The 72089-nt window shown below is 39.7% G+C and overlaps 2 protein-coding genes across 4 annotated transcripts; one reads left to right on the top strand and one right to left on the bottom strand.

Annotated features, from left to right (window-relative positions):
• The first annotated feature begins 36602 nt into the window (after positions 1–36602).
• On the top strand, positions 36603–52014 carry HSF2 (heat shock transcription factor 2). Of its 3 annotated transcripts, XM_085056077.1 has the most exons (14): positions 36603–36876; positions 40380–40488; positions 40713–40840; positions 42199–42323; positions 44263–44338; positions 45499–45560; positions 45676–45760; positions 46578–46747; positions 48059–48171; positions 48262–48337; positions 48917–49022; positions 49949–50008; positions 50622–50706; positions 51076–52014. In XM_085056077.1, exons 1-14 carry the CDS (start codon positions 36694–36696, stop codon positions 51363–51365), a joined length of 1668 nt encoding a protein of 555 aa, XP_084912203.1. In that variant the 5' UTR covers positions 36603–36693; the 3' UTR covers positions 51366–52014. The 3 variants fall into 3 exon arrangements, with proteins under 3 accessions (XP_084912203.1, XP_084912201.1, XP_084912202.1); XM_085056075.1 differs by having other exon boundaries at positions 48059–48337; XM_085056076.1 differs by having other exon boundaries at positions 36604–36876; positions 48059–48337; positions 50622–50688.
• Positions 52015–53085: 1071 nt separating this feature from the next.
• Positions 53086–70100, bottom strand: SERINC1 (serine incorporator 1). The gene is made up of 10 exons (XM_085056078.1): positions 69944–70100; positions 64138–64299; positions 62474–62667; positions 59407–59486; positions 59076–59213; positions 57749–57918; positions 57559–57649; positions 56491–56632; positions 56153–56383; positions 53086–54652 (listed from the first exon to the last, which is right to left on the bottom strand). Exons 1-10 carry the CDS (start codon positions 69980–69982, stop codon positions 54514–54516), a joined length of 1386 nt encoding a protein of 461 aa, XP_084912204.1. The 5' UTR covers positions 69983–70100; the 3' UTR covers positions 53086–54513.
• Between the last annotated feature and the right edge of the window lie 1989 nt (positions 70101–72089).

The following is a 72089-nucleotide window of genomic DNA, read 5'->3' as shown; positions in this document are numbered from 1 at the left end:
AAAGAGTGAAAGCCATCCCAGCAGCTCAGTGGAGGAAACCAAAGGCAAGAAGATACTGTGCCTCTCCCAGCAAAACTCTTCTCTTCAGTGACCAGATTTACTGGGTGTGATGTTTGACTTGGGCTGTGGGCTTGGCAACCCAAGATTCAGCAACGTGTTGAGGACTGTTTGGGATCTTAAGTTTGTTTCTCTGAAAATGAAACTACTATTTCATAAAGTTTAGCTTTATCATCATTATCCTTAACACTCCCAAAAATATCCTTTACTCCCAAAAATAAGCCATCTTGAAAAAGGACTTCACAACATGGTCCCAAATATGATTTTTGTTCTATATGACACTTAAGTTGGCAACGATTTAAAGAGTAGGACTCAGGAAAAGATCCAAAGTCACGGTGTGCCTGACTCATTCAAAGCTACATTTATCACCCAAGGGATAGATTTGTCTGGGTGGTTTTTAACTTGGTGTGGGAAGGATGGGAGCAGGTTGATTCTCCACTCTGCTTCTTCCCTTCAGCTTTTATCCCTATATGAGGTAGGACAAAACTGAACGGAGCGCTCTCCCCAGAGCTCTGTTTGCCGCATTGCACACAGCTGCACAGAGCCAAGGAATATCAAATGGAGAGCAATCTCTTTGCTCTGAGTAGCGACACTAAGGGTGTAGAGGTCCTCTTTGTCAACAGTATAACCCTAAACTAGGGTAAGAGTGATAGTCATGTGGAGGAATACAGAGACCAGAACCAAATGGCTGGAAACCCTCTGGAAAGAGGGGAGGAAGTTCTATGGGAGGATGCTGGAAAGACCAAAACTTCAAGATCAGAGGGAGAAGAAGCTGTGCTGGTTTTTCTTAATTATATATTGAATGCTATTTGGAGGTTACTCTGGGAGGAAGGTTTATGAAACAGCTCTGAGGAAGGTTCAGGACAACTGAAAAAAAATTGTGAATCCACATTATTCTGAGGGATGTAATTTATTATGGGTTACTGCTACCATGGGAAGGACAAAAATCATTACTTACTGGATAATTAGAGCAGTCAGGAAAAGAAGCAAAGGGCAATAGTAGGCACCAGTGGAGGAAGTCCATATATTACATTTTCATGTAGTGAAAGTGCAGGAAAGTGTGATACATCATAAGTCAAAACACTGCAGATTCTGCTCTGCTGATCTCCATTGAGATCAATGAGCAGACAGGAGTGAAGAAATATCAATTACACTCAAAGTATGTTTTCCATAAATTTCCCAAGAAAGACTTTTACTTTATTTTATTTATTGATAATCCATTGTACTTAGTAGATAGATGCATTATTTAGTTTTCACTTCATTAGGTTTTTTATCCCACTGAAAGCTGGTAAGCAGTAAGATTATTCCTGCCAAGGTCTGGGAAGAATCAGACAGAATTCTGGATACAGAATTCTGTTGCATAATTCTGTATCCAGTTAGACTTATAATAAAAGAATATAATCAACCACAAAAATTAGTTTTGTCCTTATAAAATCTTTCCAAAAAATACTGAGAGGAAATTATGTCACTGAGAATATTTTGTATTCAAATGTTTTTGTTTAGCTTCTCATCATAGCCAACTAGCTGTCATGAAAGCCATTTCGTATTTACAATGTTTCTCAGCATGAATGATCCCAAAATTTTTTGGGTTTGGTTTCTTTTGGTTTCTTTTGGTTTCTTTCCTTTTTCAAAGGAGAAAAAAATCCCCATTGAAATGCAGTCCCTTCTGCGTGGAAGAAGGCAGGCAACTAAACAAATGCGATATGGAAAGGCCATATAACTATAAAAATAACTAAATTATGACCAGGGCTTTAAAGCAAAACCAGGCACCATAAAAGTGTGACCAGAATGATTTTAATATCTACATACGGTTTCTATTTCGAGGGTCTGAAACTAAATTTTATAATAGAAATTCACTTAGGAAACTAGAAGCTGTTGGTCTATATGGCTCTGGGATATATGAAACCTAATTTATCAGCCTTTAAGCTCTCACTGCTCTTGCCCTAATCACATGCAAGTTGAACTTGGGATAAATTCAAATGCAATTTTCCAGCTTGAGCTACCTGTAGTGCAAGAAAATAGTATAATTAATTTATCAGCATGCTGGCCATTTTCTCAATGTAGCTATACCAAGTAAATGGATAGTATAATTTACCTTTCATGGGTCTGAGAAATTAATGGTTGAAACTCCAGGAATTTTATGGGTTTTTTTCCTTTTTAAGCTCTGACAACAGCAACCAAAATACAATTTCTTCATGTATGACCTATAACTATTCAAAGACTTCTATGTTCATTTTGTTCTTGCTTCTAAACTCCACTGGAAATTGTCCTCTCAAAAGCAGTCCCTATTATTTACAATGTCCAGATTTAGTCCAGTCTACTTTAAAGGATTGGCTATAGATTAATCAATCACTTTCGCATTGTGATGGCCAGTTTACCAAGCAACTAAAGAAGTTTTTTCTAATTAAAAAAACCAAAAGTTTTTTCTAATAAATCTTTCCTACACAAATTGCCATTCAGGGATTCACTGCTGATGCCAAGCAGAGGTCAGCAGTCTTCATGATCATAAAATCATCATAGATTCATTAAGGTTAAAGAAATTTCTGCTCAGAAACAAGTTCTAGACAAAAACACAACAGCTGCTCATTATAAAAACCTGAAATATTGTGAGGACAGGACTGAAAATCCAGAACAAAAGAAACTTGCATTGGAAAGGAGTTATCTAGACAGTCACATGTTTAATGAATGTGAAAACCCCGTTTTGTGAAAAAAAAAAGCCATGGGATGCTCCTTTAACTCCTCATTTTTTTAAGCAAATAAAAGAAAAAACTGGGAAAGGAAGCCTGGGAACTAAACATCTGCTATCACACCCTGCCATACCATTCTTTTCAGAAATTCAATCTGAAGCAGTTTGAATTTTGTTCTGTGTTACTTGTCCCAGCAGGTTATTCCAGAGCATGCAGGCTCTGATGGTTGGAGACCACATTCTCCATTCCTGGACGAGTCTGTCTGTGCTCCTCCACAGACTTTAGCACTCTTACACGGTCTTTCCCCTTTTTAACATTTAATATTTTATAGTAATACTACTTCAGAATAACTCCCAATGAAGTGTCCATCAGATCAAAGATATCACAGATCAACAGTCTGGTAAAATGAGAAATTACAAAGCTTACAGTTCCCAGTACAAGAAAGAGGAAAGAAAGCAGGACAGGAAGAATAACTTTGAAATTATGATGGCATCAGCTAGAAGTTTTCAAATCTGCTTGACTTTATAGAGTTGCTTCTAAGATGCCAGCATATCAGCAGTTATTCCTGTGAACTCCTGGAGGAAGGGGGGAGGCATCAGAAGCCTAAGAAATAAAAAAAAAAGGGCCACTCTTTAAACGGGGGTAAAGGTTTGAGTTGACAGAACATCAGCTCTGTTTCAGATACCAAAAAAAAAAGAAAAAAAATTACTACCTAGGAGAAAAAGCAGAGAGTGGGAGTTTTTCAAGAATATATTGTTTCAAACCATTCTATCTTCCTTCTAGGACAATGTAATAATTGACTTTAGCAAAGCATCAATTTCCTACTTGTTCCTACCAAACATATTCTAAAGTTCTGTAAGCATCTTCTGCAATATGCTCAATATTCATATTAACCACATCAGTGACACAATACAGAGTACACTTTAATACAAATACTAGCAACACTAAACTGGAAGGGATGGAAATAATGTTAGAGGACAAAATAACAATTAAAAAAAAATATTTTGTTTGGGAAAAGTAAAGTGTTATACAGTTATGATTTTTTTAAAAAATAATTTATTTGAAATAGAATTATAAGCTGCTGAAAAATGTCACAGTTCTGCTGAAACTGATTGGAAGGTTATAAAGCATAAAAAGTTAAACACAAGTTAATAACATCATGCTGTTGTTATAATAAATTTTTAAAAAGGCAAACAATGTACTAGATTTCTAATTAGGATTATAGATTGCAAGATTTACAAAGAGATCCTTCTGTTCCATCCAACATCAACAGAAGCTTTGCTATAAAATATATCTCTTGACCAAAATTCAAGGAAGATTTAGAACAACCAGACAAGTGTGGAGCAGAGCAGTGGAAACAATGAGAGCTAGAAAACACCCTTGGCTAAGGAAGACAGACAAAATTAGAAGAGAAACTGAGGTAAGATATAGTAAACCTTTCAAAAGCAGACTAAACTAAAATAAATAGAAAAGGATTATTTTATTCTCTTATGTCATTTTAGATGATCTAATATACCCCACTGGGCCTCAGTTGCCTGTCCAGGACAGCATTCTGTAGGATTTGTCCCACATGTGCCATCAGGCGTTTAAAATGTCACTGGGCACCTTTGACAGCAATCTCTCCTTACAAGGGAGGATGACTGGCACATAGATTATGCTGTGGGCAACAGACCTCAAGGCTAAGTAAATACTGAGCAGTGTGCCTTCTTCCTATACTCCACTACTTCCAATGGTCTTATATCTGAAATAAATCAGATGACTTGCACTCTAGAAGTATTTACTTGGCTCCATTCTCCACAAGGGGCGAGTGACTAAGGCAGGTGAAGATATGTGTACTGTAAATATATGCAGTTATAGGAGATCAATTTGCCCCATAGTACAAATATTAACTCCTAGGTCATCCAGTATTTTCACTCCATCACAAGTAATGGTTTTGATGCAAGACATACAGACTGAAGTACTACGACCTGTGCGAAAAAGGTCAGAACGTAAATCCCTTGATTATTCTTTTAACCTATTCTGTATGAGAAACCTCTACTCTTTTGTACAGTGTTCCACTAAACTTCCTGAACTCTGGTAAGAATTGCCATTACAAACTACAGAAGTCATAAATCATGAAAACAGCATGACTGCTCTGAAGGTAATATCATTCCTCAAAACAAAAGGAAAGGAGATTTCAGCTGTTATTCATTCAACAGAGAAGTCAGTAAGTGCACTGTAATATGGTTGTGCTTGGCATTTCATCTCTATATTGTGTTTTAAGCTTCACTGTCAAAAGCTGTTACGAAGATCAAATGAAGACCATATTTTGGCCTCAGTAAAAGACACAATGTTTTCCATCTCTGAAAACGGGTGAACTCATTCACAGTAATTGGCCATCCACCTAGTAAGAAATAATCCAAAGTATTCCAAACTGGTATCTTTTAGTTTCATCTGTGTTTTGAAGTATGGAAGAAAATATCAAAAAGAAAACAAACCATTGTTTCTCTGCAGAAATCTGTTTTCACATTTCCCATCCTGCTATATACTCTGTGTCAAACAGTGCATAAATGAAAGAATGGTGAGACCATTGGTGTGACTTTTTTCTCATCTTCTGGCAATTCAATAAAATAGAACCCAATACACCTGGCAATTGCGAACTGCTACTGGCAACAATTTCTTCAAAGAAGTTCTCAAAGTAGTCTACACAATAAACAAATTTTCTGTGACTCTGATTCACTTAAGTAGGACTGTGGCAATATTTTCCACAAATTTTTGCACTCCTTTAGTAGCCTGGTGAAAAGCATCTCTAGGATGGACTGCTTTACAGACTCTTCCTGGGTATATGTGTGTAAGCTATCAGCTGGGTTGGCCCTTTGTTTCCTTGTGAAGTCTTTAATAGACTCACTTAGAAAGGAAATAAACTGCTCTTGAACTTCACCTTCAGTTTCTGGCATGCTAAATGGTGAAGTTTACAGTACTTTTTATGATCTTTGTAGCATGAATACAAGCAAAGGATACAATCACAGAAATTAAATTAAACTGGATGGATTAGGCTTGCAAACCCTCACCAAATATGAAGTAAAAAGACTCAGGATCCTTTAGACTTTCAGATTCCAACCTGAATTTTTCTTCAGCATCATCCTATAGGCAGTGTGATATCCTGGGATAACTTGTGTCTAACACAGAAAGCAGCTGAAATGTTTACACCAGTGTTTAGAAAGCTCACATTGTATGTAGGGAAAATCAATGAACAAATAACTGTGAATAATACTTTCTGTTCTTTATTTATCTCTTGGATATCCATAGATCTGAGCAGAGCCACAAACTAGTCAGTCTTTTTGCAATACTCTTGCTGCACAAAGCTCAGCATGCAATTGTATAATAAGCAATGATAACTGAAACAAAATTGATTTGACTCACATGGATTCTCCCACATGCACATCATCATGTTCAAATAGTCAGGCCAGGGATGCTTCAGTGACAAGACAAGGGACACTGGCTATTCATGATATGATCCGTCTTGGACAGGCAACCATGTGCTGACTCCCTGATTTGCCTTTTGTGCCTGTTAGGGCTTGACAGGAAAGCTGGTATTTTGCCTTTTCCACCAATTAACACTTTTATAAGTCATTATGTAATCCTGATGATTTTCTCATTATTCTTTGGATTCCATTTCCACATGTAGCTTGTCCTTTATCTTAGCCTGTCCTTCATTTTCCTTCTTGGGATGTCTTGAGAAGATAGAAGTAAATGTACTTACCAGCTGCTAATCTGGATGCCATCAACGTGTGCAATTCTTTTATTCCTTCATCGAGTTTTTGCTTTTCTTTTTTTTAAATTAATTGTACTGGTGCTTTCCTATCTAGACACTCTCACTGATGTCAGTCCTCACATTTCTATGGTGAGTCTCTACATTCTTAACGCTAAAACCCAGTAGAGAATGGTAAACATAAGTAATCTTCTTAGCCCCTTCTCTGTTTATTCATGAAACAGTGGGCCAAAATCCTTTTCTTACCTGAATGCATAATCCAAAGAGCAAAGTACAGCATAAAAACAAATACACAAAAAAACTGAATGACAGGATCAAAACGAGAGTTAAAATGCAGTTCCATTTCATATATGCAAATTCTTTGAAAATAAGAAGAAAGTATAGAGGTGATAATTCTGAAATTTTCAGGGCCATTGCTAATTGAAGAACAATTAAAAATCTGGGATAAAGGAAAGTAATTTAAACAATATGTTTTTATAAAAGGCAATTGCCGCTCAATCAGCATGACAGTAACAAATCCATATTTAATACGATCCCCATCACTTCCCTGATATACCAAAACAACACAGACATCCAACGAATTCAGGACACTTTGTCTAATTTTAGTACTTTTTACACTGCCACAAGAAACATAATGAGCACAGAGTCCTGAAAAATGCTTTTTCTCCCTGTGGCTGGCAATTCACTGCAACTCAAAACTGCTCAAGGGCATTATGATATGAGTGCCACTACTCCTGCACATCAGAACAATAGCCATTTTCAAAGGCAACAAAAGAATGATGGATAAATGGTTTAGTATGAACTAACAAATCTTAAAAGGCTTTTGCCCTGTCCTCCACTCGTCCTTTCGGAAAGGAGCTTTTGTGTTATCCTTACAGCTTAGTTACAGTGCATACACCATTTCAGTGTCCAGAAACCTTCAGAGATATTCACATCCTGTCATTTAAGGGGAAGAATGGAGTTTTTCAAAGCACAGCTATTTTTCAAGCAGTGTCATATTTGAGACAATAATGCCATCTACTTCATAAAACTAAAGGTAAGGGTTTCAAAACAGCTCATAGTGTCAGCACTCCTTCTCCCTTCTACTAAAATGCTGGAACAGGACTACAGAAAGTGCTACATATTGGAGCAGTGGAGAGAGAAAACATGGCAAGTCTGGGAAAGTAAGGGAAAAGGTCTGGTGGGTTAGGGTGTCCTTTATTTTAGGAAAAGCTATGAGGGAGCTTTGTTTTAAGTGTTTGTATCTCAGGAGAGAGGAGAAGGTGGATGATTATGATGGAGAGAAGTCTATCTCCTCTTGAGATGAAGGAGAAAAATTAATTCCCAGCAAGCCCAGTACCACTGTGAGCAGCTGTCCCCACCATAGTCTGAAGCCCTAAAAAACAAGACCTGACTGCCCAAACAGCCTCAAAGATCCCACACCCAGGACAATGGTGTAGCTCACAATATTTGGTGTGGCTCTACAGGTATCTTGTTCATTACTGTAGAATATTCAAGTACTCATCATAATTTTTGTATCCATATGTACCAAGAATGCACTGATAGAAGGCATTACAGATTACTCTTTATAGAATTTTATGAGTAAAACTAGGCTAGAGAAAACACAAGAATTAAGAAACTATCTCATTTAAAAAAAATAAATTAAATGCAGAGGAATAAAAGGGTAGAATCACAATTAAGGTTTCTGGTGTTTTTATCTAAAACAAATCTTATCTAAATTTTATTGAAATACTAAAATTTGAAATAGGAACAGGTATGGGGCCTTCAAAGGCACACTCTTTGTACCCTTTTATTCCTCACATAGATTGGTATCTCTGGTTACTTGAAATGACAGCTGGCATTCATGTGGAAGGAAGGAGTTTCTTTTTTCACTATTACCTCATTGTATATACAAAAACGTTCTTCTGAGAGATTATGTGATTTGACATGAAGTGAGGCAAAGGCAAAAAGATTTTTTAAAGGTTTCTTTCAGCTTGGGTGATTCCTGTCAACTTACAAAACTGCCACACAGCAAAATGTTTTGTGAATAATTAGCAGGTTAATTACCCATAAGCAGTGAGTAATTTGAATTACCTATGTGGTTAGCTCACCACACTCAGACCCATGCTGATTGCACATGTCTATGTTGGACTACAAATTAAAGGATCAACCCTGCAAGGCTCTGTCTGTCCTCAAGTCCTATTGTTGTTCCAACAGTGTGCAACACCTAACCCAAAAGAGATTCCTAAGGGATGACAAATGTGTGGTGGATTGGATGGGATGCCCTAGGACAACACACTTTTGAAAATAATACAGTCAAGAAAAGCAAAGGAAGAGACAAGTTTAAGCTAATGAGCCCCACCAGAGCAAAACAAAATACTTATTCTTCTGGTTATAATAATTTTCCTTTATTGTCTATTCAGTATTCACGAAATGACAGGAATCATCTGTTCTAGGAAATGGGACAAACATTACTGCTGGAGTGGCCTCAGCTGCTGACCATATGCATGCCAACATGCTTCGCCTGCAACCACCCCATCCTGGGACTTCAGGAAAATGAGGAATTTCTTATTTTGCCCAGACACACATTACCAGAGTTTTTCTCAGCTTTCTTTAGTTCATGTCTGTGGTTTTTAGTCATACAAACACTTGCATATGCAATTTGTAGGTCAACAGAGTTGGTTACCCATTGTTAAATAGACCCTTTTGATTAAATGTGGAGAAATTTGTGGAGTTTTACTATACTGACTGCAGTGAAACCAAAGTTTCCCCTGACAACACTGCACTGCCAAGTTCCCTGGTGAATCCATAAGGTCATGTTGTGGCCTGACCTGAAACAGATGCAGCCCAGCCCTGCAGAGACGTGTGCCAGGAAGGGAGCAGGTTCAGAGCCTGTTCATGCTGCACTCCAGCAGGCACAGCACCAAGTACAATGCACTCCCTGGGTGGCACTGGATTGGGATTAGTTTCAGGCACATCCCTACCACCCAGCTGTCTCCTCTCTCACCAGGCTGTGCAGCCCACCTACCATCCCACAAACAAGACACTGCTTTGAATAGATTTCCTTTTAGTTTAATAAAGCATTGAGGCAAGTTACAGGACAACCTGTCTCTGAACTTTGTCTCAACTGGAAACTGTAATGCTAAAAAAGAAAATTATCAGTCAGCACCAGTGACTCAGAAGAGAGTTCCCATTTTTTGGTATCCAGGAGCCATTAAGTAAGCATCAGAATGCCAAGTAACCTAGGCTGCCAAGGGAAGTATGTGTGAATGAGGCAGGAGGATGAAAAAGTATCCTGAACTATGTAGAAATTTTATACTTCAGTCCAAAGGAAACATGGCTGAATGAATAATCATGTCTTATTTAGTATGAAAGAACAGATTCTGTTTTACTGTAGCCCCAATGTCAGCCTCTTCAATTGTCTGCATACTGTGCCCAGATCTCTCCCAGCAGAAAGTTTTGCTCTTCTTTTTCATCAAATACTTAAAGTCTTACAAGGGCTTGCTTTACCAAAGGCCTTAAAAATGCTGGTAGACAAAGCTGTGACTCTAGTGCCACAGAGCCTACAACATGAGAATTACTCTATGCTACTTTTAGGCAAAATCTAAATTGCAAGCTGTATTATGGTGTAAACATGAGTGCAGTCATTTGATTAGTGCTCGTGTAAGATGGTGCTCCAAACAGCAAGCAAACTAATAGCCAGCATGCTGCAACTCTTTGATTTGACATTTGCTTAAAGATGAGCTTTTTAACTCCATTTCAGAAACAATAAGCTTCTGCGGGTTGGAACAGGACCTTTAAACGGGTTTTTTTTTTTCATTTATCAGAAATTGAGTGCGTGAATTCCTTTTAGCTACAAATCATCAATGTGTGGTCTGTTGCATAGATGCACCTCTCTCTACTGAAAAGCTGTGGGCAGAAGTTTTTCCCTGGCCCTTGTTTCCTAAAACTGTGATTTCATCCACTGGAATAGCGTTAGCACCACCTAGAGGCACACGTAAAAACCACGCTTACATTTTACCCAGAAAGACCAATTCGAAAATGTCTGTATGTTACCCAGAAAGACTTTCATTTGAAATTGTCCGTACGTTATATCTCTTTAGTTTAAAGAAGCTCCCTTGGGCCAGTTGTTTTGGGGACTATTTCATATATCAAATTCTACTCCAAAATCTTCACCAAATATGCTGCTTTTAATCACAAAAAAAGGAAATGTTTGCTTTTATCATCTCCCTTTAAAGAAAGACACCTAGATATAACATTTATTTACATTTCTTCTCCTGTAATTTGAATGGACAAAATCTCCTCAGCAATGAGATCAAAAAGCTCAAATGGTTCTGTTTTCAACAAATTAACAAATTCTATTAAAACTACAGTCTTAGTACACCTGATTTTTAACACAGCTGATCAGATCTCTCTTTTAAATGAGCTCAGCCCCCTGAGAATATTTCCATATATAACCACCTTCAGCATCGTCTTAAGTCTCAGATATACTTTGCTTGCTATCTTTGTCTTGGTCCATATCGTCAGTGACTCCCAGATGTCCTGTGTTTGGCCAGTATATCCATGTCCTTCATCTCATACAAGTTCTAAGTTAATGAGTTTTGCATTTGATCCCTCAATACATGATTTTGCTCTTCTTAATTTTCACTTCTAGCATGAAATGACAGAAATTACCTGTTGTTAGAGGAACTGGGACAAACATCACTGCAGGGGCAGCCATGGCTGCTGACTATGCTGCCAGCATGCCTTGTTTGCACTTACCCCATCCTAGGAATCCCAGAGAAATTTCTCATTTTGCCCAGAGAAACATTCCTAGAGTTTCCACCAGTTCTCTTTAGCCTATTTCTGTGGTTTCCAGTCATACAAAGATTTTCTGTCACTCTGTTTTTCAGAACTACCTCATTTTTTTAGTGCAATTTTTTTCTGATTTTCTGATACAATACTCCAGTTCTTCATCCTCTCAAAAAAAAAAGGTCCATACTTACTTTGTCAGAAATTCCATTAATAGATGATGAAGAGGTTTTCACTCTCATCTCTGCATGATTTCCTAAATTTCTCAAAATGTACCCTTTTAAAGGCAGGGCCTTGAATATTCGTCTGTGTCTTAAGTTTAACTGAATAAATTCAGTTGTAGTATCCAGCTCTTTAATGGTATCCTAACTGCTTTTTAAAAGTTAAAAGCAGCTCACTCCTCCTAGGATGTGTCTTCCCAAACCAAGAAAGACCCACATTTTGAAAGAAAGGTTCTGCAAGATTATTAGGACAAGAATAATCAAGGACAAGAAGACTAGGACTAGCCTCAGGTTGTGCCACAGGCACTTTGGATCAGGTATTAGGAAAAATTTGTTCACTGAAAGGCTTGTCAAACATTGGAACAGGCAGCTCAGGGAACTGGTTAAGTCACCATCCCTGGAGGAATTTACAAGACTCATAGGGCACTCAGGACATGGTTTAGTGATAGACTTGGCAGTCCTGAGTTAATGGTTGGACTTGATCATCTTGAATGTGTTTTCCAACTCAAATTCTGTGGAGTAGCATTATATTCTGCAGTATTTAATAATGCCTTCAGATAATGCTATGGAGTCTGTCTGTTCCTGTGTCACAAAATAAATGAACACTTCAAGGTATCACAGGCAGTAGTTAAATGTCCCTGGCAATGACTTAGTGATTCTGACTGAGGCTCACAAAAACAGTTTGGGAAAGATGTAGGCTATCTTTTCTTGTCAATTTTATTCTGCTCTTGAAAGAGCATTAACAGCACAAAATTAATTAATAGGGGGAAAAGACAGACTTTTTTTGAGGCTACTGCTTACCTTTTGGTCAGTTTAAGTAATAATGTCACATTGATGATTCTTTTTAAACAATATATTGTTTTCTAAAATAGCTAAGGGCTCTGTGTGTTCTTAGGTGAAAAGATAGTAGCCAAAGCACACAATGCTTCTACACTATCATTCTCAATCAGAGTAGTAAATCAAAGTGGAAGTAATCATCTAGAATTGGGTTATAATGTCAAGAAGACTGAAAGCACAGACTAGTAATTTAACCTCCACATTGGGAAGGTGAGAATTAGTTTGTTTTTTGTCTTCTAAGGAATGATCACCTGCACCAGGAAAGATTTTTCATAGGAAAGAGATTCATGTAGTCTCTATGTAACTGTAAAGCAAAAGCAAGTTATGAAAAATTGAATTCAACTGCATGGATAGATTACTGGATTGAATGATGATTTTTTTTTAAGATGCTAAACTGTGCAAACTTAAACCTGGTTTTTGGCTCAAAAGACTGAAAACAGAATATGTTTATTAAACCAGATCTGAAATATGAGGCCCAAGTTGTTATATCAGCAGTGTTACATTCTGGGCATTTGTATTACTAGCTCAGCAATTCCACTGGCAGGAAGAGCAATGTTAAAAGTTGTGCTAAGCTTTCTGACAAGTGTAGAGCAAGAGTGAAAATACATAATTAGCTCAATTTTGTAAATTGATTAGCATTGTTCAAAATGTTACATTTTGGTTATTTCAAATAATTGCTATCAATGAGGAGTTACTAAAAATCTGTCTTCTGTACTTTTACATAGGTTAGTCTTCACCTGACTACTTCCTCTGCATCTCTGTTCCTCTGAGTTGGTGCTGATTGTTTTTGTGTGCAAAGATTAAGCTCCTACATGCTGAATTTGGAATTTGTAAAAAATTGTTACCATACCCCTAAAAGTACATTGGTTGTCTAAGTCACATTTCTATCATATTTGCTGTAGTTTTATTATATCTGCTTGATCGTCTTGTCCTAAGTAGTATGTCAGAGCACAGCCACAGGGGACAATTATGAGTTGCATAGGGAGGATTAATCTTCATAGCTTCAAATCCCAGTCCTTAAAACCTGGCCTTAAAGCCTTACATACCCTTGGGACAAAAAAATACTTGCTTTGGTCCAAACGCTTGTGTTGTTAACCTGTCAGTCAAATGACTGCCCTCTTATTTTTCTGCAGAAAAATGTAGTATTTCCACTTACAGTACATCATGTGTACTGTCTAATTTATTAAAGCATTATAGGTCAGTTTGCATCTGATGAGATCTGTCTTAACGATTCTCTGAATCTGTTCCTACTTTGGTATTCTCCTCCTACAAGATTGTAACTTCATCTTTATGATCATTCCTCACAATATTCTTTCCCTTTTGTTTTCCTAGCAAGTTTTCTGGTTACAGTAAAATTTAGGAGCATGTCACACACATGTAAGCTGCAAGTCAATACAGCAAAAATGTTTTACTAACATTTTATAGATATATTTGAAGAACCTACTGTGATTCTTTCTATTTTCTTTTTGCATAAATTGTCTGAGTAATCAGTCTGTCACATCCTACTGCAAGAAAACAGTTCCCAATATTGTGATAAGTTTAATAAATATTTTTATTTATCCTAAGACAGCAACAGTTTTTGTCTTTGGGGTTTGGTTTGGGCTTTTTTCATTTTTGCTGGGTTTTCTGTTTTTTTTGTCACTCAGCTACTTCTGACCTTAATTTTTACGTTCATCGTAGCTTAGTGGGCCAAATATATTTTATATGTTATGCTTGGTAATTCAGTGACAGAATTCGGAAACAGATATAAAAAGTTTAAAATAAATTTAAAAGAATTTTGTACTTACTAAAAATGAGATTTTGGGAGAGCAAAAAGAATGCATGTATATATTTACATTATGTAACAGAAGCTCTTCTGATTTTGGAAGAGTATAATTGCCATTTGTTCATCTTTCAATTCATTTGTTAACTTTCTCCTCTGTTTTCTGCCACCAAATAATAATCTGTAAGTTTTCTTTGCTGTGAACTCTGTCCTTTACAATTCCTCATTTGTTCATTTTGGTGCTCTTGACCGGAGGAAAGGTGTGACCTTGTTCTTTTCTAAGCATTGAGTTATTTAGTCTAATGCTGAAGAACTTTTCTTTGTTAGAGATTGTGTTTAAAGTAGTTCTTCAGGGATATCAAGATCCATAATGCAGTTTACTTGAACTGAGCATCTGGGTAGTGTCCTCATACAGAAGCTAAGAATATAGGCCAAAGACTTTAGTGGGGGTATGTTTTTGTTAGCTAGTGGTGAGTGGGAGGTGTTTGGCTTTTTTTACTCTGGGTCTTTGTCAAAATGTGGGTACCTCAATTATCATTTAAACTTTAGAGTATTTGAAAAGGACCTTAAAATTCGGAAGGGAGATTTCTCTCTCCTTCCCTCTCTCCGAGTCCCATTTTGGGTAAAAACTTCAGTCTGTTTTGCTGTTTGGGTTTTTTTTCTTTTTCACAAAAGGTCAAAGCTTTGGCCACATCTCTGTCCAGTTTCGGCAGCTGAATGTACTGTTCTCCTTGCTAATGCAAGTCTTAACTGTTTTGTTTTGCCTTTTTATTTGCACACAAAGCCATGCCATTTAACTCAAACTTTGTGTTTGTTTTTCATTACTTTTAAATTACTTTCAATAATTTATACAATATGACGGGTGCTTTGCTAAGCAAGAACAATATGGTTCTGGAAAGCAGCAACACCTCCTTTTTCAATAAAGGTCAGGAAAATTTGCTGTGAAAGATAAAAAGGAAAGTAACTTCAATTTAAGCTTCTAGGTAATAACATCTTAAGTTTGTTCCTTGGTTTTACATATTACACATCTGCTTTCTTAGGTTATCTCACAGATCAGATACAGACACATTCTAGTCTTGGACTCTTGGTTAGTCATACTCATCTTGTAAGGTACGAGAGGCCTTTACTGAGTGTTGCTGGAGACTGTCAGTATTGCTACTATGAAGTTTTTCTGGTTGCAGACAGTGTGGCTACAGCCTCCATAGCCCTCAGTGTTTGCACTGTGGTACAAGAAAACTTTTCTTGGTGAGCTACCTAACACATTATCTTCAGTTAAAAATGTAAACAGTCAAAGGCACAAACTGCTGTCCCTGAAGGCACAATTTGTGTCTGATCCTGAAATGCTAACAACTCTTGCAAATCTAACTGCTGTGTCTAAAGCACTGTATAAACAGCACTCTTATTTTGGAATTTAAAGACCTCATTTCAGTTAATGTGAATGTTAGAAGTGGACAAGCTTGTTTGTTCTGGTTCTTCAAGCTCATCTTCCTTCTGTTCTGTCATATGACACAAAGGGGACAGACAGGTTCTTCTCAGAAGCCTGGGCAGAATAATGATGACACTAACCTGTAGTTACGATTAAAGCTTAGTTTTCTTCACAGGCTTCTATGATCAGTATAGCACAGGATTTATGATTAGGATGGCACAGGATTTCTAGAAGCAGAATCAATGTAGTAGGATTTATAATTACATAATATACCACTTGCAATGTAACATCTCACAATTTCTAATCACCTAGACCTTCTACAGCTCAAGTCAGATCTTAATCATGGTTCACTGTATCAACACAACAATCATAATCTAGACTCAAAAATCATATACAAGAATACAAGTGACTCCCTCAAACCTCCAACAGTGGAGGCATCCCTGGTCACTGAGAGGTCTTGAGTCTGGCAGGCCAGTGGCAATTTGGGTCCGAGTTTGCCACCTAGGACTTGCTGATTTTACAGACAGCTCTGTGTGCTGTCAGGCTTCCCTCAGGGTCAACAACAGGATCTCCCTGGCCAGGTGCCTGGGACTTTCAGGGCTGGCAGGGAAGGGAATAATTGTCCTGATGCCCAGGAACTTTGAGGCGGGTAGGCTGGGGAAGAAGAAATCCGTTTGGTTTGTCTACTTGGTTCACTGGACCTTTATGGCCTGATAATGAGGGAAAGTGAATGAATTCACTGCTCAGACAAAACACAGACAGTGGTTGCTTGTTAGGCTCACCACAGTGCAAGGTCACATATACATGCTTTTTTTGTTCATTAACCTTTTGGGAATAAAATAATTTGTTAAGTATTTGTTTTGTCTCTTTCCCACTGCTTTTATTCAGTGGGAACAACCATTTTGGTTGTTTTAGGGACTTTTACCTTGCATAGAAATTGGAAAGCATGATCTAGAGGAGACTGACAAGGTGTTAGTTCATCAGGTTCAAGGAAAGCATGATGTCATGGATTCCACAGTTTGATCACTAATCGGTATACTAGATCCTTCTAAAACTGGTATGTATCAGAACTGAGCATATACATTCTTCCTTGGTTTATAGGTTAGTTTTCTTTTCTGTATCACCATCCTCCACAGTCAAAATCCTTGTTTGTTTGGGTACTGTTGGGAAACAGCAATTCCAGTTTTTCTCTGGAAAACTATCCCATGATGAAATTGCACATCAGTTGGTTGCCACGGGGGTCTGCTAAACGGGATTGGAGTGATCTGCTAAGGAAATCTGGTAGCCAACAGCTGGCTGTGTACTGCATTTCATAGGCTGGGCCACTGCATCTGACTTAGGTAAAGCATTGCCCTTTTTTACCAATGTTGAACCACATTCCTAAAGAACATCTCTAGAATCCTGGTAAATTCATAATAATCTTCTATGTGATCACATATCTAGCAGGGTAGACAAGAGATAACCTAAGCGCTAAATGGAGGGATTTGAGCTTGAAAATTAGATCTCTAAAGCCATGTTCTTCCAGTATGCAATAAATTACCTTTTCGATGTTCATCACTCCCTGAATCTGGATTCATTAGCTTAAACGTCATCTTTTTAGATGCCTGAAGGTGGCTGAAATGTAGCATGCCTGGACTGTCATGCTTGTTGCAGTTACTCAGTTAAGTCTGATGTGCAATTGATTTATGAGAATACATTTCTTAAGCAAAAGTTTAAATCCTGTATTGTAAAAGAATGTCAGGGAACTTAAATTGCATAGCAACTTGTACAACTTTTTTCTTGGTGAGACCCTGGTAGTGAAGGCCAAGGAGCCAGCTGAGGACTGGTACCTCACTGTGACATTTTCACAGCTTTTGAATACTTTCCTGAAGAGTTGATCTTTAAAGCTAATTCAGGAGGCAGTCAGTGTCAGTATCTTGGATGTACATATCTCTGCTTCTCCATGAGAAATCATCTGTTCATTATGATTGTTGGCCAACTTTCTCTCCCATATTGCTTCTTTTTTTCTAAGAGAAACAGCTCCTGTAATTTCTTTTATTAAACACCACTGTGATTATCAAGTTCTTCGTCCCCAGGAATTCAGTTTCTTCCTGCTTTCCTTTTCCCATAGAATTGCATTACAAAACTAACATAAGCATGTAAGAGTGCTGCTTTCTCAATCTAGGGAGTTCCCTAAAATGTACTGCTTTTTGATATATCAAGGCTTTTTGTTTGTTTATCCTGGATTTTTTGCTGCATATGACATTTTGATGAAGTACTGTAAGAGTCTTGAGAGATTCTGTATTATGAAGGTACATGAATCTTGCTAAACCAGTATCCTGATTTTTCACTGTCATCCTTTGCAGAGACTGAGTGTGTTAAATGATATATATCAGCTGAGGTTTGTCGAGGGAGGTAATTGACTTTTATTACACTGGCTTATAATAGGACAGGGTGCCATGCAAGCTTTTGGTCACATGGTGACCTCAGAAGGCTTATGTGCCCAGATGCACATCAGGTCTTTTTTCCAGCTATATTAGTTAATCTAATAAAAGGAATTACCTCTCCATAGAAACACTGCCTGACTTGCAGCCTTCATGATCTAAATGTGCAGCAACATGGCAACCATTATCGACAGTGAACAACATGCTTTTCTACGTAATAACACCAGTTCCCTTCTCTCTTGTTTGAACTTTTCTTTTCAGGTCTAGGAGGTTTTATATTTGAGATGCAAAGTCCTCTTTAATCAATGTGAACTTTCAGTAAATTGGGAAACAAAGTATGTCTAAATTGAAAAGGAAAATTTCACTTTGCAGTGCCTCTGGGATGTTTCACCATCAATCTAGAGCATGTTTTTAATAAGTGACACCCAGATTTATAACTCCAGGAACCTAAAAGTCTTCCATGTTTCAGATATAAGCAGGTGTAATCTATGACCATGTCATGTTTGTTTGCTTTAAAACTAATTTGTGTGCATGAGCAGCACAATGCTTCATTGGATTACATTTATTGTTGCCTTTCAGTTACTGAGTAAGGGATACTAGAAACTTGTTTATGAGATCTACTTTATGCAAGATTATTTTCTGTTTGAGATGATTACACTCAAAAGCAGTTTAACTAATGAAGTATTAGAATGTGTCAGTAATGGTCTCTTTACTTGCCCTGTTTTATCTCCACAGATCTTCTCTGTTTTCATGTAAATAGGTTTTACTCCATGAGGACAGAAGCCTTCGATGACTGTTTTAAAGTGTTTAGTGTTGCTTACAAAATTCCAATTTTCCTTCACCCCTTTTCTGTAAATGCTGGGCTTTTTTAAGATCTACTGAAATATTTCCCTCAAATTTTCAAAGGGAAAATAACTCTTTGAAAGGAAGTTATTGATCTTAATGCAGAAACAAATGAGGCATCAACAGCTCCACTGAGAAAGTGAGTAACAATAGCTACACAGGGATGCTAAACCATAAAACTTGGGATAGTTTAAAACTGTGTGATTTTGTTCAGCTTGCTTATGTACCTCTGACACAGAAAAATATACTGGTGTCTACCTCTGTTTGCCAGCTGAATAGACTTCCAAGACAAACTTTGGCTTAAACAGGGAAAATATCGTGGTGGTTTATATTGCTTCTCTTCAGAATTCTTTACTTATACCTGATTATTCTGAAGTATTTAAAGTGAAATATTTCAAGTGAAATATTTAATGTCTTTCCTTATCTTATAAATGTGTGTTTGTATATAAGAAGTATCAATATGACGTATTTGTAGAGGCAGTTAAAATGACCAAGAGGAGAGAGCCAGCAAGACATCTTTTCTGTGGTGGTTTTTACTCTGTTAACAATTCCTGTAGTACCTCTGTTCCATTGGCAATTTTTTTTTTTTTTCTGGCAATGTAAGGCTAATGGCTGTTCAGTATGTAAGTTGATTTTTTTAACTGTGATCTAATTAGTTACGGAGCAACCTGATTTTTATGAGCAGAAAACATAGCCATAGTGCCTAAATATGTATAAATTTTCATAAACTATGAATTTACTTTTCTAGTAAAATGTGCAAACACTCCTCAAGTCTTCTAATGACTTTCTGAAGAAGACAGATCTCAGTGTTTTCAGTGTTACTGAAATTACAATGTTCTCATAAGTAATTTATAAACCTCTAGCTGTAGCCTTCTCCAAACACTAATGGCGTTTATTATGGCTCTTGGAAATTATACAGTAAATGAATATTGGTCAGTTGCTAGTAGGTTATCCTTACCTTACCTATCCTTACCTAAGTATTAGTAGTCTTCTGATTCATACTTCACAACCTCTTTTGTTGGTTTGGGAGTTACAGTATCCTCAATGTTAGAGGAATTTGGTGTAGTTAATGCCACCTCACAGTTCTGAGGTTTTTGTCTTACGATTGCAAACAATAACTGACATGTTGCTTATCTTCATTATGAATGAACATCTAAAGTTAGGCTGATGCAAGAAGAATTACTTTTACTAACTCTTGAGTGGCAAGCAGTCTGTTCTCCAGTGCACATTCCCTCCCTCCCCCATAAATATCACACTACAATCTTACAGTCCAACTCAGCCTGACACCAAAAAAAAAAAAAAAAAAAACCCAGGTGAAAATGATAGTGAAACTTTTACTTTCTGAAAATATTTGAGCCAGGTGTTCTGTATTATCTGTGTCTCTACAATGGTATCTCCTATGGGTTTCTCTTTGAATTTTAATCTATTTTTTGAGATCCAGTTTAGAAAACTTCATCTCTTGACATTGAAGCAATCTAACTGTGAGGGTAGGGGGTTTTATTCCTTTTGCAAAATACATAAGGTGATGAGTAATTACATGAAGAAAATGTCATTGGTTATAAAGCATGGATTTGCTTCATAGCTATTTGAGTGATTGAAATTTTATACTGCTACAAAAGTGCTTGTAAATGAGAGAAACTTTTTTTCAGAACCCTTTTCTTTACATAGTAGACGTTGTGGTATTTGAATTCTATATCTAAATCTGTTTCAAGACTCTTTCTGAATGGAACCCCTGGATAATCTGTTATCATAGAATCATAGAATAAACTGAGTTGGAAGGAACCCACCAGGATCATTAATCCAACTCCTGGCCCTGCACAGGACACCCCAAGAGTCACACCATGTGCCTGAGGGTGTTGGCCAAACACTTCTTGAACTCTGTCAGACTTGGTGCTGTGACCACTTCCCTGGGGAGCCTGTTCCAGTGCCCAAATACCCTCTGGGTAAAATACCTTTTCCTGGTATCCAACCTAAGCCTCCCCCACCTCAGCTAAATGCCATTTTCTCAAGTCCTGTCACTGGTCATGAAAGTGATGGGTAAGAACATACACATACAGCACTTGTAATATTAACAGATTTAGGTTTGTTTTCACCAGCTGTCTTCCAGGTCTCTTAAGTCATAATCCATACACTTGAGACAGAAGTTGAAAACAATTAGTTTCTAATTCCCATAAAATTTCATGTGTTTGTTTGGTTTTTTTCCCTGTATTCTTAGCCAGTAACTGCTCTACCACAAACCCCAAGTACTTACAGCACTTCTCTAGAGTAACTGTTGATGGTGAACAAATTTGTTCAGTCATGGTTTGAGCTCACTCAGTCTGCACTTGAATTCATAGCTTATAGATAGATGTTACAATTAATATGGTAGTTAATTCATATAGAGTCAGTTATACTCAGCTCTTCCTAAGGATGTAGAGAAAGGAATTCTTTCTCTTAGAGAATTTATCATTTGCTCCTAGGCTCAAACTCTCATTAGCTTTTTAGCCTGGCAATAATTATCATCACCTAAAACAACACTGATGCAGCTAATGGAGTTTTTGAAGTGTGTTTGTTTTTCTTATTGCCAAAGTGGGATCTAAATAATTTTATATGAAAACAACCAGGAGTGTATACCCTGGAAAATATGGAGTAAATTTTGGGACCTCTCTGTAAGAGTGCTCCTGCTCCATTCTGCATAGCATCAGTGCAATTTTTGGGTAGTCTCAGTGTTGAGGAGTGGGAGTGTTTAAATTCAAAGGAAAAACAAGGTGCTTAACTACAACAGTTCTCATGTGTTCTTCTGCGTATTTTTTCAGGGTCAAATGTGATTTAAAAAAGCATATTCTTCCTGGCATTGTGAAAATATGCTACATATGACAGTAATTCTTACTATCTACACATGGTCATTCTAAATTGCTGTTCTTGAGAATATATTTATTTTTAAACATTCAAGTTAGTATCATGCAGTGTTGAAATTGCATTTGTTCAGTCTTGAGACAAAGAATCTCAAAATATTTTAGTGGGCACACTATACTGTTAGCACAGTAATCTCAATATGTGGAAATTGAGGAGTTAGCTTTATTATTCAACTCATTTGGAAAATATTCACTTCTTGAAAGATATACTACATGAAGTGTTGCTATGCTACTTAATATCTGAAATATTGAGAAAGAATGTTATGTAACTTGAGTTTAATCTTTTACATACTAGTTGTAAGGGGCTGTAATTTAGCAAGCATGGGCAAAATTTTAAATTAAATGAAAACATCCTTTTTTTATATATTCTTGGGACTGTCACCTGGGATCACTCTTTTTCCTACTGAATTTCAAAGTGCCAGATCCATTTTCTGGATTAGAAAAGATCCATTCCCAGATTTGAGAAGATTTATTTATTTTAAACTTGTGGCACAATTAAAGTATTGATAGAAATGGGGTTTAGAGCCTTCAGAGAGGAAAGGGTTTTGAGGGTGCCTTGCTGGTAGAGTAGAAAAATAAAATAGTGGCCTCAGAGCTGCAGTCATCAGAGGACCGTGTTCCTTTCCATGACAGATTTTGAACTGTCAAGCTGTTTGGAAATTGAGGTTGATAGTTTGCCTACAAAAGTTCTCATAAAAACACTAAACAACCCTGAGGACAAAAATTATCGTGTCAAATGTAGTAATAATGATCAAAGTGTCAGAACATTTACTTTTCTCTGAAAAAGGAATTTTGGTAAATTCAATGAATCAACTTTCTGAATTTGGAAATATGGTGTTAGGAAGCCCATTTTTGATCCTTGTTGATGTTCAACAAATCTGCACTATCAATGACTGAAGTTCAAAGCCATAGTATCCTGTGTAATATCTACAGTTAGAGCGAGGCTTTGTTATGATCCAAATATTAAGGTTCTTTGGAAATACCTCTGCCCGAATTAAGGTGCAAACGAGACTACATGCCAGTCAATAGTATAGGTTTTATTTGATAGTAAATATGAGAGAGAGACAGAGGAAAAGAGAAGTAAGAAAAGAGGTGGAGGGGACAGAAAGAGGGAGAAAGAGAATATCACCATCCGTGGATCCCAACGATGTCGCGTTGATCCTCTCCAGCTGGTCTTCTTGGTGGTGGTCCCCCCAAAAAGCACAGAATGCCATGGGTTAATATACACTCAGGCCAGGGGCAATGTCCAGGCATGTCCCCCCAGGGGAGGGGCAGTCTCTAGCAGCAGACTCTGCTTGCATCACCTACTTGCTTGCAGTCCTGCGGTGCCAGGCCTCTGGGGAGCACCTTGGGGGGTCTGTGATGGATTGTGACTCCCCCTCAGCTGCCTCTCACGTGAAGGTCCTGTGGATGTGGCCTGTGGGGTTGGGGGTTCCACAGCTGGGCCAGTTTGTGTAACACAGGATGGGTGTTTAGTGCCTCTGACCAGAGGTTATGCCATGCACCCCAAACCTGCTCCTCCCCTGCTCTGTGCCAGGTGTAAACCTGGCTTCTGTGAGCTGTGCTCTCCCCCACCCCAAACTCAGCCAGGGATGATTCTCAGCACAGCTGGTGGCTTTGGCCTTTGTGTATGCATTCCTTTCCCTCAACCTGAGATGATTGAACAATAGGTTTCCCTTTATCTAATCTCAGCAGTTTGACTCAGTCCAAAGTCCCAGTTAGGTATCTTCAGGGAGGTTTCTTTGATTGCAGCTTCTTTATACACTTTTTGTTATAATAAGCAAAACTTTATATCAGTGTTTGAAACATGAACTATTTCAGTCTCTGACAGGCTTCTACTGGACATTCACCCTTCCTGTTTTCCTTTATCAGTGCTGAAGAAAGGCCATCTTGGAGGTTATTCAGTAGTGTCATTTCCCACTTTGTGACTGAAGCTGTCTCCTCCTCATATTCTTGGATATTATATATCTTATATAATCTAAGATAAACTTGGATAATTCCTTGTGTAATAAATTAAATAGGACCATATAGTTATGAATTTTATTTTTCTTTACACAGAATAAATGTTCAACTGTTTTAAAGAAAGCTGCAGCCTGGTATAAGGAAAAGTTTGGGGTTGGGATTTTTTTGTTTGTTTGTTTGTTTTTGTTTGGGGGTTTTTTGCCTAAAAACAACCACTAAGATGCTTTTTTTTTTTCAGACACATCCCCAACATAGAAAAGGACAGCTGAAGATAACAGCAGTGCATTTAATTATAGGAGGAAAACAGTACCAGAATTCTTAGATGTAACCAAGCAAAGAAAAAGATTGATCTTGAGTTCAGCATTGTGTAACAATGAGGGGACAACTTTGCTGCAAGCAAGTTGAACTAATGTCCTTCCTTCTTGTATCCTGTTTGCCTTTAGCTCTGGCTGAAGTTGCTCTGATTCATGACAGTCGGTTCAGCATTTTCTAGTTTGTGATGACAGCTGGTTTGAGTTAGCTGATTTTGAACTAAAAGTGGGCAAAGTAGTAGAAACAAGGAAGAGTATTATGTGGGGCAAGAGTGAAGGCTGGGGAGGATCAGTAGACATTATGTATGTTGAAAAAGGGCAACGAGATGACTCAAAAACATGTGCCACCCCACAGCCCTGTCCTGTTCTACTCATGAGTTAAGAACAAGAAACGAAGGTTTTGAAAGCTCCATTAAGACACAAGGAGGCTGGGAGCAGTCCCTTCTGTTGACAGGAACAAGGGTGAGAAAAGGGACCCATTTTTCTCTCTGTGGAGTCTTTTTCCTTACAGACCTGCTCGTTCTTAGGGTATTGTTTGTTTTTGCTTGGCAGGTTATGAGTTGAAAAGTGAATTTGGGGGTTTTTTGTTGGTTTGGGTTTTCTGTTTGTGTAGGAAGTAGAGTCAAAGCAGAAGTGGGCAGTGGTGAGGACAAAGTATTCAGTCACTGTCAGTTGTTGTGATCAAACAGTTGCTCCAAGTGAGTCATGAGACACACATGCATTTGAGCTCTTGCTGTTGAGTGTTAAGTTCTGCCATGTATGAAACCAAAGGTTTCAGAATGGCAGCTTGGGTTCAGTGTTGGTCTGAGGTGGGAATGGGTTTTTTTGGCTCCCTACCCAATGAGTGCAAATGCCAATTGTTAGTGCAACTTCTCTGTTAAGAACAGGTATTCTAGTTAGGCTCTTAAAAGGCAATTTGAGCAGTGTTCAGCATTGGGATATGCCAGAATGAACATACACTGTGGACTCTGAAAGTACCATCTGATATGCTAATGAAATATATCTTCTTGAACACAACAAAGATATGTGAAGTTGTTGCTATTTTGAATCAACTGCAGTTCTTTCAGACAGGTCAGTAATACTTGAGACCTGCCAGGTAAAATCCAACAACCTTGAACCTGGCATCTTTTGGTCTAAAGCTGCCTTTCTAGAATATGCTTAAGAGTGTTTTAATCCTTGACATAGGCTTTTGCTGATGTCAGGTGATCTTGCAGAATGGTAATTTACTAAACTTTTTTAATATGGATTAAGTCAGTTGCATTTTCCTCCACCAGTTCTGGTGGGTTGTTGAGCAAAGGTGTCCTGTTTTGATTCCATGCTTTAACCTCTTTGGTAGAAAGCAAAACAAGAAGTTGATAGGCAGACAGCCGTGTTTTGACCCCAAGAGAACAGAACAAAATCTTAAGAGAATGTATGATTGCCATCTGTATGCTCCTGTAATTGGAACTGGTTATCCAAATAGTATGAGTGAAAACTTCAACAAGGCAGAGATTGAGAAGCTTGTTGCCAGTCCTGAGCAACTCAGAGTGTGACTAACTGATTTCACATCTCTGCTGCAGGGTATATGAAACTGCCAACACTTTGTTTATAAAGTAAAAATCAGATTAAGATTTGCACAAGGTTGTGATGTCATTAAATTATGAGTATTTCACCCATTTCCATGCTACAGCCAGTAGAACTTGTCTACTGTGTACGGGTTTGAAGCATTTCCGTTGTTCAAAATATTTACCTCTCCTAAGTATCCTTAGGCTTCTTGCCAATTGCAAGATCACTAATTGACACATTCTAAGAAATAATCTAGTTCTGGTTCCTACCTTCAGTTTAAAGTTATGGAAAAAATAATTTTTTGTTGACTACTTACTGTGTATGCACACAGAAACGCCCATGTTCTTGCATCCATGTTGCCTGCAGCTTCCAAAAATGCTGAAAATTAACATATCGTTGAAATGACATGATACTGTGATATCAAATAATTTACTAATAAGATCCTTTGCTTTAGTACTGCTTTGTTCATATAGTTTGAGAGAGAATATGCATCTGCATAGTAGTACTAATACAGGGGCTAAAATGGAACTTACTCCATAAGAAATTTCTACAACTGAGGTGCAAGACAAGTCAGTCATTTAAGAAAAACATTGTTGTGGGCTGTGTACAAACCAAAATTTGCTTCATCACTTGCATTTCAACTCCTGTCTGGCATGGTTACTAATCATGTTACCAAGAAAAACCTCTATGACTGGAGGCATGTTATCCTAAAGTTTGCATAAAATCAAAGAAACTAAATTGTTAGCTAAAACTTGTGCTTATTTTATGCAATGAGGCATGTGGCTGGCTTCAGTCACTTTTGGTTGGTTTTTTTCAGTAGGTCTGAACTTTTGTAATAGTTACCTTTTATTGGAACACTTCTAAATAATTTGGGGTTGCAGAGCACATGGTGTGTTAATGCTTTCTTTTTATTTTTAGTATGCTTGAACTATCTGTTCCGCCCTACAGCATGAGCTGGCTTTCCTTGTTCACATTCCTTGCAGTTCATCTGCCTATAAATGTTTTTAGAGTACATCAAATGATGATGCTAAGATACTGTTGTGCTAAGTCATTAACAATAAAAATCAAACATAAAATTTTGTGGTATGTTTGGCCCAAACACATTCCACTACTACTGTAAAATCAAGCAACCTCTATTTTTAACAAAAATCTTATTTGGAAACTTTTAATCTAAAATCAGCATTTGTGACAGTTGTTGAGGGGAATTTTTTTTTTTTTGTGGTAGAATGACTTTTGTTTTGTGGAAAGCAAAGAGCAAAAGTTTATTTGTGATTAGGGCAGGCAGTGTGAAATGTGTTGTCTCGGACTTGGGGAGAATCTAAATGTGTTTTCCAAGACATTAGGAAATGAGGGAGCCTAAAAGAGGATATATTCCTGTTCAGCTAGCAAGATATATTTTCTGAGAGGTGGGTAATTTTCACTGGATAATCTTCATCCAAAACAAAACCATTATTTTGGGATAAAGCACTGTATATTTTCAAAGCAGCAGAGGCTGCCACTTCCTGCTTTACCTCAGTGATTCTTGATCTAAAAATACTAACAAACTTACAGCTACCTGTAGTTCACAAACTGCAGTTTTTGCAGCAGGCTCCCTATGATTTTCGAGCATACTTTAGGATTAATGTTTGCACTGGTGGAGCCTTGAACTTAAACTGCTGTTAAGCAAGAGTCATAGATCTTGTGATCCCACAGTGGAAAAAAGAAAACAGGTGGTAGGGCTAGATGTAATGGCTCTTTCCATTTTTACCAGTGCTCTGACAGCTTGCCCTAGGAAGCTTTCCCTTTAGAAAAGAAATAAAATAGTAAATAGAACTGGCCAGGCATATACAGTGCTTGTCAGCCTCTGACTTCTGCCATAAATCTTTAATCCATAAATTAAGGGTTGGTTCTTTACTTGTTTATGCAGCAACAAAACATTCTTAATTTAAAAAAAATAATAATCTTTTGTTATCAGTGTATGACATGCTTAATTCAGTACCACCATAGCTAAATTTCATTGTCTGACAATGCCTATGTACGGCTTTAAAAAAAAATCTTGAGTAAGCAGTTGATTCATAGCAGTATCTCTGTATTGTTAACCAGATCCAGATCAGTAGCTAAATAAAGCTGCATACACCCACAGTCCTGTATGTAGTAATACTTATGCATTTAATATCATTGTCTTCTAACACAGTTCCTTTTCCCTCATGGTAGAAAAAGTTCTGAAGTGAGAATTCTGTATGTGTTTGAGTCAGTATAAACAGCTTTGCACTGTTATTGTTCTCACCAGCCACTCAAGGATGAGCAGAGAGCGCTGTGTCGCTGGCACAAACCTAGATTACATCAAGAAAGAAGGAACAAGCAGAACTGATGCTACTTCATGAGGATCAGCACAGCACTAAGTCAACACTTCAACACTCAAATGAGAGTTGCATCCACATTTGGATGTTCTGAGTCAGAATGCTCAGGAAAGTGAGCCTTAAATACCTGTGTATAATATGTCACTTCTTGCATGTCAGTACCCAAACCTTGGTGGGTTAACCTAGCTTTTTTGAAAAAGTATGTCCACCTCCCTCACTATTTTTATTTTAATTTCCTGTATGATGCAGCCTTTTCTTCAAACTCTTGTGCTAGTTAGCAAGTATAGCAATGATAGCTTACATGTATTATCTCAAATGAGTATTTAAAGGGTTAGATTCTCGGTTCAAATCATACTGATTTTATCCTTTAGATAGTGGGATGACTCAAAATGCCTTTGTCAGATGTCTTTAACCTCTCCAGCTGTCCTGCCAGTGAGGATGAGTCAGAAGCTGGAGTCCTGCAACTAACACTCCCTAAATCTGGAAAGCTCAGCTGTTACCATAACTGATTTGGCAGCTTGGAGCAGGATGGGGACTGGTGTATTCCTGAGGTGACTGCAGCTTTTCCAGAGTGCTCCTGCATCTTTCAGAAGAGAGGAAAGTCTCTTTGTCCTTTGTTTTATTCTACACTGATAGTGAAAACAGTATTTTCCAGGGGAACTGAGCTGACAGAGCTATAGTAGAAACAGTGCTCTTAGTAACCTCTGATAGTATGGAACACTTTGTTCACTTCCTACACAGAAACAGTAAGTCTGGTATTTGGGGCAAGGTGCTGAACTTGTAGAACATGTGTGGTACAGGATGCTATTGTCTGTGGTCCCCATGAGCCTGAAAGAAAGTCAGGAGTCTGGTTCAGGCAGAAAGGACTCCATTAATAACTGGGCATTCCCACTATTTGGTAGATATATATATGGCATACACAAAGATTGACTTCATGTGTCAAGTCCTGAGGTATCCATACCTGTGCCACCCAATGTGCTGAGGAGACACACAGGTTCTTTTAGGGATCCTGGACAGAATGAGGATTATGATAACCTGTAGTTACAATTAAAGCTTTATTTTCTTAGCAGACTAATATAATTAGCATATCACAGAATTTATTATTAGAATGGCACAGGATTTATAGACGCACAATCAATGTAGTCCAATTCAGAAGCAGCACAATACAGCATTTATCATACAACCTAACTTACAATTACAGCTCTGTGTGCTGTTAGGCTTTCCTCAAAGCTCACCAGGTGCCTGGGGCCTTCAGGGCTGGCAGGGAAGAGAGTAATTGTCCTGGCACCCAGGAACCTGCAGGTGGGGAGGCAGGGGAAGAAGAAATCTGTTTAGTTTGTCTACTTGGGGCTCAGAAGCAGGGGGTTCTGGTCTCAAATGGTTTTGGAAGCACTGTCCTACAGGCATTAAGTACAAATACCCATCCTCACAGTGAGGGTAAAGATACACATCATAGAAAACCATTCTGCACAAACTGTGGTTAGAGCCTGTAGGTTGGATTTGTGGCCTTTGCTTCCTTGGAGCTATTCAAAGGGGAGCTCTGCACTTCATGACCACCTGGCAACCGCATATACAACACAGTGATTTTACCCCTTTTAACTAGCCATGGTTACAAACTGCTATTGTCATAGATTTTTTTTCCTCTGTTACAAAGAAACTTCACAGATTGAAAAGCAAATTTTTATTGGCATTTCTTTGAAAATTTCATTTAAATTTTAGGTCTATAGGTATAATGAAATACTGCTTTCCTGAGTTTTGTTGATGGTTACTATGGCTGCATGTTTGAGTAGATTTGTGTTTTGGTTTTGCTTTTACGGTAGTGTAAAAGCTATTATGCCAACAATGCTTTCATTTTACTTCCACAATATCTCCTACAGGCATCAATAGAAATGCATGAAGGAAACAAGACTTAGTTCTAGAAATTTCATTGCTATCTTTAAAATGCAGCTTTTACAGTGGTAATAATAAAATTTTCAACTGTTGAAGATTTTTTTTTTAGCCAGCTAGATTTTGAGTAGTCTGCTGAATAATTGTAAAAAGGAACTAGTCTGTATAATAAAGTTACTAAACCTGAGATCTGCTTTAGTCAGGATCTGTTTTCAAGTACTTTAAGTACTTGAAAACAGAATTGTATTGCTTTTATTGTGCTTTACCTCTCTCCATAAATCCTTCGCTGGAAGGAGAGAATCTCAAGGTATGGTATGCCCTAACTCAAGCTTTTTAGCTCTTCCCTTCCAGTGCTAGGACATTGTTTTGGCTGGGATGCTGCAACTGCTTTTGCATCTGAATTATCTGAACTGGATTATTGAACTGATGCAGGTTAAAAGCTTACTCTCCCCCAGGTGTCTAAAGAATTATTTTGATGTGTGTTTTTTAATCCAGTTTGCCTTGATCTAATAGTTACTGTAACATAGTGTGGGAGAGGTAGCACAGCAGTGAGACAGTGGAAAGGATTGAATAACACTGCACTGTAGGGGAGGCAGAGGAGGGGGAGTATATTATCACACTAGAGCCTTTCATGTCCTGTGGTTTCTTGCAGTGTTCTCTCTTTCTGTGAAACAGCAGCACTTAGTTGAAGGTGAGGACAGCAGTTTCTGAACAATAAATGGGGAAAAAACTTTGTTTCTTTAAGAAAAAAAAAATATTATGTTTTTGAGACTTCTTTAGTACTATAACTAGTAAATGTGCAAGTGGAATGTCCTAGTGGCCCTCTGTGTGTGTGAGTGGCTTGGTAAAAGAAGAATATAGAATACAGCTTTTAGAGTACAGATTCTGGTTCATAATACTTGCCGGTAATGCTACGCTTGTATCAGAAATAACTTGGCCAGCAGGACCATGGCAGTGACTGTCCCTCTGTCCTCAGCACTGGTGATGCCACACCTTGACTCCTGTGTCCAGTTTTGGGCCCCTCACTACAAGAAAGACACTGAGGTGCTGGAGTGTGTCCAGAGAAGGGCAACAGAACCAGTGAAGGATCTGGAGAACAAGTCTTATGAGGAGCAGCTGAGGGAGCAGGGGGCATTTAGCCCAGAGAAAAGGAGGTTCAGAGACCTTGTCACTCTCTATAACTGCCTGAAAGGAGGTTGTAGAGAGGTCAGTCTCTTCTCCTAAATAACAAGCTGAGGGACAAGAGGAAATAGCCCCAAATTGCACCAGGGGATGGTTAGACTGGATGTTAGGGAAAATTCCTTCACTGAAGAGGTGTCAAATGGTGGAGTCCCCATCCCTGGAGGTATTTAAAAGATATGTAGATGTGGTGCTTAGGGGCATAGTTTAGTGGTGGCAGTGTTAGGTTGATGGCAGGACTTGAGGATCTCAAAGGTCTTTTCCAAATTAAATGATTCCATGATTTTCTAATACAGAGCACCTGAAACTTGTACCCCAGCACTGAATGACAGACCTTAATGATGAGAAACAAAATTAAATAAATACTAATTTATTTGTAATGTCCCTAAAGGACTTGTTGCTGGACTATGATTGTAGGTCTTATCTAGAGTAGGGGAGAGGAGGAAGTGACACAGTGCTGAGACTACATTAAAGTTTCAGGATAAGGCACCAAATATGTGCAAACCACAGACAGAATCTGCCAGAACTGTGAAGTCTGGATGCTCTTTCTCTATTCGGTTCTTACATCTGCATAACACAGAAAACTACCAGTTGCAGAGAGGTTTTAACAAACATTCTCAACGTAATGGTCGATTTGTGTGGGGAAGAATAAGCAGCCTAGAAAGGAAGACAACACTGATGCACATTCAATAAGGCTTGATTACATTTTACTAACTTAACAAAGGTGGTGACAGCTGCAATAGATAGCATTTCAGTCACCAGCTGTCCACTCAGCTGTGGTGAGTGGCTGCTACAGCAGTAGTTTTAACCAAACTGGGAAGGAAATACCAGAATCCTGTGGAAACTACAGTAAATCACTGCTTTTTTTCACGTATCTCTGACATTACAAGAAAACTAATAATTTGGGCCATGTTTCTGGAAATCAAGTATTTTTTTTTTCCTTTATAAAAACTTACAGCAGGAGCCTGAACAAACACTGAGAACAGTAGATTAGGTACAGACATAGGATATTACAGTTCCACCTATCCAGATTCAGGTAAATTAGATTGACTTTTGCCAGTTTGTTTTCAGCTTTGGGCTAAAGAGAGTTTTTAAATGGTGATTAGCATGGGGAGACATATGACAGACTCCACACCCACAGAGCAGGTGTTTCTTATCCATTCAAATCATACCTCTAAAAGGCCTTGAGAGCAGACTAACCTAATTTATTTTTAAAAATAGCCTTAATTTTAAAACTTAATAAGAGCATTGTTGCTTTTCTGTAAAATATATGGTTAGGGTTGCTCACTGGTACTTTGCAAAGAATTTCTGCTGTGCTCTTGATAAGAATAAACCAATGCAAGGTACATTCTTCTTTGAAGAAAGCTTTGCCATGCTCTAGAATTAAGCTGGCAGAACAGTTATTTTATGGAGGTCCTAATGTTTGGAATGTGAAATTGCATTAAATGGAGGCCTTAGAGTAAGTAAATCATGGATGTAATATGTGGTTGGTAAACTAGCTTCAGGCAAGATAAAAGCTTCTTTTCATGCTTTATTTTGATTCATGAGCCATTCATTGCCACAATGTTCAGAACTTGTGTGTTACAAAATCCTACTGGAAGTAGAGAAAATTGTGCTGACAGGTTTTTGTATCTACTTTTCATTTTAGAATAAAGCAGTGTTAAGTCTGGACAACCAAATGCGCACATATGCTTTGGGGTTTTCTTCTTACCATTCAACTGTTTTTTCCATAATTATCAACATGTGGTCACAGCAAGCTGCTCTAAAACTTCAATAAAGTATTCTGCCAGGTGTACTGCCCATGAAACCCCCTTCCCTCTTTTTCCCAAATCTACCATCTTTTCAAAGGCTTCAATATAAAGATTAACTTTGCAGAAAGCCCTGAAAATCAGGTAATCTGGCCTGAACTCATGGTTAGCAGGTTAAGAAATAGTTTTCAAGTCAGATACTATTTTGTCTCCTTTTTAAATGTGGGTTTTTTTATGGCTTCAAGTATCTTAAATCTGTAATTTTTTTAAGACACCGACTGAGTTTAATTGAATGTTATCTCAAATAAACAATTCAATAGCATGTTTAAAATATACCTTTCCCAAGTTTGTAACTTTCCTTCGTATTAGGAGAAAAAGTCTTTTAAGAAACACTGAGCATTTTCAAGGCGTATGGAAGATCTTGTCTAATCGGGAAAAGTCTGTTTCAAGTATTCCTCACACAAAAGCAAGTAAGAAATGGATACCACTTCTGTACCATCTGCAAAGCAAACTGTCTTGGGGGGGTTAGTAGTCAATATGAATGTAGGTCTAAATTTTCCTTTCAAGGAAGCAAAGCCATTGATCATGAATGGAAGTTGGTTTCAGTTATCATAGTTTAATTTTAAATATCCTGTGGGGAACAGTTACCATAACTTAATTTTAAAACTTGATGCCAGCCTTTATTGTATCTTTGTCTATTAAATATCCGGTGTGCTGACTGTGCCATCTGTTCTTCCTGCAGGGCATGAGAAGGAAAATGAATCACTTAGCCATCCAAAACACTGAGTTGTACTTGAATCATTTGTACAAGGATGGTGTAAAACTAACTGAATGAATATTACTTTGGAAAATTAATCTCTATAGAAGCTCTCTGAAATGCCATCTGCCTTGCCTACTCTAGCTGGTTTCATCACAAATACAGACATCTCAGACCATCCTTGGTTCAAGGAGGATTAATTTAAACTTAGGCCTCTTAGAGCCACTTTTGATTCAAGGAGATCCTAGCATGTGCAAAGCTGGGACGTCTAGTAACACTGTCAGTTATTTAACTGGCACAATAATTTTTTAAAGGTGGAAGGCTTGCATCAAATTTGGCTGTGAAGTGCTGTGCAGTGTTTGATCCAGGACAGCCTACTTGTGGCTGCCCGTGCTTGTTCCGGGGCAATATTTGTGCAAGTTCAGTGTCTGATTTGTCTCTTGCTTTCATGCGGATCAATATAGATGAATCAATAAAGACAACCTTCAAATGCCAGCCTTTCAGGCAGGACAAATAGTGGTTGCAAAAGGAGGAGAGTATTGCCTTGAAATCTGTCACCCTGCCTTTGTCTTTCCCATCATTTTCAGTTGCTTGTTTTGCCTCATACTGTTTGTCTTAAGGAAAAATCTGCAGACTGGTATCCCTTGGGGAGTTGACTCAGGCTTTACTCAGGGTCTGTTGTAACTGAAGTTCACACAGATTGCCCTTCAGACTTGTAAGAGCCAGAGCAACAGCACGAGCAGGGCTGTTGACCCCTGCTGCATATTCCATTGTAGGGGATGAAAATAGGAAGTCAGAGAAGATAGGTTAAGTTCATATCAGAAAAAATATTGTTACATGAGGGCTGATTTGTGACCCCCTACTTGTAAATGTGTTGTGGAACAAAGAGTCCCCATCCCAAAATTATTTTTGTTAAAACACATCAAAACTGGACTATCTGTAGCCAAAGCTCCTGTAAAAGAGTACAGGAGTGCTGTGGGGCTGCCTGCTGCTCGAGCATGAGAGGAAGAGACCAGTGACAGTTGTGATTTTTAGGCATATGGGATGTCAAAATAAACAGGTAGTGTTATGAAGAGCTATCTAACTTTATTATCTTGGCCTCCTGCCCAGATCTGAAGTGCTGCTAACTAGATAGCCTCTCCACGAAAGCTGTGGAAAAAAAACACTGGAAATCAGATGTTTCCTGTTGGCAGTGCTCCCTCAGTCCCCAAGCACTAGATCCTAGTTGGAACTCTGGCATGTGGGGGAACTATGGGCCCAAGGGATGGGGAACAAGGCTCATGAGGAACAGAATCTGCTGGGGCTTGAGGGGTTAGTTCAGGGATATGGGAAGAGATCTGGTTTTTCTGAATTCCCAACATTTCACAATATGTTTTTCTGGACAGGGGAGGGTGAGAACTGCATTGTGGAAGATTTAAATAGCTTGACCTCTCTCAGAGCTGATAATTACCAGATTTCTGTAAGCTAAGTGGAGGAAAATTTTACTGCAGTGTGGAAAAAAATTATAGCACTGCTTATGAAGATACTGGGAAGTCAAATAGCCCCAGATTAAAGACTGGTGAGTTTTGCAATGGCTGGATTGTAAAATAATGTAATCAGAAGCTTTATTAATAGGGATAAGCAATTACCTTGTGCTCAGACCTTGTAAGATAATAAAATAAAGACCTAACGGACAGCTTATTTGAGTTGTACATTGCTAACACCTTATGTTAAGTATTAAATAATAACTTCCAGTTCTTAAGCCTTAAGACTTCAGAAGAATTTTTTTCCTAAACTGAGATTTAGGAAGAAAGGTTAAAAGACTTCCCTCACCTATATGACACTGGAAATCAAGTTACACAGTAGTCTTTCTCACCAAGGTGATGTTCAGTCTACCAGTGAAATGAAAAAGTTAAGCACATGGTTCCAGTTGTGTTTGAGCCAAAGACATCAATATAGTAGTATAGTATAGTATACCTTTTAAAATAATTCAACATTTATAAGCAAAATTTGAAAGAGTGTCCAACAATTCTGCAAATCTACTCCTATTTTCAAATGGATGTTGTAAAAAAATAATGTACGATGCAGAGCAATACTGGGTCCAAATTAAATCACAACCATATCCTTCTCTCTGCTTATCTTGCATTTGTAGCTAGATATATGGAATCTGGTGGCAGCTTGCTGCATGTCAAGATGAAAAACTACTTGGAAAATTACTGTCAATTTGTGTTTAAATTTAAAAGGCATTAATTTTTCTCATTCCAAATACTGACCCTGAAAAGCTAAGTCATAAACTTAGCAACTGTGACTCCTCTCGGAAATGATCTAGTAAATGTCAGTCTGCTAATGCTATGACAATGCTGATGTAGCCTGCTAATGCTATGACAAAAGGGAAGCTGTGTGATACACAGCTTGAAACAGAAACATTGAACTTAATTTTCCTGCACTCTATGCCACTAAAGGTTCTGTTATCTTCCCTGTGCCATTGTGCTTTATTTTCACTGCAAAGTGGATCAAGCTGACTGAGATTCTTTGAGAAATCTCTTCAAAGACATCAGTAACACTACCAGTCGATGAAAGTTTGTTGTGAAAATACTAATTTAATTCTATAGGACAACTTCTTAAAAACTACTTGCAGTTAAGTTTTGCAAAATACTTAGTAAACGATAAAAAAAATTAATTTTATTGCATTTCACCATCCATTTGGCTATTTTCCTACAGATACCCTTTTAATTTAAGTCAGTTTCTTTTCACACTCTTATTAGCTGGTAAGTCGGAAGAGTAAACACAAGTTGCCGTGGAGATGGGTCTGCTTAGGGCCTGCCTGAGGTTTTTTGGGAGGACTTGGCTTGGATGCTCCTGTGGTGCATACGGTTGTCAGTTCTTTTTTTAGGCAGTGTCTATGTTTCTGATCTGACTAGCCACCTTCACCATTCTCTCCTCACAAGGCCCGTTCCGGGGCTCGCCAGCCCGTCCCGGGGCGGGGCGGCAGCGCTGCTCCTCCCGCTCGGCCGCGCTCCCGCCCCGCGCCACGCGCCGCGGCCCCGCCGGGAACGTGCGCCCGCACGGCGCGGCCCCGCCCCCCGCCGCGAGGCGCGCCCCTATTGGCCCCGTCCCCCCCGTGCCGGCGCTGTTGTGCCACGTGAGGGCGGCGCACGTGGGGACGTTATGTAAGGCGCAGGGGGAAGGGGCGGGGCCGGCACGCGAGCGTGCGGCGGGGCCGCCGCGCATGCGGGGTGCGGGCGAGGGGCGGGGCGAGGCCGCTGTGGTTGTGCTCCTTCCCCGGACAGAGGCCCCGGCCGCTCCCGAGCGACAATGAAGCAGCAGCAGCAGCAGCTACAGCCGCAGCAGCAGCAGCCGCCGCCTCCTCCGCCACCCCCGCAGCCTCCCCAGCAATCGTCGGCTCCCTCCGCCAGCCCGGGGGTCCCGGCTTTCCTCAGCAAGCTATGGGCTCTGCTGGGCGAAACGCCCAGCAACCAGCTCATCACCTGGAGCCAGGTCGGCCTCCCCCCCGCTTCCCGCCCGCGTGTGGCGGAGCCCCGCCATCACCCTGCGCCTCGCTCCGGCGGGCACCGGGGCCTGCTGGGGGCCGCGCCGTGGGCGTGGGGAGGAGGGAAAATCCGGGCACGGCCGCATGGCTGGGTCGGGCTCGGGCCGGGCCGAGCCGGCCTGAGCTGCTGGGGAGGGGTCGGCTCGCCTCGCCGGCCCTCAGCCTCTGCCGCGTCTCGTCCGTGGAGCAGGGGCTGCGGGGCCCGCCCTGGGGACGCGTCCCCAGGCAGCCCGTGGAGGGGGGATGTCTGTCTGCCGGGCCCCGCCTGAGCAGGCTCGGTGTCCATGGGGGTGGGAAGCGGGAGCCAGGGGCTTCTGCCGTGCGCTTGTGGAGCCGGCGTGCGGGGAACGCGGAGCTGCGGGGGGATTTCCCACCGCGGGTGGTGGGTGCGCCAGGAACGGGGTTCGCTCTCGGTGAGCCGGGGCTGCGGGAGAGCCCCGGGACGATGGGGAGAGCGGCGTGCTCCGGCCTGCTGTTGTTTGCCGTGTGCCGCCCGCAGGGCCGGATCCCGCAGGGGCGGTGGGGAGCGGCCACGTGGGGATGGCCGGGGGCTTCCCGGCTCGGGTGACCACCTGCTGGAGCGGCGGGAAGGGGATGGGCCAAGGGGGAAGTCGAATTGGGCACCAATTCTCGTACAGTGCAGCGAAGGGCTGGCAAGTTGCTGCAGTGAGCATCACTGACAGTTGTGCCAAATGCTAAGCACATATTTTAATAATAACTACTTCATTTTTTTCTATGTGCTGTTTTCAATAAAACCCTCTTACCAAATTCTGTCATTATCTTTAAGAGGTGTTGAGTTAAACTCAACTGAGACCTCCTATTTTAAATGCTTGAGAAATGATAAAATGTCTTAAACATTTTACTGAAGTTGGTTTACCAGTACCTTCAGCTGAAACTTCCCAAAGAGGGAGGCAGGAGGAGTCAGTAGATTATGACAGCTCTTCTTTCTTAATTTCTCCGTTTATTTATTTGTTTGTTTTGGGATGGTATTTTCTGTGGGGCTCTTTGGGTTGGCTTGGTTTTTTCTCTTTTTTTTTTTTTTTTTTAAGTGAGACACTGAGGGCTGTATGATGATTGATGTTATCAACGTTAAGAAATGCTATTTTTACTACCTTATGCTTTTATTGGAGAATTTCCAAATCCATTGCTGGTGTTTATCTCAAGTAAACACAACAATGCCTGTTGGGTATCCTTGTATTTTTTTTTTTAATTAACAATAAAAGTAATTGTTTGAGATTCTGCAAGGCTGTTTCTAGAGGGGAAGATCCACTCATCACAGCTGATATTATTAGCAAGCAGCAGTTCTTGTGGGAGGGAAGTATTGGGATTACCTCAGATGTCTTTTAAAAATACTCTGTGTTGTTATTATATGGTACAAAAAGTGTACTGAACGTTATCAGGGAGAGTACAGTTACTCTAATATTTTACTTCTATACAAATCTGTGTCCTTGCACTGTAAGGATAAATGCCATCTGAAATAGAACAGCCAGATTTTTGTCTCCCTGCAAAGTGAAGCCACAGGATGTGTTGTCTTGCCCATGAAAATATGGATGAGGAATACAAATTAAGCACTTGGAAGACTGCTATATGCTGCAGTCCTTGGCACTAGGAGCTGAAAATTGCATTTAGCTGTGTAGTGAAGCTTACAGGCCATAATGGCTGTACAGCTTTGCTGTAAATGACTGTCAGGGCAACAAGAGCTAGTGGATGTGTTTCCCAGATTTTTATGTGCTAAGGCTGGACCCTGTCAAAGTGATGATAAAGTGAGGCACCTCATGGAAGTTATCTGTTGGTATCACTGGTCACTGTAGTCACTTGGTTCAGCACCTTCAGTTTTTGAGTTTTACACATAGCATTGGCTAAAATGGTCTGTTCCTGCCATTTCTTTTGCTTCCCCTTCCACTGATTGATTCTCAGCAGGAGATAGGTAGGCATTACTGGAAGTTTTCATCTCCCTAATTTCCTCTCAGTGTTAAGTGCCTAAGTCGTCCAGTGGAGAGCCATTTATAAAATCCTGTTTCTGATTCTCCTTGCTGATTTGTCAGGAACAAATTGTGGTTTAACCCCAGCTGGCAACTAAGTACAACACAGCCACTTGCTCACTTCCCCACACCCTGGTAGAGAAAGTAAAACTCGTGGGTTGAGATAAAAACCATTTAAAATTGAAATGAAGTAAAGTATAATATGATAGCAGTAAAACAGAGGGAAAACCCAAGAAAGCTAATGATGCCCAGTACAATTGCTTACCACCTGCTGGCTGGTAGCCAGCCCATCTGGAAACAGCAGTTGGCCCTCCTGCTGGATAACTCCCCCACTTTTATATTGGGTATGATATTCCATGGTGTGGAGTATCCCTTTGCCCAGTTCTGGTCAGCTGTCCTGGGCATGCACCCTCCTAGCTTCTTGTGCACCTGCTCACTGGCAGAGCATGGAAAGCTGACAGGACCTTGACTTAGGGTAAGCACTGCTGAGCAGCAACTAAAACATCAATGCATTGCCAACACTATTCCCTTACTGAATCCAGAATTTAGCACTGTACCAGCTAAGAAAAAATCAGTTCTATCCTACCTGAAACAAGGACACCAGCCTTTGGACAAGGATGTTCATAGGATCTTACAGTTGGTTCTTTAAGCTTCTTGGGATCACAGAACTGCTGGCGTTTGAGGATAAGAAAAGTGACTCATTAGACTTAGAGGTCTCTAAGAAGATGGAGTAAGAGGGTTGACATTCGTTGAAGATGATAAGGCTTTTTATTAACTGCATAAAGGGTGAGAGTATTGTGGATGTGTAGACAGAACCTAAACCATTTTGAAGTAGGAAGTTTCCATTCTGGCAATTACTTGCCCTGTAGTTAAATGGAGTGCAGTCATTGAAGAACAAAGAGCCGATCCTTCTTTCTTAGTTAAGGCCTGTGGATTAAATAAAATATGAGTTCTCCCTCACAATTGACATTCCAGGAGAAGGGGAATCTTGCCTTAGGTGGCTACCTTTTTGGTAACTCCAAAACCCAGTGGACACCTTCAGCTCTTCTGCAGCTTCATCTGCTCTGCAAGTCCTATCAAACTAATCATGCTTTTATACTGAAAAGCAGATTGGACTTTCAGCTGGTTGTTGGTACTTTTTCCTTGCTCATGTTCTTTAAGAGTCCTTCCCAAGGCTTCAAAATTACATTCAAAATTGACAGTATTGTCCTGTAGTGAAACTGTGATAATTACTGGTAAACAATTCATTTCTGAGAAAGCAGTGTGTAAAGTGGTGTAAATCGATAGTACTCAGTTGCTTTGCAAGTGCAAGGTTTGTACACTTTTTGTTTTGGAAAATTGTAGGCAAGCACATCAGTAATGTACTGCATGCACAAAGGAAACATTCCAATCTGGTGATTAATTCTAAAAAGCCCAGTGTGTTTTCTGCTATGGTTTTTAAGTAGCTTAATGTGTTTCTCTCTTTGTAGAATGGCAAGAGTTTCTTGGTGTTGGATGAACAGAGATTCGCAAAAGAGATTCTTCCCAAGTACTTCAAGCACAACAACATGGCAAGCTTTGTCAGACAGTTAAACATGTGTAAGTTCCTGGATTTTTACATTCTAGCATAGTTTAAATCCTGCAAATAATCATTTAGTTATAATTTCCTTTGAGCAGTGACCTTGTGTTCTCTGCTGCTAGGATACTGTCTCATCCTTAAAATTGGTAACAGGATAGTTGGGACAGCATACTTTCAATTTCTTAATGTGGGTTTTGAGGTTTTTATTTTCTTTCTCTTTTTTTTTTTTTTTTTTTTCCTAAAGATGGCTTCCGTAAAGTTGTCCATGTTGATACTGGGGTTTTCAAACTGGAGCGAGAAGGTCCAGCAGAGTTTCGGCATGCATATTTTAGGCAAGGCCGGGAGGACTTGTTGGAACACATTAAAAGGAAGGTTAGTGAAAATTCAGTATGTGGAAAACCTGTGCTATTAAGTATTGATGAATAGCAAAGTCCTTGTCAAGTTTCACTGCAGGATTGTGAGTGCAAATGAGTTCAGGGTTTATGGAGACAAACTGCCCTGCTTTCATTTATATCTTGAGCTTGTTTAAAGATATTTTGGGGGATTTGACAAGGTTTTTTTATCTAACCTACTTTGCTGTTATTATAGTTAAGTTTCACAGGTGGCAAAAAAAAGAGTTATGTAATATGACAATTTGCAAATGAGTATTAGAAGTGCAGAGCATGCTTTGACTTTACAATCAGCAGTATAAGAAACTGCCTGTTTATGTAGCTTGTTTCAGAACAAAGCTCCTGTAAGCATTAAACTTTACACCCAAGAGAACAGGGGCAAACCTATAAACATGTTTGTTATGCTTCTGAAATGTGCTCTGCTGTTATTGAGTCAGGTGGATATAGATGGCAAATAGAAATAGGGCAAATTAAACTGAATGTGATGGTTAACCCCAGCCAGCAGCTCAGCCCCACACAGCCACTTGCTCACTTCCTCCATGTCAGGATGTGGGAGTGAATTGGGAGAGTAAAAGTGAGAAGACTGGTGTGTTGAGATAAAGGCAGTTTAATAAGTAAAAGCTACACACACAAGCAAAGCCAAACCAGGAATTCATTTCCCACTCCCCATGGGCAGGCAGGTGTTCAGCCATCCCCAGGAAAGCAGGGCCCCGTCACATGTAGTGGTGGCTTGGGAAGACAAATGCCATCATTCTGACCTTCCCCCCCACTTCTTTCTTTTTCCCCCAGTTTTACATGCTAAGCATGACACCATATGCTATGCAATCTTACTTTGGTGTGTGTGCCCTCCCAGTTTCTTGTGCAGCCCCAGCCAACTTGCTGGTGGAGTGATGTGAGAAGCAGAAAAGCTCTTGACTCTATAAGCACTGCTCAGCAGTAACAAAACCATCTCTGTATTGCCAACACTGCAGCACAACTGCACAAGTACAAAACACAGCCCCGTATTTGCTACTGTGAAGAAAATTACCCCTACCCCAGCCAAAACCAGCCCAGAGTGATGTACTTATTAACAACAGCTTATTGTGAAACAGTTATGATTAAGCAAAGCACTTGGAAAAATGCCTTAAGAGTCTGAATGTACACAGATGTTTATAATAACTAAAGGTGTTGTGGTGCCAGTTGTGTTTCTGGGTTTTGGGGTTTTTTTGATGCTTGATTTAATATTAAATTCAATACATATTTTGTCATCATTAGTTAGAAAATATACGTGATCATCAAAAGAGAATAATAGTTAAGCATGAATAAAGGGAAGTGTTGTTTCTGGATTCTAATCTTTCAAAGGCTTCTTCTTCGAGACCTGACGAAAACAAGATACTTCAGGAAGATCTCTCTAAAATAATATGCAGTGCTCAAAAGGTGCAAGTTAAACAAACTGCTATTGAATCTCAGTTGTCTCTTTTGAAGAGGTAAGTTGCTTCATCAGTAACTGATCCTTAATGCTGACTAGATATTGGAAAAAGACTTCATTTTAGGCGTCTGTTGATTACTGGTTGCCTAACTTCAATTATTGCCTTAGGAACATAAATTTCAAAAGAAAAATTGCTTAAAAATTGAATATTCTGATACTATTAAGAGTAATAGGCAATGTTGGTGGTTACCGAACTGTCTAGTAGTAGGCAATTAAATAACACCTGTAATAATAGTTCCATATAGATGCTGAGGCTGAATATTTAAATCAGCTCTTAGTATAAAGTATGCTGGTTTTTGTCGTCAGGTTTGAAATAGTTACGATATTTGGTTTGAAGCAGAGTTTGGTTTATGCAATATGCATATAATACTTTCTTATGACAATGTCTTTTCTCATTGTTTTTTATTTTCCTATTATTTTTGTCCTTATTCCCCCACTGTTTAAAATCACCAAAGAGTTAATGCCTATGAAAATGTGTTTAGAAATGTAATTTGGAAATTCAATAGTTACCTCATTGACAGAGGAAAAGAACCTAAAATGCAAATGTAAATAACATTTTTTTTAGAATTGCATTATTGCCTGCTTCGAAATTATGATTTATTCTTAACAGTGAGAGAAACGCGTGTCACAAATTACTTAATCCTGTAGAGTGTGTAGAAGCAGATAAGACAAATGAGCATAATAGAAACTGTCTCAGGATACCTTAACCTGTGTTGAGAAAGTGACAGTGTACCTCTGTGGCAGAGGTCTCCGATTAGTTCAAGAAGTAGATTCTCTAATTTCTAGACTTCAGTTCTAGTGACTTGAGTGGTAGAGTACTCATAGGCAAACTTCTTTTGCCTAGGCATAGTCTTCATTAGAATCTGGACAGTCTAGAGTAAAAATCGTATTGGCCATTTTGAAATCCTAGACAAATTTGGGTTGAAAAGAACCTCAGAAGGCCATCAGGTCCAAACCACTACCTTGGGCAGGGCTAGCTTTGACGAAAAAGACAGCTAGTTGCTGATGACCTGACAGTTTGTATAGATGAGAACACAGTGGTTGATCTTTGATGTCCATACTGTCATCCCATCAGTTTAAAAAGATTGAGGTAGAAACTGGAGCTAAATCAGAAGACCTGGTCCTACAAAACATGTTGATAAACCTAGTGGGCAAATTGAGAAAGTTGAGAATCCCTAACTTCTGTTGTTAATTTTATGATGGAACTGTGTTCTTAAATTGCATGTAGGCCATAGGAACAGTTCGAGGAGTGAGTCGTACACTGCATCACACTGCATACAAGCAGCTGTTTCTGAAAACTTAGTTTAAGGTTTCCTGAAAACCCAAACTTCAGTGGAGTTTGCTTCTCTGTGTTGAAAATCAAACTGCAAGAGGGCAGGGTGGTATGTTGTCTTCCCGTATTCATTGAAGCTTTTGGTATTCATTATCTACTTCTTCATATGGCATGCACTGTTGGAAACAACAAAGCTCGTGGTTACAATAGGGCAGTTTTTACACTGTATCAATAACTGGAGTCCTGTGAGTACTGGAACAACCAAGGTTTCTAAAATGGCAGTGTTTCATGAAAACTGCCACCTCTGACATGCTCCTGTCACCTAACATGCCTCTTTACTGGAGCTAACGGAGTTAACTGTTATATGCTGATAGCTAATTTTTAAATGCTGCGTATATGGGTAATGATTATAGCCAAATTTGGGAATCTTATTTTTCTTCCATTAAAGCAGTTGGAAATTCTCTGCAGGTCACTTGTTGTGTTTGGGTCTCTGTTTCATAGTTACTTTTCAAGGCTGCTTGCTGTGTGACACTCCCACTCCAGTCCCCAGACTAAAGCACATTTCAGAGAGTTTTAATGAAACCAGCTGATCTTGAACAGAAATTAATATAAATGTTTTATAACTTGGTTTTAGTTTGACTTTTAAATCATTATTTTTAAACAGAGAGAATGAATCTCTTTGGAGGGAAGTGTCAGAACTGAGAGCAAAACACTTGAAACAGCAGCAACTTATTCGAAAGGTAAGGCTTCATTCAAGCATCATTCATGTGTGCATGAGTGGGTGTTTCTGAGCTAGGAATGCTGTGCCACATTACCTTGCTTTCCCCTCACTCAGCTTTTTGTAATATGAAATCTCTCTTCAATTGAAAAAACAGCAGGGTGGTAGTATGTGGTGAACAAATCTCAGTGTTCAAAAACGTTCAGGGTATTTTACTGCATAAACAGAAAATAAGGCCTAAGTCTTGTAAACATTTTCAAAGGAAGAGGTTCAAGAACATCCTGCATGAGACGTTAAGGGTACCCTTAATATGGTCCATTCATTTTTTATTACTTTGGGAATCAAATGTCTAAATCTCCGTTGAATAATCTTGGGAAAAACTTCCTCGCTGCAAGAATTACAAGATTCTGTATTGGAAGTTCACTGCTGTCCCACTCACCTGACCCACTGATTGTATATGCCTAATGTTACCAGAGGAATACATAATTGAATTGAACCCATTGATAATATGTTAGCCTACTTTAAGAGTTAGATTATGATCTGCCAAAACTGATATAAATGCATAGAGTGTACAGATCTGGGTTTTTTTAACATACCAGAAAGGGCATCACTGCAAGTAGCCTTGTAGCACAGACTTACTGATTCTTTTTTCCCAGTTTCTTCAAGGCAGATACATAAGTTAAAGCCTTACATTTAAAACATAAGGGAAGAAAGTCTTATCATTACAAAAGGAAAGGCAGCTGATGAATACTGTTAATTGTACATGTAATTTTTTCTGAATGTGTCAAAAATGCCTTTAATCAGAACCAGTATTTCCAGATACAGGTTATGTATACAGTCCACATCCCTGTATGCCTTCAGTCATTGCTAATTAGAATTCTTTTAATGGTTTGAGTTGCTGGATGTCTGTGTACTGTATGATGTAGTGTAAAAGTCTACTCTTATCACCTCCTATGTGAGAAGTCTTTCTTTGACAATTAAATAACTATTTCAATATCACCAACACTGGTTTTTACCTTGATTTTTAATTTTTCTGAACAGCTCTGTATAAAAGTTATTATACAAAGGAAGTGTTTTGCTGTTTATGTATAGATTTTATTATTGGCATCTCTGCTATAAGATATCTTGGTACTCAAGAGAAACAAAGTAGAGCAACCAACAGTAGTGTTTTCTCCCTTACAGATTGTACAATTCATTGTTACCTTGGTGCAGAATAACCAACTAGTGAGCCTAAAACGCAAGAGGTAAATATGATCTTGAAAACTTGCTGTCCACTTGATAAACTGACAGGTCTTGTTGACTAAAAACCAAAGAACTGGTTTTTGAGATGGCTTTCTTCCTTTACTGTGTCTGATGTAGGCCTTTACTTCTGAACACTAATGGACCTACAAAGTCAAATGTAGTTCAGAAAATTGTGAAAGAACCAGCTGACAGTAGCCACCATGTAAGTTTTATATTATGGGTATTCTCCATTTTGATGGAAGGGAGTGAGGGTGGGCAGATAGATCAAGTTCATTGTTGTATGTAGACTAAAATGGAACTGTGTAATGAGAGCTGTCAACCTGTAGAAGTCATAGCCATGTGTTTCCTTCAGAAGCTAAATGTGTTGGTAATCACCATTCACTTTCCAACATAGGCATGTATAAACCAGTTGCCTGTAAGCTGTGCTGAAAGCAGTTTGCTTTTGAGAACAGTGCTGTTAGAAATAGCACAAAATGTTGCATTGTTATCTCTGGGAGTGGGGCATCCCTGGCCCCATACTGGGCAAGGGTTCAATGTGTTGCTCTGGAATGCAAGCATCCAACTCAGCAAAATCATGTAATGTTCATGTTGCATTTGAATAAATCATGGCACTGAAAGTTGTTTTCTGTTGTCCAAATAATGATTGGTGGGGAAATTGTTTAACAAGTGCTGTAGTATGGCAATAGAATTAGTAGCTTTATAACAACGTACTGTTTAAATGGTAGTCATTGTTTTAATATTTTAGTTCTATGTTATAATAGTGCTAGTATATTCTTATTTCTATGCCTATAGTATTTGCCAGACTATTTTTCCTGTAGCTGTTATTCTCCGGCTTGTTTATTTACTTCTATGGCTTTTTCTATTAAACATAGACATGTACAAACAGCTTGTAATCTCCAAGGTGCAGGAAAGCTCTTAGACTTCATTAGATCTGAAACATTGTTAAGATACAATGATAACTGTCAAAATACTGAAGCTCATCATCCTTCTGTGCCCTGACTTCTAAAAATAATTCTCAGGTACCTCTCAACAGAAATGAGGAATTAAAACAAAGGGAACAGATTTCAGATGACATTGTTATTTATGATGTCACTGAGGATGTGGGTGAGGAAGAACATCCCATGGCTGATGAAGAAAATCTTCCCGTTACACCAGAAACAAGTGAAGATACCACTTCAGATTCTTCCAAGTAAGAAGTCTCAAGAAGTGTCTGTGATAAATGGCTTTCAATGTTGTATAGTATGCAGTAATTCAGATGTCTTAGATAATTTTTTTTAGTGAAGTGGTTAGAATTATTCAGCACTCTTGCACACATTGAAACTTTATCTGTGAATTCACACTAGATTCTCATTTATTGCCCTCTGGATTTGTTCCAAAATATTTAATTGGCTGTTGGAGTTTTGATACCAGCAGGATAGATGGAAACTGGTGAAAGCAATCTGTATTATTGCATTCTAGTTCAATATACTACTTGTCCAAAGCCAGAGCAAGAGAAATCTTCTTACTTTTGTTTATGCATACAGACAGGAATGAATTTCCTTGTTTTTCCATGTTTTTGGGGAGAATAATTTACATGTGGTGTTTGTCAGGTATTGGTGTGGTCTTTGCATTAAGCCACTTAATTTCAGGGGTCTGGGTTTTTTACAATCCCAGTTGTTTTGTGATTATGTTCCTCCCTGGCTGTACTCTGGTACTACAGAACTTGTTCATCTTTCCGCTACAAGCAAGTTGAAACTTGGTCCAGGGATTTAGATGCAACTCTGTTCTTGAGTTGCATTGGATTGATAGGGCTTGTATTATCCCCCAAAGGATAAAAATCTACTATTTGTAGTTTCTACTTGTATTGGTTACCATTGTTCTTGCTCAGCTGATGTCTGGGAATGCATTCTCTGGTAGAAAAGCTTCATGAGGAAAAGGCTGTGATAGAGAGGCAACATAAATAACAGCTACTTAAGGGTTAAGAACCAGAATATGGATGAAAGCTAGTCAGTTGAGGCTTGCTTTTGGTTTTCAGGTTTTGTTCCTGGTATGCATAACAAGGTTATTTTAACTACAAACCTGTTGACTCTGTGGTACTTTGTTATGGGTGCTCTGGAGTTGATACTGTTCAACAAGAAATATGCAAAATATATGCTGTCTGTCTGGTTTGATGACCTTGTATGCTTTGGTTCACTTTGTACTTACTTCACATTTATATGTGAGCTTATAGTTGTTCTAATGACAAAAATGTGAGTATTCCTATAGTTCTTTAGTAGTTGGTTATTGTAGTCTGGCACAACAGTGTCTGCTGACAGAGCTGCGTTAATTGTATTGATCATTACAGAACAGCATCAATGGAAAATAGATATTTAGTGTATCTTTCTGTATTCAGTATTAAAAAGCAGTAGAAAAGTTCATTTCCTTATAGTAGGTTGACTAAAGTGAGAAGTAACTAAACCTGTGGAATAATACCAATTTAAATGTGTATGAAATGTTCTAATCAATTTATCTCATATTACAGCTGTAGCTGTAGCTACCATTCTCCTGATGCTGTAATTGTGGAAGATGATAATGAAGATGAATATGCCCCCATAATTCAAGGGGATAAAAGTACCGAACCAGTTGCTGTCCCAGGTAATGATCCAGTCAGCCCTGTCAGTGACAGCACAAGTCCACTCATGTCAAGTGCTGTACAGCTGAATAACCAGTCAACTTTAACTGCAGAAGATCCAGTCTCTGTGATGGATTCCATACTCAATGAAAATGGAGTAATTTCACAGAATATAAATCTTCTTGGAAAGTGAGTAGTCTGGCCTTTTGTTTTTCAAGTATTAGAACTGATTGTCTCACTGAAGTAAAAAGAACTGAATAGCAATTTCTACTGAGAACTTAAAACTTACAGGGCACTGTTACTCCAGCCAGTTTCTAAAGATCCTTCTATTACAAGTGTTTTAGGATGAGACCTCTGATTGTCATTGGTAAGTGAGTGAGGTGCATAATCTGTATTGTAATGTTGTGGAGATTTTTTAAACAGTCAGGATTTATTTTTTCACTCCTACAGGTGGACTAGACCCATTAGGGCTATGTGGATGCAAGAATTGAATCTGCTAATATCATGTTGTAGTGTTGCATTGATGTGATTCCTGTGATACCTGTTTCACAACCTTTTACCCAAGCAACCTGTGTGCTTGGGTTCTACTCTGAAGAGGCTAAAAGTTTTCATTTTTTTCCAGAGGTCATTTCTTGTTCATTCTTGACTTAGTTCATTCTAGTTCTGGTGAAGGTTTTTAGAGGCATGTAGTACATCTGTGTAAAGCTTACTTGAGGATTTATCTCACTTTATTAAGGGATACAGCAATAAAATACTGTTTTCTTCTAGAGTTGAACTTCTGGATTATCTGGACAGTATCGATTGCAGTTTAGAGGACTTCCAGGCTATGTTATCAGGACGACAGTTCAGCATAGATCCAGATCTCCTGGTTGAAGTACTTTTGATTTTATTTTAAGTATTTTGGTAATAGGCTATAGAAAACATTTGTGTGTGTTGTTGCTGTTTAGAATGGATTTAAAGCACAATTTTTTTTTCCCGTTTACAAAGGAAAGTTATAAATAATTACAAATTTGAGTTTCTGAAGCACTGGTATGTCTCAATGCTATACCACTGCTCAAGTGAATGCTTAAGTTTCTTACAGAACAATGGCTTTCTTAATGAAATTATGCTTATATTTGTTGTGCTGTGAATTTAGATGTCAAGTAGATTAATGCTCTTGCTTTGAAATAACCCAGCATATAATCTGTGGTCTTCTCAATGAACTGGGGTTAAAAAGAACTTTCCTCCCTGTAGCAAGGCCATGCTGCTGGCTGGTGGCAGGATGTTGTCTGCCATGACTCTCTCTCTGAGGAGCTGCTCCCTGTCCATTCTGTTCCTTAACCCTGACCTGGGCCAGTACATAGGGTTACTGGTCCTGGTGACACGTGGCTGTTGAACCTGGTGGAGTGCCTGTTGGCCTCTCTCCCACTTCACTGAGATCCCTCTTAACAGCAGCTCTGCTCTCCACTTACTGGTGACTCCTTCCAGCCTGGTGTCACTTGGAACTTATGTTCATCCGTGTTGTAGACAAAATTATCCATGAACCAATGTCAGAAGAAAATGGTGTTTTAAGACTGCAGTGAATCATGTCAGATGCAATACAGTTGTTTCCTCTGTGATCAAGCTTCATGGAGTTAAAAACCATTACACTCCAAAGCTAGATTTTCTCTCTGAAAGTACTAATTACCTGTAAATAGACTCCAGTCCTCACAGAGGTGGAATAAGTGCAGGGGTTATTCTCACAAATGCAGAAGCAATGGCCTTGTGTTCTTAATAGCAACATTGAGATACCTAAAACTTGATATCTTTTGTTTCATTTAGCTTTTTACAAGCTCTGTGCAGATGAATCCTTCAGATCATGAACATATCACTAATACCAAAGTAAGTCTTAAATCCATTGCTCAATGTACACAGTAGTGAGAAACGCAAGATTGACACATCTTTTGCTGTTTTCTTTACTGGAATCATGGCACTTCATGCTCTGGCTTTTAAGACTTGCATGAGAACAGGAAGACTGCATCTGAGTTCATCCTGTTGGGCTTTAAACAGCAAAGGAAAGAAGCACACTAATTAATTAGTCTTGTCCTTTAAAACTTGTATTACCTTGAGGCTAATACTTGTACATTGTACTAGTCTTTTGACTTTGTATCCCCTGAGATTTTATTACTTGCAAACATGGTATTTACTTTTATCAGAATGGTTTTATCTGTATTGTCTGGTGGGAAGAGAAACACAGTAATAAGCAGTGGAGCAAATACGTAGTACTTTGAATTTGTCCTTTTAATTTAAAGCACTAGTTTTGCTTCTTGCTTTGTAGCCTGTGTTTCTATTTCAAGTTTTCTCAACTAGGGTGTGTTAGTGTGCATAATACTGATAATGCTACTGCATCCTATCACAAATAAAAATTTATTTTTTGGTAATAGTTGGTCAGCTGTGTTCCAGTGGCATTGAACAGGCTTTAAACGTGTGTTTAAGAGTTTGCTCTTGTTCCCAGACAGAGACAAAGGGAAAAGAAACTAACAAGAATAATTCTGGTCCAGCGGATTCACAGGAAACGCAAGGTACTAAGCCCAGATCAGGTTAGTTATAGTGATTTATTGAAACAGTTCAACAGTTGAACATGGATTGTTCTAAAAGCCATCTCAGTTACATGCTCATCTGGTTTTATGTTATGCTTTTAAACAAATTACCAAAACACAATACTTAGTATATTTGCTTTATTGATTTTTGACTCTGTACTGGATGCAGAGAAACTGATGTTTTGCAGGTGAATCTGCCCAAATGATGTTATGCATGAACAATTCTTTAAAAACACATTTAAAACACACACCTATAGTGTTTTTTATTAATTATTCTTTAAATAAGTACTGTGGATTGGATTTTGTTTTCTTCTTCTGCATGTAGAAATGCACATTAATTGATCTTGTGGGCATTTTTTCTCCCTGTAGATAAGCAGCTGATCCATTACACTGCGTTTCCACTCCTTGCATTCCTCGATGGGAACCCAGGCTCTGCTGTTGAGAGTGGGAGCTTCACAGCTGAAACTCCTTTCACTGTTGACAAGTCCCTGGAAGGGGATGAGCTCCTGGAGAGCAGCCTGGATCCTGAGCCCACCCAGAGCAAACTGGTGCGTCTGGAGCCGCTGACAGAGGCAGAAGCGAGCGAAGCCACACTGTTCTACCTGTGTGAACTTGCCCCAGCACCCATGGACACAGATATGTCCTTCTTGGATAACTGATGTGAGGGAGACCCTGTATATAGTCATGAAGATGAACTATTTATTTAGAATATTGTTTGGTATGAGAGTTTTTTGTAAATCACTGTTTTATGTAACCAGTTATGTGGTATCTGAAGTACCTTTCCTATCTTATACACGCAGTCATTCAGCTATGGAGTTAGACAGGCCAGCAGGCAGAGCTGGCACTGCTGAGCCAGGCTGCTGCTGCACTGCTGTGAACACTTGGTGTTGCACACATCGCTCGTACCGCGGGTAACCCAACACTTGTCAGTAGTGAGCTTTGGTTTATGGTTTCTTATACTTCCTGTCTTACATATGATGACATAAACTAGTAGTTGTATGGTTAGGGAACACTGACTTTCTGTATTTTGGGGGTTTTATTTTTTACATTTTGTTTAACACACATAAGGCTTTTTTGGGGTGGGGGGACCAGGACCTGATGTAGGCTTTTTTTTTCCCTGCTTCAACTGGGAACAAAGTGCCTGTACCTTGCTAAATCTTGGTTCTGCCTTACTTTCACTTCAGTGGAAGTGCTCACATATAGCACAAACTGGGGAAAAGTTCTTGACAGCTGCCAGGCCCCACGGCTGCATGAGTACTTTTAACTTGGACCATCTATGCTGACAAAATAAATGTTACTTAAGTGTGATACTTGTCAAGAGTTTGTCTCTTACTCCCTATGCCAGGTGGTTATGGATTTAACAGCCTCTTGTTTTCCTATCTTAGTAGCTGTGCAAGGTCTGCTGTGCACAATTACTGGAAAATAGTTTCATTGTCTTAAAACAGAAGGGTTTATTGATAAACCTCCAGAACAGGAGTCTAATGCTGCTGCTTTTCCAGTAGTAGCACACCAAAGGGTGTTCTCTCTGATTTCATACTGAGAACTGTGGCAGAGCCTCACTGTTTCCTTCCAGTGGAGGAGCCCTACCCCTCTTCCCACCTGTGTGTCCATTACTGTGCTCACTGAAGCTGCATCTGCTGCAGGGAGCTTCTCTGGTTGTGCTACAGAGCCAGAGGAGTTCCTGCACCACCGGGTGAAGGGGTAGCTGACACACTCTAAACCAAATCATCTCACCTTGAGATCCTGATTTTAATATAAACTAAGTCAAACCACAACTGAAAATAAATTTTGAGAAACTCCAGAGCATGAAGGCCCAGCAGAGGGAGAAACTGGGTTTCAGTAACTTCATACGTGCAAGACAAAAACCACATTCCCCACTCTGGCAGTGGATTCAAATTTTTTTTATCCAAAGGAGTAATTTCACCGCTCATACACGGAGCTGAATCCATAGACAGCTCTGTCTGTTCATCTTCTGAATTCAGCAACTTGTTCTTTGTTACAGGACTTTGTTACAGGACTGTTACAGGATATGATATAGTAGAACTGGTGTTCAAGTTTTTTGCCCGAATTTAAACAGGTGCAATCCAGGGGAGCAGCAGCAGTTGATGAAGCAGGAAGCAGTTACAGGTGCAAGGCATGTTTGTGTTTGCGGAGACACAGCTGCCAAGGCACAGAACTGTCAAGAGGACTTCACCCAGGGAGTTACATATGACCTCCCAAAGAGCCAGGGACTCACTGCCTCACAGGTGTGCTCACTGTCTCAGAACTGTTCTCAGAACCTGACAGTGCTATAAAGCATTCCCAGAGGAGGCAATGAGAATGTTAACACAAACCCTTGCATCTGGGAGCAGTATGAGACATCAAAAGTCATGGGACATCTTCATCCAAATTTATTTATTAATAAGGTAACAACATATTCCAAATTATTACAAGCCTTTATTAATCTTCCCATTACTGCCTCAAGTTTGACTGACATGTCAGACTTTTGCAGTAAATGTCAGTGTTCAGGTGCAGAATTAAAATAAAAGCTTAGAGAATAGCAACAGGAAGTCACAGTTACAAACACCACGGAAAGAGATGAGCATGACATCTACTGCAAGCTCCAGGGTCACTCCCAGTCAGGCTGCTCTAGGCTCAAGTTGTTGCAAGTAACAGAGAAATAATGCAGCTTATGTACTTCAGTTACAAAGCAGCAAGCACAAAAGCATTTTAAGATTTCGTAACTGCACAGGAACTATGCCTAGATTGAGACTTTCTAGGCTCAAGTCCATCTCAGCAATGGACAAGCAAAATACCTAATACAGTAAAGGATTTCAAGATTCAGAGCCCCAAATATTTTAAGAAACACTTCAGCTGAAGCCTCAGTAAATGCAAAGCTCCTCCATTAGTTATTGTAATTTCAGTGCTCCTTTTTCTCCACTTTTTTCTGTTGTTACTCGAACAACTCTTCCAAAGGGCTTACACAGCTTTCACCACTTGGCTCCTTGCAAACTCCATGATTGTAGCTTAGCCAAGAAGAAAGTGGTACACAAAACAGCAATAAATTACAGCACAGCTATGCCATTTAAACTACTTAAAAAAACAATAATAATAATAATATGTAGATGCACATTGTAAACAGGTGCTTTAAAAACATGCTTCTGAGCATCTGATACCAGGATATTTCTCTCCAGGGTGCCTGTCCTCCTTGTGCAATGAGACACACTGGACTGGCTCCTCTGCAGCTCCAGGTGCAAGTTTCCCCCCCTCACATCTGTGCTGAAGATACTGCTGCCCTCGGCATGGGAAAGGTCAGGCTGTTAGTGTCAAAGTGCTGCAAGATGTCCAGTGAACTCCAACGTGCTCCATTTTGAGTCTAACGCTTACTCAAGGCTTACTTTGGAATCAAGGCAACAGGGATCATCAAAGGCAGCCCCTCCTTTACTTGCAAAGCCTGACCTAGCACTCTTTAGTTACCCTAATTAACACTTGCACTTTTTTTCCTACAACTATTTAATGCAATTGAGGGGAAAAAAAACGTACTTCCAGAAGTTCTTGATCTCACATCTTGTGCTCCCAAAGCACTCAAGCTAGGAGTAATCCTATGAAAACCACCATGACAGCAATTATCATTGAGCTCAGCTAGAAAAAGTCATTTAGTGAAATGACAACACATGATTCAAGGTAATCATGCAGGATAAAGCAGGGAATACTACCGGGACAGCACACGCACACACACATGTATTTACACCCGCACTATTACCCAGAACACTGTTTGTTTCAGGGATATGTGGTGCTAACACAGCCTCCCCTCGAGAGCAGCACAGCTCAGTCAAAGTCGCGGTTGGTGAGAACCAGCGGAGCCACCAGAGTCCACACGTACAGCACGATGCCAATCCAGCTGGAAGAGATCTTGACCCACACAGATGGCCACTTGCTGGTCATTGTCTCATACGTCGAATCCGGACTGTGAAAGAAGGAAAAGGATCATTTGCAATTTTTTTTTTTCAATACAACATACCTGTGTTCTAAGCCACTCTTCAACACTGTTTTCACAGGAGATCATTTTCACTTCACACCTCAAAGGACCCTTCTTCCAGGCAGTTCACACTAGTCTGTTCAAGAACACCATTTTAAGCTGGTGTCACAGGGGATGGAAAAACAACAGCAGCACAAAAAATACTCAATATGAGCAGTTGTCAAGAAGCAGAAATAATTACAGGGAATCTAAGACAATCTGCAGAAAGGCAGTAAATGGATAGCACTTAGAGATACAAATAATGTATTTTGCCTTGCTAAAGGACAACACCTTGAGAAATTATTTATCTTGATGTCGTATTAACCCAAGTAGGGCCACAAATCAAATCCACAGCAGACTATCTATTAAGAATTACTTCTGAAGAAGTAACTTTCTAGTGTTGCTACTTTGATACAAATTGTTCTTTGCCAAATAACTAGAGACTATAATTTGTATTTTTTAAGTGTGAAGAACATCCAAATAAGCTGTTAACAACAATTCACACACAGGAGGACTATTTTATTGTGAGCAGACAACCTGATTTCCTTCCACCAAGCCCTGTCACATGGCTGTGGTTGGAAGAGACCACTGAAGGTTCTCCGGTCCAACTCTGCTGTTCCAGTGGGGACACCTCAAGCAAGCTTGCCCAAATGACTTCTGAGTACCTCCACGGATGGAAACACCACAACCTCCCTTGGCAACCTGTGCCAGTGCTCAGTCACCCTTGCAATGAAAAAGTGTCTCCTGATGTTCAGAGGGAACCTCCTGTATTTTAGTTTGTGCCCTTTGCCTCTGGCCCTGTCACTGGGCACCACTGAAAACTCCCACCTTCATCCTCTTTGCACCACAGCTTCACTTGTTTATATACGGGTGAGATGAGACACCCCTTGGGCTTCCTCTTCTCCAAGCTGAACAGTCTTAGCTCTCTCAGCTTTTCCTCATATAACAGATACTCCAGCCCCTTCATCATCTTTGTGGCCCCCTTTGCTGAACTCTCTCCAGTATGTCCATGTCTCTATTGTAATGGGAAGCCTATTACAGAATGGAAGGAGTCACCAGTGCTGAGTAGATGGGAAGGAACACCTCTCCCTTGACCTGTTTATACAACATGTCCTTTGTCTAGCTCTCTGTACCAGACATGGCCGTAGTGTTGACTAATTTCATATTGTTACAGAATTTAAGATTTTATCCTGTTCACTTCAGCAGGATGTACTTCAGCAGTCCAGTGAATGACAAGGATCATCCTAGAAAATACGACAGGCGCTTGTGAACAAGGTAGGCTACAGTTTTCAAATACAATTCCCTAAATGTAACTCAAACAGTAACTTCCCTTGAGAAGGCCCAATCAAGACCTGCATTCCAGAGCACACAACTTGTGCCTTCTTGTCCAGCAAGATATGGCATCTTGCATGTTCGTTACTAGCACAACATCTAATCAAATGTAAATACCTGTACCAGTTGGTAAGTGTCATCATGATATACAGTGATGCCAGGAAAAGCATAAAGTGAAAGAAGGAGTAACTGTAAGTAACTCCATCCCTCTCGTTATCTATAGCTCGGTGAACATCATCTCCATCATCAAGGGAGCCATCACTCCTGGGCATTCCATCCTCTATCAGTGTTGATTCATCACTGGTCAGCATCAGCTTGTTCACTTGGCTGTTGTTGGATGTTCGGATGCTGCATTTGACAGGAAGGGACACGGTACAGTTACCCAAATAAATACAATTTAGTATCCAACAATAAGAAGTAATATATAGCAATAGATTTTTTTAAAGGAAACTCACCTTGAATAGAGAACACACAGCAAAAACAAAACCAGTCCTACAATTCCTTGTGCATCCCACCACTGCACTACCTGTCCTTGGGTTGGAGTGGTGGTGCTGTTGTAACCAATGATGCTCAGCAGACTGGGGTTACAGCGCCTGTCTGTGAGGGAAACTACATTAGAACTTACATAAAACAAGAACAGGACAAATATTTAATGGCACATTTCCTTGCTGAATGCACAGAAATAGAAAGGAACTTCATGACTGTGACAGTCTTGAAGTAATAAAGCTTTGAATCTAATTTTAGCCTACTTAATCTCTCTAGAGCAGGGAAATGACAGTATATGGCATAAAAATCTATCTCTTTGAGCAGACTAAAGGATTTTGAACTTACGTAAGATATGCATCAACTGCTTTACTATTTCATCTCATATAATTAGATGCAACAAAATAAAAATCTCTGCACAATAAACTTCAGAAATTCTACTGCTAGAATACAAGTCTGACAAACACATTCTATAGATGAGGTACGAGTCATCTCAGAATTGGAAAACAATGCCAGTAAGTCAGTTTGTTATTATGAGTGGTTCCCACTCCACAGCATCCACAGGTAATACTAATGAAAGACATGAAAGTAGGAGACAATCTTATTTTCCCATAATCACTGCCTAAATTAGATGACTAATGTATTCCATGACACAGAAGCAAAGAAGATTGTCCATTACTAAGATAAAAGGGCCAAGAGACCCAATTAAAACCACCAAAATCAATATCTGGTGATTTATTTTAATCACCAGAATTTCTGGACTTATTTATTTATTTTTAGAGATATTCAACTATTTTCAGACACAATAAACATTGACAACATTTATTAATACTTGTTTTAAATCCTCAGTTTGGAAAAATATAATCAGCATCCTGGTTAACTGAGAAACAATGAGAGTGGGCTTGTGGCAGCAAACATAGCTGAGCCCTAACGCACACACATTTTATTAACCTGTTCTAACACGGCCTGCAAAAGAGGTGAAGATACAATTTACTGCTTAACTGTTTGCCCAAAAAGCCCTACATTGCTACTACACTTACCTGGCTCATTGGTCATGGCTGACCAAGTCAAATACATTGTATAGATTGTGATCACCGAAGACTGCAGCAAACCAGATCTTGGCTGAGATTCCTACACAAAGGAGTCACAAAACAGGAAAGTCAGGCAATCAAAACTCGCAGGCACAATTATACTGTGATAACACAAGAGGCAACAGAATTAAAATTGTACCTGAATCCTTGGCAGAATTGACATTACAGAAGCACCAATGCACAGGAGCATATTAACACTGATGAATGTCTTGTTTTCAGAACAACCTTCTGGATGAGTGTAATAAACATAAAACAAGACAATAGCAACAAGAGATAGCAGATAGTTGACAGCTGTAGCTGAGAGCAGAGCTGTGAAGAAACAAAACCATAGATAAACTGGTTAATAACAAAGACTACTGAAATTGAAATAACACTGCATGATTATCAAGTTTTGGACACAATATACAACAAGAGTTCTGGGCACTGAAATATAAAAACTTCTCAATAGTCTGAAGTATTAAAAAGAAACACAATACATGGGAATCCTGAAGCCATACTTGATTCTCCAGCGCTCTAACAGTAACCAGGAAGAGCAAGGATAAAGGAACGCAGTTGTACTACACACACTTTGGCTAAGTTTAAAAAGAAACTGAAGAAATACTTCTCCAAAAGAAGCTAAAACAAAATCTCATTTCCAAATTACATCTCAGTAAAAACATTAAATAGTAAAGTAGTCATTGAATGAAGACAAGCCATGCTGTGTTTTGGAACACCTAAATTATCACATCAGAAACGCTTTATTACAATAAGGCATGATTTCTCCAGTGAGATGACTTGTACTCTCCTTCACTATCTTGGCCTTTCACTCAGCAGATACCTTCAAAGAATGACCAACAGGCAGACAGAAAAAAACAATTATTTGAGGTGATTGTACTCAACATGAAGCACTAACAGGTTACTTTGTTTTTAATCAGCACTAAAGGGATAATGAAACTTGTGGCTGAAAAAAGCCAAAAATCTGCAGTTGCCACTTCTCTGATATTATGATGCGCAGAAAGCTCCACCTGAACGTGAGGAAGTTCTTTACTTTGTGTATGACTGCACCCTGGAACAGATGGCCCAGAGAGGTTGTGGAGTCTCCCTCACTGGAGATATTCAAGAACCATCTGGACACAATCCTGTGCCATGTGCTCTGGGATGACCCTGCTTGAGCTGGAAGGCTGGGCCAGATGAGCTGCTGTGGTCCCTTCCAACCTCACACATTCTGGGATTGTGTGAAATGGATGCCCTGCTCCCAGGGAATAGATCTTATTACTCAGAGGCTCCTGCTTTCTCCCTGCTTCTGCTTATTTACCTTGACAACAGAAGGACACCAATGGAGCTGAACTACACACCTGAGAAAAGGATACTTATGCACGAAGCAGCCCTTTCAGCACTCTGGTAAAATGAACTATTCAGTGAGTGACTTATTTAACATAATGCACATTAAATGCAATTTAAAACTTGATTGCAGTATAGTCCCTTACCTGCATACCAGCACCTTGAGTTTCCTTCCTCCATTTTTTCAACCCAAGATTCATTCCAGGAGTGGGCGAAGTCAATAAGCAAAACCAGCTGAATAAGAATAAAGCAGAATGCTCCAGCCATACCTACATAAAACCAGACTAAAAGAGAAATAAAACAAAACAGTTAAGAACCATAGATAATTAACTCCCTTGTCTCAGGGTCCCTAAACACAGAGAAGCACTACAGTCACACAGCCACAGTTAAAACTGTATGACATCAGCATGCACTTACTTTTCTTTTAAAACTAAGTATGATTCAACCATAATACAGAGGAAGACAATATTCCCTCACCAGTTGTAAATGGTCCCTCTGGTATGAAGAAAGCTCCAATACTAATTGCAAGTGCTGTCGCAAATTTGAAGAACCAGAATCTAAAGGGAAATAAAAAAATAAGGCAAATATTAATTCTGGTCTAATTCACACAAAACACACATCTTTAAGAGTTGTTTTTTTTTTAATTCACTCATTCTTGCTTTTTTTGAAGCAGGATGGAAATTTTATCTGCTCAAGATTTTTGTTCTCAAAAAAATTATTCTAAAACTCTGCTAGAGTGACACAGAGTTTGACATGTTTCCCAGAGGTGTCTTCTTACTCATGAATTACAAATTAAGCCAATTGAAAGCTACTTTTTTTGTTCCTAAGAACATTTTAAACCTGAGCAGTGAGATTATTGAATTGTCTGCATGTCAGAAAAATCGGTTAAAAAATCCTTTCTTGCTTTTAATACCAAAACCAAAAACGTAGAAGATCTGATTGATGCCTACAATGACAGAAAACATACTGGAGCTCCCTACCAGTCTCAATTCACTTCCTGCATGAGAAAGATATACAAAAGTCTGGATTCTTCCCACCCAACCTCAAATTCTTTAGGTCTACAGCCGATAAGGATTTATCACAAAAACAAAAGCAAATTATTTATCCTCCACAGAAAAGACACCATCAAATTCTAAGTCACTGTTTCAGTGCAGTGTCATTGGAATTTTTTTCCAGTAAAATATGTGCATTCACAGACCACCAAAACAGATATTTCTAGAAAGTATACAGGGAAGTATCTTCCACCAAAGATGCACCAAACTCACCCCAAATACAGAGTGTATAAATATACCCTGCATAGGGAACTTCAAACTGTTATGCCAACAAAACTGTAAGGAGGAGGTGAAGACTGTTTTTTCTGATCAGTGACAGGCAGCTCCAAAAACAGGCATGGTGCCATCTACATGTACTTCAAAACAGAATATAACAGCACAAAGACATGTACCACCACCCCCACAATGTCAAACACTTGTCTATTTTAAAAGTTTTCTATCCCTTCCCATTTCTTTCCATACTTTGAACAAATTTAATCTCTCCTGGTGGCTGTTACAATCAAGTGATGGAGACCAGAAGAACAAGTGCGAATTGTGTGGAGAGGAACTATGTGAAATAACAGAACTGTAGAATATGGAACAAAATGGACTAATGACCTGGGATATAGATAAGTGACTAAACTCAGTCTGAAAGCTGAATGAAGTTATAACATTTACGGTGCAATACATACCCCACTAAAACTAGTTTTTGAATCCACTTATTTTTTAATCAATGTCATTCTCAATTACAAAAATTAGAACGGATTCAGGTTTGTATATATTTAATCTCTAATTTCAGACTCTTTTAAGGAACCTTAACACTCTACCCCATATGATAACTGAAAACAATACTCATCTGAAATAACACCTACACTGCCTGAATTCTGTGCAAACCAGCAACAATCTCATAAATACACTATAATTGGGCTTCGTCTACTGTTATTATACACCCGAGGCAAGAAACCACTCTGACTGTTGTTAAAAAAGCAGAGAAGGTGAATATTGGCACTAGATCATATTACACTGACTTAACTTGCATGCAAACATGAAAAAGTTAGTACACATAGACGGAAAAACATACTATTCTGATTATTTCAAACAACTGACAAAAAGATTACCTCTCAAAGTATTACTGAACATACACACAGTTTCAAAAATCAAAAACCATAAACCTTTTCATAGAGCTAACTGCAATGTCTATTATTGAAGCAATGAGTTATTACAGAAGTGTTGAAAATAATGTTATTAAATATTTTACCAGAAACAGTTAAATAACACAGATTCTTCTTTTTTCCTACTGTTGATGTTAGATTGGCTAAGAAAAGCAGATTGCTATGGGTTGCATAAACAGTACCTAAATTTGTATTGGAGAGCACAACTCCAACTAAGGTTATCAAGAAGATCCCAAACACTTAAGATCAGTTTTAGGTAAAAAAACATCCCACATAATGTAAAATCACCATGTGCCTTTTTCTGAAAAAAAAAGCCAAAAAACAACAGGGCTCTGATACAGAATGCAGCTGAGCCACTTTCTTCTAGCTTGCAACAAGCATGTTCTGCTGAACAAAAAAGGGAGGGAAAGGCTGAACTGAGTTACTGCTGCTAACGTAACTTAATACTTTACTCTCTTGTTCTTTAGACCAAGAAAACAAAAAGTAAACAAAGCAATATTCAGCTCAGTCTTAATTATTTTACTTTCCCCTACAGAAATAATTTGAAGCTTTTTTCATTTTATGCTAGGCATGTTTAATCTTACTATACTGAATAGAAAATATAATTACTTCATCATTCTTATGGCTTAGATGTTCATACCTTCTTTTAAATACAGACACCTTGGAAAAATCAGTAGTCCAAGCAATCACTGTGACCACCAACATCAGGCACCATAAATGGTTTTATACTTTTTAGCATCATGCACCCTTACAAACATTTACATCTTGGTTAAAGAAGCTACATTACACATAGGCAGAGCCAGGATGAAACCTACCACTTCTGTCACCCCACAAGCTGAAATTTCACTATATTCTTCCATCTGATAATCCTAACTAAAATGAAACACATAAGATAAGAAAATCTACTGGAAAGCTCAGAAACTAAAAACATAACTCATTTATTTTTGTCAAGAGGTGAATGAAAAGATAGCAGAAAAAGGTACCTTTTATGTATATATATAGACATATATGTGTAACTTATAACCTTTAAAAGAAAACTGCTCAGAGAAGAACAAAAGTTCTTACAAACTTCAAAGTTAAGAGGAATACAAATTCCCAGAGAACAGATGAGTCTTTTAAATCTTTCTATTTCTTGAAAAAAATCTCAGTGGAATGAAACTTAGTGCCATTATTCATCTCTGAATTTCACTGTCTTTAGTCAGAAGCAGAATTTCTCGTCTTGGGAAACCTCTGGACAGATTATCCAACGTCATAGCTCAGGCTCTGAAAAGCAACAGCCATGTGTATCTTTTTCTCTCACAAAAATTAATCACTAACTCAGCACTCATTTCTGCATCTTACCCATTGTGCACTGCTGCTCTGGGGTCGTTGCTGCTCTTCACTTTGATCATCAGCAAGGAGAAGAGAAGGAAGAACATGGCCATGCCAAAGCACACGCGGTACACGGCTTTGTAGCCAACCAGGACATCACAGTTCACGTGACCCTGCACACCAGGAATACTTGTTCCCAACCCTCCATCACAAAATCCAGGAATCTGTGATAAACACGAGATAGGTCAGTCATTTTTAAAAGACCTCCTGTGTTTGAATAGGCAATTCATTAATATTGCAACATTATGTAACTATTAACTATTGTAAGAAAATATGATGCTGAAGGACTACAGTCCAACTAGCATATCAAACACATTCAAAGGAAAAAAAATCCTGCACAGGCATATTCTGAACAAAACCAAAAATATTTTCCTAGAATAGTTTGGGTTGGAGAGGACCTTTAAAGCTCAGCTAGACGAACCCCTCTGCCATGAGCAAGGACATCTTCAATTACATCAAGCTGCTCAAAGCCCCATCCAGCCTGACCTTGAATATCTCTAGGAATGGGACATGGATCTTATAAACAGGGAATTTTTATGTCATTAGCAATTTCAGAACTTCTCGAAGAAATGCAGTGTTCACTTGTTGATCTGAATCAAGAGATAATCAAAGATCTGGGAATTGGTAAATTTGACTTGACAGTTACTATCAGGTTTATGACATAGCTAGGAGGCAGCAGCCTGCTTATATCTCTTTAAAACAGACACAGCCTTTCCCAAAAAGCAGAATCACCATCAATTAGGTGTATCCATAACTTCCATATGAAACAGCTGAGAACATTCTTTCCAGTCACTAGCAGGACGTGAGCAACATCTTTCAGAATTCAAATCATACTCCAGAAGGCTGTAATTTTCTTTCCTAGGTGACTAACATGGCTCTCACTGAAGCTCTAATGTGGTAACTATACCACCCGGAAATATACATCTATGGTTGAATCATTTGGGGGGGAAAAACATGAAAGGCATGTCTAACTGAAGTTACTATCTACTGAAAAAAAACTAAAGACAGCAAAACAGAACTGAAGTATACGCAACCCAAGTTCAGTGAGCCTGTAAGCTCTACTGTAACTCACACTACCACTCTCCAATTTTATATCGCATCTTCATATAGCTTATAAACTGTAAGATCCTACAAACACTTCCTCTTTCCCAGAGTGGAAAACATGCTACTATGATTAGTGAAAAATATTTTTGTTATGCATTGCAGACTTTAAAATAGAACTTCAACTAATACAGCACAACGAAACTAGAAGACACGTTAGAGTGTGGTTACTTTTTTTTAATCACAACCACAATAAAAGTCTATGAAGTGCCATAAATACAAGCATCTCAATAATATATACTTGCAAACTACACATCCATAAATTTTCTTCTTTGGTGCAAGATTTTATTTTTTCTGCTCTGAGCATTTTAAGAAGAGATGCAACTTTACCCCAAAATAGTGCTTTTCATCTGCAGAGGGATTTTCCCACAAGTTCTTTGTTTATTTGATTTACAAACAAATTAATGGTGACTGTGAAGCACAGGTGGCAGCAAAATTATATATTTCCGAATAAAATCCATGCTTTCAAGATGTCAATTACTATGATCTGTGACACTTGTTCTACCAAACATGTTAGCAATGAATAACCTGACCTTCTTCAGCTGCTCTTCCATGCCTGGTATTAGCATCACACAGGCAACGCTCACGCCAAGAAGTAAAAAGAAGGCATAAATCAGCCGAGTAATGGTGGAGTTGTTTCCACTGGGGCAGCATCGGCAAAGCAGGCACGGGGCACTTCCACACAAGCATGGTATCTGACAGAGAGACAGAATATGAATTATTTAAAAAGCTTTGGATTACTAGATTTCAATATTTAATCAGGCTGTGCAGATCATCAGACATTATGATGGAAAATGACTCATCCTGTGCATCCCACCACTAGTGCAGACTAAGTCACTGCAACATGTTACAGAACCACAAAACGGCAGCGCTTCCCGATGTGCGGCTGCACAGTGAAATTAGTGCTATGCCAAAAGTAATCACTTCGCCATTCAGAAGGAAAAAAAGATTGGATTCAGGCTCATTTATTCTCTTGAATTTTACTTCATTTCAACCAAATGACATGCAAGGACTGCTTGTGTTAAAAACTACATCCTCCCTTCCACAGCTGCAAAGATTAAACAAATACACCACATGAAAAAGACATGAGCACAACTGTCACGTAGGAACACTCTCAGCACCTGGCACAGTAGAGATACAATCCTCACTGGGGCCATAAAATTTCCAAAGCACAAAAACCAGGTAAAAGACCCTAAACCTTAAGCTTCAAATTACTTCCTATTAGCAGCTACTCACATAACATACATAATTCTGTTGGCTTGCAAAATTAACTTTATGCCATGTAAAAGTTACAAACAGCCCGAACAGAGCAAACACACAGTATATGTGTTATTGACACCAAATATCAACAGCAAAAGTGGATGGAAATGCTGTAAAGTTGTAATACTACAAGGGGCCAAAAAAAACCAGGACAAAATTTACCTGTATTTAGTTCTTAAGCAGACAATTGTAGGAAGAAAGAAGTAGATGGTGCTATTTCACCAGGAAAGGGTTGGAAAGCAGAGAATAATTCTCTGCCACTTACTGAGTGACAATTTGGAAAGTAAAAGAAAGGCAAAGTTCCACAAGTAAACATCAGCCAAAGGAGGAAAGGTACAATCAAAATGTGTGATCACTGCCCTCCCTGAGCTACAACAGACCATGCCACCTATGACAAAGATACAGAACAGGGTTAAAACCCAGCTTCTCCCGAGCACACATCTAAGGACACCTCCACCATGGGATAAAAGCCACAGGTGTTCATCACCACATGAGAGACACTCAGTCAGTCCCATAAGGACAAAAGTAGTTACAAGGCCACATGACCCTGACATGTCAATCACCCAGTATGACTGGCATGTGTCAGAAAGAGTTCTCAGAAATTAAGTCATATGACAAAAACGCCAGCAGTCTTCTGCTACTGGAAAAGCCCCAGGGGTTGCTGGGAAAAGCAGACAGATTGCCACAACACTCTTGGCAGCACCCTGAGAAGCCCTCAGGAAAAGGCTGATTATCATTCTTGCAGTTTCAACCAGACTCACACACTGGACCCACAAACTTCATCTTTTGAATAACTTCCCTGTATTCTTTTTGGCCCATGTGTTCCTTCCTGAGGAGCCAAGAATTTCCACTCCACTGTGCTACAGAATCATCTTTAAACAGAAAACTTCACCACCACATTTGTCTTGCTAAACCAGTGAAATTAGGCAGATTCTCATTTTAAGTATTTCAGGATGTAAAAGCTATTATATTGCCCCTTTTTAACTTCTCCTCCAGTCAGTATCATTATAGCACATATAGTATGAAAGTGCTGATTACAGGAGGTTTCATTGCAATATAATAAAAAAAATTACTTACACTGAGAGCCATCAGTCACTGCAACAACCTCCCCAAGGATGCAGTAGTTTCTCCATCCCTGGAGGTTTTCAAGATGCAACTGGACAAGGCACTAGATCACCCTATTCAGGCCCCCTTTTTCATAAAAGATGGACAGAGTGGCCCTTTGAGGCTCCTCTATGACTGCAAGCAACTACATTAGGGGCATCTATGTTTCATAAGCAGGAAACGTATGGCAAATATTGTCTCTGAGTGCATCAGAATTTTATAGTACTACTGTATTACACTATTTGCTACAAACACAAATAACCTTTCTAGTGAAAAATCTCTCTGTTCCAAAATTACTGTCTTGAACTAATTCTGTCTGCATTAATATCTCTAAACATGCTGTTGAATAAAAGGTTGAGTTTGGAATAATATAATATATGACTAGGTTCATCTGCTGCAGAAAACGTGAGGAAAGGAGCACCCAGTAAAAAAGTTCACTTCCGTAATGAATCCCAGTGCTAAACTGTTTGTTAAATACCTAAATAATTCAAGCAGATTGCGCCTGAGTGCCCCAGGGGAAGGCAGAATGCATGCTTCTACAGACAGGAGAGACTTGCAGTAGCTGAAATGTAGATGATTGTCTCCACCTCACTAGGAAACAATGTGCCTCAAGAGATGCCACACACTTCACTGAAGTGTCTAAGGTCCAACAACAGCTTTTCACATGTTTTGCCCCCAAACAGCTCATGTACATCTCTGAACAAAAGACACCTATTGATACATGATACTATTCATACAAGTTGTCCACTTGTACAAGGATTGGACTTGTCACAGTGCAATTCTCACTTTCTTTGCCAAAACAGAATAAAATACATACCATTCCAATAAAATAGTACTATACTATCAGCAAAACTACTTGTTACAGACTTCAAAAAGAACAGAAACCAAAGAACATTCAGCCCATGAAATTCAGCTTATCTGCAGAGGAGACAAGGAGAGGTTGTGCCACTTTCTTCCTAAATTTGAAGCACACCTCTTACAAAAAATTCAGTAGTACAAACAAGATACTACCATGCAGATCAAAGCCTAACTCCCCAGGTGACACTCAGCTTAGTCACAGATGCAGACTGACTGCAAAATTCCTCTACAATTACTTTTTCACTTATTTCATAAGGAAACTTAGACAAAAGTTACTAAGTCACAACTGCATAAAATCTATTGCCTTCCAGAAACTTCTATCCTTACCTACCAACTCATAACCCTTTACATTTTTGAGGGAAAATAAGCAGCATAAAAATGGTGTTTACTAAGGCAAAATAAGAAAAGACAACCCACACACCTATTCCGGGAGGAGCCAGCTGGGCAGACAAGTTAATTCATGCCTGCTAAACTAGTCACTTCATTCCCCAGGGCAGCAGAAACTGCAGGAGGAACATGTAACAAGATGTATATCAAAGGAGAGAAAAAACTCTACAGAATCATGGAAAGTCAAATGTTACTGCCCCTGATGCACACAGAATGAGTTTTTAATATCAAACATAATCTTCCTACTGGAATAATGACTAAATGATTACATACTGAATGAAGTATCGGCAAAAACACTAAGCCCCTGCTGGGCCTAGTCAAGTTTTACCTACATCATCCCCACTCTTAAGCTTAAGACACCAAATCAATCAAGATCTTTACCTTGACAGAGAATATTAAAGGAGAAAAACAGCAGCTCAGCTGTTTCAGAGAACAGCACAATAGAGGCAATACACAGCAGAGGAAAATGGCACTGCTTCATCAATTCAGGCTGTCAGGACCACAGGACTTTTGGTGAGATGGCTGTGCTCTTATGGCTTTGCCCTCACCCCCCACCTCTGACAGGCTCCCCGTTGCTCGTGAAAATGCTACCCTGAAGCAGCGCCTGATGAGCACACGGGAGGGCAGCGCTATAAGCAGCAGCAACACACCACAAAAAGCCCAGAAGAAACAAGCGTGGCATGAGGCCTGATGCGGAGGCCTTACGCAGAGCAGCTCTGCGCAGCACAACACGCGGCCCTGCAGAGAAGCAGCATCCTCACAGGCCAAGGAGGTTTCCCGGCCATGGCACAGCCTGCACCAGCACAAACTCACTGCATCTGGTTCAGCTGCTCCCTCACCCTCGCTGGGTGCTTCTTTCTCAGAGCCACAGACAGTGTTTTTACGGACATATCCTTAGAGACCAGTGTGGACAGATTTCCCCTATTCAGAGCATTTTACAGGCTTTAAGTGCTGGTTAGCTGTGGTTTTAAATGTGGAAAGAAAAGCAACACTTTAAAGCCATCAGGGAAAAGAGAAAAATAACACCAACAAAACCAACCCACCCCAATTTGTTTGGGCATTTCAAAGGAAGGGATAGGCGTTAACTACTCAAGAGTAAATCTGACTTAATTAAGATTATGTTCTCATGCAAATCATTTTATCTAACAGGCCATTAGCTAAATTTCTCTGTAGAGAAACAACACTCAAGAGCAAGTAGACAGAGATTCTTTCGTGCACTACAAACACCAACCAGTTGTCAGAAAGACTGTTTATGAATTCAAAAATGCAGTATATATCAATTCTAGTATTTGAATTAAAGCCTATAGTCACAATGTCACTAAGTATCTGACAATAATTTTAAAAAAATGTTACCTGTATTCAGCTAGTAGTTAAAGCCTAACTGGCTAAACCATTCAGCAGTGTTTAAAATGTTAATGAGAGCAAGATGAACACTGACAGTAATTAGTTAAAAGGTGCTTATTATCAGTGTTCTAGTTGATTATTTACATGCATATCAGCCTGGAAGTTAATTTATACAGACTTGCCAAGTCTATAATAATTTCACATAATCTGTACATGAGATTAAAGGATTATGTATCATCTCTCTTAATTTAACATCACTCTGTACTAAGGTATGTACAAATGTATGTACAAAGCCCATACATTCAGATAACACAAAAAACAGGAACTTGGATAAATATGAGGTTTTCTTATATCACTAAAAGTGTGTGTATGAACGTTTTAGTTATAGGTAATTTAATTTAATACATTTATGGTACAATATTATTAAAAAATGCAGATTTTCACAATCCGACTAAAATTTTATAGCAAACATCTGAAAACTCACAAGCTACTTGATTGTGTCTATTTTCATAGGGACTAGACTTGAAAAAACGTACCACTTATGGACAAAAAAGCAATGCCTCAGTTGAAGGCTCTTTACCAACTTCTTTGCTTTCCTGCATAGTGCCAACAGTTTTAATGCCACCTCAATCTCCCGTTTCCCATTAATATAAATCACTCAGCGATGCTCCTACAGCACGGCGGTGACACATCACCACGGATTACTGTGCCGCGAGGAAAGGACGGCTCGGCAAGACAAAGATGCTACAAAGGGTGGAGCTGCTCAAGACAAAGCCCTAAGAAAAGAATTAAATGCAAGCATCCAGAATCAGGGAAACGTGCGGGTTTTGATTTTCCCGAAGGTAACGCTGGAGTTCAAAGCATCTGATGAGACTCTACAGACTAGGGGAGGTGATTCCAGCGGACACCGCAACACCTCCCGCATAGCAACGCGGATTAAGCGGCGACCAGAGCTCGACAGGCCAGCCTGTCTGGGTTAAGGACAAAGCTCCCCATAGCCCCGGCGAAACGATTCCGATGGATCCCTGGGGATCCCCGGAGAAGCCCGACAGAGAAAGGACCACAGCGCGGCCCGCCCCCTCCAGCGCGGCGGCGAGAGAGCCCTGCCCGGGCGGAGCGGGGGCCGCGGCCGCTCGGGGCCGACAGAGCCGGCTGGGGCCGGGCAGGGGCCGGGCAGGGACCCGCAGCCTCCCCGCGCCGGAGGAGGAGGAGGGAAGGCAGCGCCACAGCCGCCCTGGGTGACACAGCCGCGGGGAGCGACGGGCGAGGCCCGGGTGGGAGGCAAGGAGCGGGGGAAGCACCGGCCGCCGGCTCCGAGCCTGCGGCGGGCAGGGAAGGGAAGGGAAGGGCCGGGAGGGAGCCCCGCGCCGCCCGCGGCCACCTTACCCAGCTCGCCAAGGAGCAGAGGCCCAGGACGCTGCCCATGGTCCCGGCGGGCTCGCTCGGGCTCCTCCAAGATGGAAGCGGCCGCGGCTCCCGACGCCGCTGTTTACTGCGCCCCGCGGCGCTTCCGGCTGCTCTGACGGCACGGCGCGTCACTTCCGGCCGGGAGCGGCGCCTGGCCTGCTGGCTGAGGTGTCACGTGCCGAGGGTGCGTGAGGGCAGCGCTGCTCCGTGAGGCCGGGCTGCTCCGTGAGGCCGGGCTGCTCCGTGAGCCGGGCTGCTCCGTGAGGCCGGGCTGCTCCGTGAGGCCGGGCTGCTCCGTGAGGCCGGGCTGCTCCGTGAGGGCAGCGCTCTGTGCACCGAGGGTGCGTGAGGCCGGGCTGCTCCGTGAGGGCAGGGCTGCTCCGTGAGGGCAGGGCTGCTCCGTGAGGGCAGGGCTGCTCCGTGAGGGCAGGGCTGCTCCGTGAGGCCGGGCTGCTCCGTGAGGCCGGGCTGCTCCGTGAGGCCGGGCTGCTCCGTGAGGCCGGGCTGCTCCGTGAGGGCAGCGCTGCTCCGTGAGCCGGGCTGCTCCGTGAGGGCAGCGCTTTGCACACCTTCGGGACTAATAAAGGAGATCTGAGCAGGGGGACAGGCAGCAGCCACCACCCGTCAGTCAAGGGCATCCGGAACTAAAGCTTAAAGCTTGTTTGTTAGCTATGGATGCAGCAAATCAAGATGTAGTGAGCTGGATGTAGTGAATCAAAGTGTTGTATGTCAGTAGAACAGACAGTCAAGATGTGGGAACTTAACAAGCTTTGAGGGAGTAGTAAATCAAGGTGTTGATGCTTGTCTACGGATACGTTATTAACTTGGCAAAATACACGAGGTCCATGTATGCTATAGCTGAATTATGTTCGTTATACATTTATAAATTAGGTAATACATTTGTAAATATATAGATATTATATATTTATAAAAATATTTGATAATAAAGGTATTATAGTACCAAGGATACTGTCTCAGCTGAAAAATACAACCCTTTCATTTGTCAAATGTGTCTTAAGATACAAAACTAGACACTTAAGAAGTGTACATAAACTGAAGTTTTAAATAGAATACTTAACAGTATGAGGCTGAATAGTTCACATAATTTTACAAATTAAGAACATTTTTGTCTCTTAAAATTTTCCCTTCTTTCTAAAATGCAGTGATTACTGCATGCTGAGCTGGTGCTCAGATTAGACTTATCTATGGATGTTTCTAAATCTCCCCTTTGTAATTGATTTTAAAGGTGATCCTATTTTCAAAATCAAACATGAAAAAGCTAAGAAGGAGCTTTTGCAGGCTGAAGGTTTAAGACTGCAATTGTCCAGTGATAAAAAGTGGGAATAATTAACAAAATGGTTATAGCTATTTGTTTGAAAGGTAAGTACAGAGAATTAGTGGACGTTGAATGCTGAACTTGTTGCATGAAATGCTGCAGCATGCCCATCTTTACCAAAAGGTTAAGCAAGCTTTGGAAAGTCCCTGTAAAAGTAGTAGTGTTGCTGAAGTGAATATACTTGAGTGGAACATGGGATCAGCTATCAGGGTGCCATCACCAGCTCCTTGCCTAGATAGTCACCAGTGCCACCAGGCTCTCCTTGGTCTGCTGCCAACAAGCACCTCCTGGTCCTGGACTGAGACAGAGGTGGAGGTGTGGATGGATGAGTTCTGATTAGAGCCTGGGGTCTGGGTCTGAGCCAGCTTTCCCTACAACACTCACTGTGATGTAAGGGGAGCTTCCCCTGTGTTAGGCAGGGTAATCAAAATGGATTTGCAGCTGTGGCAAGGAGGAGAAAAGGCATGGGGAGAGGAAAGCAGTGAGTGCTCCTCTCTCCTGCACTCTGCCACTGGAGCACAAGGCTGGCTTGGCTGGCTTGGCAGTGAACTAGTATTTGATCCTCCATCCTGTGTCTCCTCAGAAGGGCAATGAGACAGCAGTGGGTGGGTGAAAATTTTGGAGTAATTTTAGTTTGGCCAGTAGATCCACAACAGTAATTCTTAATGCTCACTAATTTGAGCCAGTGTTCATCTTCCACATAATACCACCACAGTAGCCAGAAGGTCCTGGAGGCTCAGCATCAGCTCACAGCTAACACTGTGGCTTGGTGGTTCATGTGATGAATTC

This window comes from Lichenostomus cassidix, chromosome 3, assembly GCF_008360975.1.
Source record: "Lichenostomus cassidix isolate B80296 chromosome 3, HeHo_3.0, whole genome shotgun sequence".
NCBI lineage: Eukaryota > Metazoa > Chordata > Aves > Passeriformes > Meliphagidae > Lichenostomus > Lichenostomus cassidix.
This window is presented reverse-complemented; position numbering and strand designations above follow the sequence as displayed.

Coding starts and splice junctions, on each gene's coding strand:
- HSF2 (XM_085056075.1), top strand. CDS start 36,694: ATGAAGCAGCAGCAGCAGCAGCTACAGCCGCAGCAGCAGCAGCCGCCG. Junction 40,841..42,198: donor TGGAACACATTAAAAGGAAG/GTTAGTGAAAAT, acceptor AATCTTTCAAAG/GCTTCTTCTTCGAGACCTGA. Junction 50,009..50,621: donor AACATATCACTAATACCAAA/GTAAGTCTTAAA, acceptor TCTTGTTCCCAG/ACAGAGACAAAGGGAAAAGA.
- SERINC1 (XM_085056078.1), bottom strand. CDS start 69,982: ATGGGCAGCGTCCTGGGCCTCTGCTCCTTGGCGAGCTGG. Junction 64,300..69,943: donor TCTGCTCCTTGGCGAGCTGG/GTAAGGTGGCCG, acceptor TCTCTCTGTCAG/ATACCATGCTTGTGTGGAAG. Junction 62,668..64,137: donor TGGAAGAGCAGCTGAAGAAG/GTCAGGTTATTC, acceptor TGTTTATCACAG/ATTCCTGGATTTTGTGATGG.